This window comes from Pinus tabuliformis, chromosome 4_1 (genome assembly GCF_031772625.1).
Source record: "Pinus tabuliformis cultivar Carrire ecotype Pingquan chromosome 4_1, CPIR1, whole genome shotgun sequence".
NCBI classification, from domain to species: Eukaryota; Viridiplantae; Streptophyta; class Pinopsida; order Pinales; family Pinaceae; genus Pinus; species Pinus tabuliformis.
Window position 1 is genome coordinate 384670258 of NC_142303.1, and position 72089 is coordinate 384742346.

At 34.1% G+C, this 72089-nt stretch overlaps 1 pseudogene; it reads right to left on the reverse strand.

Moving 5' to 3' along the window:
• Window positions 1-10920: 10920 nt before the first annotated feature.
• On the reverse strand, window positions 10921-54517 carry LOC149175895 (putative aquaporin PIP2-8; annotated as a pseudogene).
• Window positions 54518-72089: the final 17572 nt, after the last annotated feature.

Genomic DNA, 72089 nt, shown 5'->3' on the forward strand with positions numbered 1-72089 from the left:
GTATCACAACCTTCTAATACATTGGTTTTATCAGGTTTCTTTTCCATTACAACCATCAGTAAAAATTACTTGCATGAATTTATAATTCTTTTAATCTGCTCTGAGTTTATGAGAGTATAATTATTTTTGAGTTTATGATCTCTTACAATATATTCGATTCCATCTTTAGTGACTTGATACTTATTTTCAGCTCTATAGAAAATGGATTTTCTATGATACAAGTAAGGACTTCCTAAAACAATTCCACATATATCCAAGGGAACGATATCTAACTCAACCTCATCTACAAATGTTGACCCAAAAGAAAACCTAAGTTTACATTGTCTAGTCACTTGTAGCTTTGCTTTATCACATACCCAACCTAATTGTTATGGCTTCTTGTGAGGTGTGGTTAGTAGTCCCAATTTCTTTACAATTGCTTTAGAGATCAAGATTACTTGTGAGCCACTATCAAATAAAGTATCAATATTTTGATGCTCAGGAATAACTCTAATATGAAAAATCTCATGTATTTTCCTCTCATTTTCTTCGCTATCAATAGTTTGTGCAGAATTACTAGTTGATGATTTAGAATTTTTACCTTTTATACCTGTGGTTGTGATTGTTGCTTCATCTCCTGAGTTTGACCCCAAATCTTTTTGTATAGCAGCAACAGTCTTCTTCTTCTTGCCGTTGAACCTCTTGGGTTTCAGCTCTGGATGAAAGGACTAGCAATGTTCATAATCATGTCCATCCTTCTTGCAGTGAGTGCATGAAGGTTTGGCCTTTTGTACAACATTTGCCTTCCTCTCTTTCCATTTCTGCTTCCTCTTTTCCTTGTTCTTGCTTGCAGTGGGTTTTGGTGATCCCCCAATCTCTGGGTTCAAATTCTTGCCTCTAGCCTCTAGATGGGTAGCCTGGATAGATACCTCATCTATGCTAGTAGGGTTAAACATGGGAATGGTGTGCCTCAAATAGCTGTGTAGACCACCTATATACTTCAGCAAAGTTTCAGGTGATTCTAAAGTAATGCCTAGAGTCAAATCTCTTTTTCTAAATTCTTGGGTGTAGCTTTGTACACTTTTCCCTTTTAATTTGCGAAGAGTTTTCCAACTCATCATAGCTTGCTACATATAACCTAGTGGATAGAATTGTTTTTTAATTGCAGAAACAAATTCACTCTAGAAAAAAAGAATTTTACCATGCTTCTTCAAGTGAGCTTGTGTCCTGCCTTCCCACCATACCAAGGCAGTTCCTCCAAGGCGTAGGCTGGCCAGACGAATTTTACTCCTGTCTGAGTCAATATTCTACACCCTACAATACACATCAATCTGTCTAATCAAGTTATCTAACTTCTCTGCAGTTAATACTCCATCATATATTAGAAAATCAAATTTGACATCTAATTTAATCAAATATGTTTTCTTATTTTTATTTTCAGGGCTATCAGGAGGTGTGGATAGAGGAGCCTCTTTTCCTTTCCCTTTTCCTTCAAAATTTCCATCTAGAAGAGATTATTCTATTCCTTTGTATTGTTTGGAGGTTGAAGAATCTTCACCTCTAACTTTCTTAAATTCTCGGTACATCTCCTCTACCATGGCTCTCATGGTCATGAAACTGTCCATGAACTGAGAGTCTGATTCCAAGGGATTTTCTTCTGCCATTTTCCTCCTAGGATAGACTCTTCCTATTCCTGCTTAGCTTCAACCAATTCTCCTTCTCCTAATTTGAGCTTTGACCTAGTTATCATTCATCAATCTAACACAAGCTTGTCTAACCTTAGTAAACCTAAAGCTTTGATACCACTTGATCTGATAATGAGATCTAAGACAAATAATAAGGTATTACAGACTTATGTGCATGGGTTTTCCTATGCGACTTTATGCAATGGATCAATAAGATTGCGAAATACACAGACAATGAAGCAGTAAAAAAAACATAATAGAAAACACATAACACAACAAATTTAATGAGTTCACACAATACTCCTGGGCTACATCTCCTGGTCCAGCCTTTAGTGTGGCCTCTCTATTATGTCTTCAAGCAGATTTTTTACAACAATTAACTCAATTTCAGCCTCACACACAACAGATGGAACAACAAGATCTTTGCTTGAACCTCTCAAGACTCTCTGAGTACATAGACTCTCTCAATGCTCTCTATCTCTATCTAGCTCTATCTCAACACTGCCTACAATACTGTCTGTCCTGCTTGCTCTCTGTCTGTGGCTCTAAAGCCAATCTAAGCTGCATTTCTCCTTCTCAGCCTTTTATCTCCTAGTGCCTCTATTCACTTAGAATCCCTCTTCTGGCATTACACAATCATTTCATAACACCTAAAGAGGAGGTGGCCACATATTCTGCAGTGTAAGAGTGCCTTAAGTCCTTGAAATCCTTCAAAATCCCAAACGCGATTGTTTTATGTTTTACATAGGAAAATGCATTCACGAACGTGAAATTCCACCAAAACACAGTTCAATTCGAACTTCAAAAAGTCCTTAAATACAGTCTATTCCCCTATCGGGTCCGCTTGTAAGTCACCATCGCATGTTTCAGTGGCTTGCCCCTTTCTAATTTAAAAAATGCGTTAAAACTGTGAAAATACATTAGAAGTGGCTTTTCTCCTGACTTGAAACAATAAATAATAGCCTTAAGGAACCCTTTCGGGTGTGGCTTATCACATCGGCCTTCATGCTTCACATTTCATTTAATAAACGAAGATCTCAAAAATACATTAAAAATGACTTTGCTGCGGATCTCAAATTTTATATAATAATATTAATAAAACTGTCAGGTCTGGTTCATCAGATTGCACATATACATGTGTATCAGTCTCATTCCATAATGTTGCTCCGATACGATATCGCAATGTGATTGATCGCAATTGCATATCACGATAACCCCGAGCCATTATAAGCACTCTTGTAATCCCCGATAGCGATCCTATGATGCAACGTGGGCCATCAATCTGTGCTTGATCGACGGTCCTAGTTGAGTCCACCGGTTGTCATCGCAAGTGTCATTTGTTCTACGTTGATATCCGTTGATTCTTTATTCCGATTACGATTACCGATCTGATCTAGACCATTGATCAGCTAGATCTTATGGCTACTGTGCATTCCCCTGCTCCGCCTCTGATACTCTGTTTTTCATTGTATTCACATTTTTTTTCTCTGGTTTTTGCCTCCCGATAATGTTTTTTCTCCATGCTAAGGGCTCTCAACATGTGATGATTTTGATATTTGGCATGATTTTAAGAGTTTTCAATACTTAGAGAGTGTTCTTGAATCCATTTGGATCACCTTCAAGCCCACCTAACTAAATTTGTGACCAAAAGAACTAGGAACAAGCTTTCTAACATCCTAACCCTACCAAACCTCCACAAATTACCTTACCCTATGTGCCCAAGCCCTAATTACCACCCATAGTGTTTTCAAATTTATTTCTTAAATCATGAAGTTCCTATCACCTCTCATAGCCTCCTTTGAGAACCCTTAATATCCAAACTCTTTCAAATTTATTCCTCTCCTCTCTCCCGAAAACTTCAACAAACCCTAATATGACAAAATGGCTAGATTTCCTTCTTGCCATCCTATCCTTCCAAGACCTATTCCCTCTCCTTCCCCAAAATAATTATTCCCCATTAATGGTTAACCTACCCATTCTTTAAGTCTCATAACTGACACCCCCGCCAAATAATAAGAATCAATACATGATAAATAATCAAACAATTTTAGTTATTTAATGAAAGTCAAATAATCATGAGAGGAACAAAATTAATTTAATAATAAATTATTCTTTAGGCTATACTTAAAATCATAATCAAGCTTAATAAAAATTAATTGTAATCATAAGCTTAGTCATTAATCAACCATGTAACATGATAGACCATAGAATACTATCGTATCCATGTGAGTTATGGGTATGTTGCTAGCATAAACATACCTTATATATATACTAATAACACCAACAAAAAATTCCCAAGCAATAAATCTTTTAGTAGGTAGGATAATAAATAATCATAACATAAAATAGTTGGGGAGTAGGTGTTACAAATGGGTGAATTAATTTTATCATATATATCTTATATATTATTAATATTTGGCTATTACTTAGTAAATGAACTATTTTTCATTTCTTTTTTCAAAAAAAAATTTCCCTCACTCGCGAATGTATTAAAAGTGCTAAGGGAGGATGGTGATACATTTTCAATCCCCATAGATTTACCCCCTCTCTTGGTCTTCAAATGGAGCACGATAGTAAAAGGAAACTAAAATACCAACTAGTAACCCTAGAGGAATTAATAAGATTTTGTATTGAGAGCTCTATGACCTCTTTTGTAAGTGAATTTACCAATTGAACTAATCCTTATTGCTACTAGCTCTTAACTAAACCTTTGACACTTTATTATTAAAAACATATATAGTTAATGGTTGATATATTCCAATTTGTCAAATAACTTAACAATCACAATATCAACTAGTTAATAAGGGAAATTTTATCAATGGCATGAGGACAAATACTTTTGAAGTAACTTAGTTCTATGGTGTGCATGGAAATTGTTTTATACCTCAATGCATTTTGTTTCTCAATTTAGTCGAATAGGTTACTTTCTTCATAAACATATCAAGCATTAACATTTATTAATGACTTCCAAATATATAAATCTCCATAGTGGAATGATACTTGTTCATATTGGAATTGCAGCGCACTAGTTCTACCTATTAGGAACAATGAAGACACTTCAATAAATTTAATATATCAATTCAAACTACACAAGTGACACCATGTAAAGAGAAAAAATTAAATTGAGGTTCGTTATTATCATATTTTCAATGAAATTATACATTTATCTTTTCATTAAGTCGGGTTAGCTTAGAGAAAGAAATCTACTTTCACTACGGAAAATGGGAAAACAAGAAAAATTTTTTTACAAGGAAATTATGAATACATTATCACATTATTTTAGTGGTTGCCATTTATTAATATTATCATGGTAGGTCATACTTTCAAAACTAAATTCTATGAGTCTTCATAAGATATTAGTAGATATACTTGAGGAGAGACCTCTTTGGCTGAAGGGTTCAGGAAGGATTTTGACTTCAATATCGAACCATCAACCATATCCTCAATATTTGTGCCATCATGGATGAGGGCAGACATTGTTCTTCAAAAGGCTTCTTCTAATTTGCAGTTTTTTCAAAGTTGTTTGATGTTATCTTGAGGGAGGCACTGTTCCATGAATGATATTGGAATTTCATATATTTTCTTTATTTTTATTATATGTCTATTATTTTGTTCTTCGTTGCCTCCAAATAATGACCGTATTGTCTAGGTTTATCAATAAGACCATTGGGTTGAAGCACATCCATCCTCTCTCGCCCACATTGTTCCAAATATATATCAATGGGCATGATTCCTTTTTGTTAGAGAATATTCCACCCTTGATTCTTTCAACATGTCTTGTTCTCCATTATCCTCTTATTGATTATGTGGTCCTCTTGGCATCTACCTTGGAGGGTCCTCAAAGGATCGACGCTGGGAAAATTAGGGTTTATGATCTTTAATGGCTTGAAGGATGTAGTGGGTCAAGATATGTATGTGGCTCTTGTTGCATATATAGAGTGTGATCAACATGGTGAAAGCATTAAGGAATGTTTCTCTACATTTTCTGTGTAATCTTGTGGTCTTCATTCAACCTTTAACATCATTCATGTACCTTAAGGTTTGCATCAAATGTTTCTCTGCACTAATAATAATTATGGATTTGATAATTGTGGCTTTCACCATGACATCTATAATTCATTTCTACACGTACCCTATTTGTCTAGTTGAGAATTGATGATACTAACATGCCTTGCCATAAGTCCAAAAAAACCTCACAGCCACAACCAAGGGGTGTTTAAGACATTTATTGAAATAAAACAAAATGACTTTTTAAAGTCCATAATACTAAAAGTAATCTATAAAACCCAGGAAGAAAAGGAAAAGGAAATCTATCAAACCAAATTATAAAACAAAATTATAATTTTAGCTTAAAATTACATTGTTTCAAAAAATTATTTTATATTAAATTTTTATTTTGATTCCTAAGTTATTATCGAGGAAACAGCTACCTCTTAGGTCTTTTGGAAAAATATCACAAGCAGTTGATACCTGTTATGCTTGTCAAGGAATTATGCAAATAGCTAGCTACCTGTTATGTCTGGACACCTGGCAAGATCATATGCCTTGTGAAAACGGATTAATTTCCCTTGGGAATGGTATCATCTTGGTCGATTTGGCTCGTAGCCTATCCTCTAGGGAAAACTATGAAGCAGAATAAGGTAAACCTGCAATTCCATGGATATGTCTGTGTTGAGCATGCATAAAGGGGCTAAGGACACTTTGGCTATCTTGGTGGAGGAGCATGCTGAGACTGTGGCCAACCTGGACTCCCTGTTTAGGACTATGGGATTTGTGAGTCCGTGGATGTGGCAATGTCTGGCTGAGAAAAAGGGGATAACGAAAACACTAGCTATCTTGGTGCAGGGTTGTGCGAAGACTGTGGTGAACCAGGAATCTATGTTTGAGGTTATGGGATGACTGAGTTTGAGCCTGTGAAATTATGGATGAGCTGGATGCATTGGTTTTGAGTCAGGACAAAGGGGTTAAGGACAACACTTGCTATCTTGGTTGAGAGCCATGCCAAGACTATGGAAAATAAGGACTCCTTGTTTAGGGCTATATGATTAGTGGCTTATTTAGGGCATTTAGGCTCAGGACAGAGTTGCAAGATAGCGAATCAAATTACAGTTGCCGTGAATCTAGGAGGTGTGAGCGAGGACCTTGTATTTGGTGACAAAGTTAGGGTGGATTTTTCTGAGTACTTGTCTCTTTCTAAGGGAACAACAGGGTCGAAGGTGATGGAACATCTCTTTGGAGAGAGGCACTTCGAATAAGATTTTTCACTTTGGTTTTTTTGTATATTATATGCATAATGATATGGGTATATGGGTATGGCATTACAGGGCACTAAGAAAATGGAGATTTCTCTACCGTAGACTACACTGTGTCACCAACTTTACCTATCTATGAAGGCTAATGGAGATGGGCCGTTGGGTTTTCATGCGTTTATTATTTCCACTAAGAGGCCTGGAGATGATTCTTTTTTGGTCACACCACTATTAACTTGACATTGTGACTATCATGCCATGCACTGTAAAATGGAGGGTTTCCATAGCCTTTTCTCCATCCAACGTCTCTGTGATTTTCAAGAACCATAACAAGGGTAATATTTTCACAATATGGTGAGAACTGAAATTATGACTATTTGTTCCATGCAGAGGTATGTAACCTTAACTAAAATTAGGGTTTTATGTCTTAATTATACTTATTGCTCGAATCTTATTTATTTATTTTCTTCACTAAAACCTTGGGAGATGACACTGACAAAAATTTCCCTTTGTGGCTCGTCTCTCTATTTTTGGTTTATTTTAGCGAATTTTGAAATAGCTTGCTTATATCATGATTAACATACATTGTATATAAATTAGAATGATATAGCACTCATTTAGTTTTGTATTTTCTATGAATATTCACCTCTATTTTTCATGACATGGGTAGAGTCGCAAATTACTGACCTCAGGATGCATGCTTTCTCTTAGAATTCTTTGTGGTGTTATATTTGTGTAAAATTAAAGAAGCCTCGTTCCTTTTTGAAATGTCATTTTGGTTGGGCACACCATAGTGAGAATTGGGGCAAGAGGATCTCACAAATTACGAAGGTTTCATTGGAATTTTGGGAATAAATGAGGTTGCCATTGAAATCGAGAATATTTTCCTATGTTATTCTTTCATATTTCATTGGAAGTTTGGGAATAAATGAGGTTGACATTGAAACTGAGCATATTTTCCTATGTTTTCTTTCATCTAGTGAGTGTAGAAATGTATCCCTAACAGACATTGTCAACTGTTATGATTTTGTAATGAACAACATAATAAGGTGGCAGTACAGAGTGTGGTCTACTCCTACTAGTTTTTGTCTCATTAATTCTTTCTAAGAGTTCTTTAAGAAATCTACCCTAAAAGCTGCATTGCATAGAGAAAACTATGTAGAAACAAGTTTCTTGACTTCATTGGTTGTCCTAGATAATAATACTTTTAACTGTTGATAATGTCAACAAAGGTGGCTCTCACTTCAACCAATCAATGAAATGAAATGTAAGGCCTAGTTTCTTATATTCAAGACAGAACATGAAACTTCCAAATGGCAATTGGAATACAACAAACAGATGAATTAATTCCATTAGAATGAGCTATTACTGATCAGAAGTAATTTTCAAAATCAGGAGGCATATGTAATACAATGGGTTGGGGGATGTCTTTATATGCTCAATTGGTAGGATTGGAGATTTTTCTTGTTACATAGTGCTTGCATTTGTGTGAGTGTAAATAATGGGAGGTAATAATGATTTCAGTTAACTATGTGAAAGTTACCATCAGTTAATTGTAATAAAATAAATTTTAATATATTTTAAAGTGTATTTTTAATAATTTAATATGTTTTTTGTGCAGTGAATTTTATTAGTCTTCAAAAATAGGAGATTACATGAAAGATTATCATGTCTCATTGATCTGTCGTAGGGGAGACATAACTATAATCAAAATTTACCTCTAAAGACAATTGGAAACTAACAAAACTAATAGAACTAAATTCAAACAAACTTAGTTAGAATATTGGTATGTATCGTCATATGTATAATCAGTTGCAGAAATAAATCCATAAACTTAAACATGATCCATGACATGGACCAGGCCACAGAGATAGGCTGCTACTCGATTTGTCGAGGATCTATTGGTTGTTGGAGGGATGTTGAAATGCAGTTCAATTCTCACCAACCCACCATCCATCATTTCCAGCCAACAATCATAATGTTTCAGGTATCCATACATATGATCTAAGGATTGTAATAGGTCCTTCATAGACTCATGGTTGTCCAATAGTGTGCATCTCAAAAGGAGCTTCAACTGTCGGTATAAATCTATTGCCTACATATATTAATTAGCTCTAACTAGTATGTGTCCCCTCTCAAGGATCCATACTCTCTACTCTGCCAACATTTTTGAATATGAGAGGGTTCTTTGAGAAGAGGCTTCCCCTTTAGACCCGGTTAATTCTTCCTGCAAATACATAGAAATCTAAAATATATATACATATATCTATATATATATATATATATATATATATATATATATATAGATATATATATATATATATATATATATATATATATATATATATATATATTATTTAATTTTTCCCAACTTTCACTCATTTTTTTATTTACTTCAATCTCTTATTTATTAATCTTATGGAACTCACTCAGAAATTTGCATTTTTATTTTTTGAAAAGATATCCTTAGTAATTGTATCACTATATATCTCTTTCGTCCATGACTTCATTTCGATATTTGACTACTACATTTACAGATAATCATATGGTTGTGTACCAATTTTTCTCTAAATTTTCTGACAACACAAATTGAAGATGCTGACACTTGTATTTTTCTTCGCATGCTTTCTACACAGAAGCTTCATCTAAAAAGTGAGTTTTATTTCTTCCATGGTTCATCTCAATATTTTGGTTTCTTGTATATATTTCATAGATATGGATTACTGATTTAAAATTTCATAAATAGATTTTTCCACATTCTCATTGGGAATGGATGTGATAGCATTATTTTATTATGAAGATCCCTTTTCAGAGGAAATCTTCCAATGTGCATACTTGCTAAATTTTGTTAGAAATGCAACTGCAATAATTGGTTGCATGCATTATTGAATATCTCGAGTAATAAGATAAAATGGATCAATAACAATTTTTCTATGTGGACATTATTCAATTCTTAGTGTTCAGTGTCCATAGGTGTTCATACCCATTCTCTTATGCATTGGTTTCAACTCATTCGTGTGTGACTTGCAAGTTACGAAACCCATGTTTTCCCATTTAATATTATTGACTGAGGGTCATTGTTTCTAGTTTACATCAGTGATGAATAAAAGTATAAAAGTGGTTGTTGTACTTACCTTGCATGAATAGTTTCGAATTACTTCCATCACGAGGTTGTATATCATTCGTATGTACCAAGCATTGAAATCTTGTTTCATTTGGAAAGATCTCTTCCATATACATATTAGAAGTTCTTTGCTAGAGTTTGAAATCCTTGTGACCTTATGATGGGTAAATGTATATTTCTTCCTTTATGATAATATATTTTTAATTCATTTGATAAAAACATATATGATTACCTTATTATTATTAATACTATGTAAATTATTCTCATTTTGTGTAGTAGAAATAAAGGTGTAATCAAGCAATTATTTTTAGCCAAAACCACTTGCTACATAGCTTACTTTGTTTATATCAAGTATTTTGAATTCATTTAACTTGATTAATGGAGTATTATGTATGGCTGAGACAACGCAGGAGCTAAAGTCAAAAAATACACTCCAGGCTGTAGAATCATCATTTGACATTATTGAATTTATCTATCCATTCTCAACAAGAAGAATAGTATATTACGAGTTGAATAAGATCCAGAAAAAGTCAAAAGAATATGTACTCGAGTATAATAAGGGATACATTACTCGACATTGTACTCAATCGTCTTAGCAAATTACTATAGTGAGGCATGAAAGATGATGTCTCCAAACAAACTACAAGAATTTTTACTGCTGATGTAATAATACTTTCAATCGAAAGAAGAAAACCTACTACAACCCTATTTGTGCCAACTTCCCCAAATCTAGGCCCCGACAGAAGTAACTACCCTCCATAAATAAATTCGCTTCATTGGTTTCTCATCCAATGTTAGTGATACTTCTTGGAAACTATTCATTTATTGTAAACCTACATACCTGATACACAGACAAGTCTAACTTGCAACCAGTGTTGCCTAATTATGCATTAATGTTGCTTCAGAATTACCCCAAGGCCTTAATGGTTGCTTCTATCAAAATATACTGGTGGTAGCTAGCAACTAGTGCAACTCCCAAAAAAGGACCCACCCAAAAAATCCACCGCACAAACAAGGCATAGTCATCAGGCTTCTGTATTCCCTAAGCAAGTACTAGTCTAGATGAATAATATTAACTTGAATCGAGCAATTGGTATTCGTAATATTAACAAAAAAAGCTTCAAAAATTTTTAGATATAGAAAGTACTAAGATCTGGATTATGAAATTCATTAGTCTATACTGAATAACTTTTAAACTGTAAAACAAGTCATGTGCAATCTTTCTAACGTATAGAATAAGCACATTGCATCTACCATTATAACTTGCTCACAAGAAACAAGTTGCAGTCACATGAAAACTCAAAAGATCCCAATATGGTGCGTTAGCTCCTTCTATTCTCCTATACTACACTTGTTATGTCCAAGCACTCTCTTTATATATGTCAAACCTTAGCTCCAGAATGCGCTTATAATAGACTATCAATATACCCTAACAAGGACAAAAAAATGGAAATAAACACTTACATGGTCATCCCAGGATTGTTTGTGGCCATAAATCACTACTTCTCTGAAGTTCCTTGCAGGTTTGATGTCGGTCCCAGTGATGGGAATGGTGGCCAAATGTACCATGAAAACAACAAAATCAATAGGAAATGGAGCCAAGACCTACACACCAAAAGCAGGTCTAATGAAAATTCTTTCCCTTTGTATGTCCCTATGAAAATACAAAACTACCACATATTTGTATATTTAAACATACAGGAACATGGGAGTCTCGAGCACTGCGCTTAGGGTCAGTTACAGAGAAAACAATGTAAACTAGTACAAAGGTGCTGATGATTTCAGCAGCCAAACCCACACCCTTGGTGTATTTGGGGTGCAAAAAGTTAGCTCCACCTCCATATCTATCATAGAAACTCTTCTGAAATGATTTAACCAATCCAGTCCCACAAATGGCCCCCAAACATTGGGCTATCATATACAGAATAGCCCTTGGCAAGGAAACCTTCCTAGCTAAAAATAGGCCAAAAGTAACAGCATGATTGGTATGGCCTCCTACAACACCAAAAACAAGCAAAAACAAAAATTGAGAATCTCAACCACAACAGTGTCCCTGTCACTATGTTGCTCCAAGTCTTTTAGAGCTAACAATATGTATACATGATAATTCATCATCCTTGAAGCTTTACTGACCTGAAATATCTATAGTGCAGTAAACCAAAATGAAAATAATGCCCTCTAAGGACTAGGAAATACCCAATGCCCCAACAGTGCCACAATCATATGACGTTCTAGCATATCCAATCATAGTGGAAATGGTGATATAGAGAAAAAGAAATGTGGCAGTGAATTCTTCCAATGCTCCCACAGTTAGATGATGTTCGAGCGTATCTAATCACAGTGGCAATGGTTATATAGAGAAAAGGAAATGTTGCAGTGAATTATGCTATCAGAGCTCTGTCGAATGACCAGAGTTTGAATTCATTAGTGTCAATGAGATCAAGAAACTATATTCTTTGTCTATTCATTAATGTTTAACACTATATTAGAGTTTAATATATACTCTTTATCTATTCAACAACTATTTTACATATGCTTCATGTTATTTATTACTTTGGTCCATAATCAAAATTCCAAGAAGAAAAAAATAGATATCCAAACATAAGAACATCCACACACCACATTACACAATATAATAAGGTTTTCACTAGAGAGCGCGCATAGGTAGAAAACTTGAGGTCATATTGTGAGTTTTTCAATCCAATGATTGACAATAATTAAGAAAGATTTCATTGATCTTTAAATTGTTTTAGATATCCTATTACAATAGTTTATCATGCTAGTTCTTACATTGCTTTGAAATATTTTACATGTAGTTTATTATCTTAGATCTTAGATCAAATATTACTAGTGTATCACTTCAAATTATGGATATATTTGAAATCAAAATGGAAGAAACAAGAAAATAAACAAACCATCCACACAAATGATTATAATATATGACTCGGGAAACCTAATACGAGAGAAATCCTAGCTAGAAGGTGAGGCATATCCTCTAGCCTATGTTTTTCAATTATGAAATATAAGTACAAAGAAAGGGCCACTCACTCTAGAGTGTGGATGGACATTGTTACTAAAAAAATGTTAGCTGAGTAAGCTACCAAATAATGTTGTCTCATCTTGGTGGAATTCATAGAGTTTCCCATGTAGGTATGGTATTTTTACTTGTCGATGGGTGGGTTGTGATACTTGTTCCCATTGGACACACATAGAATGTGTAATCCATGCCAAACAAATAAGCATAGGTACGAGTCTTTTAACCATTTTTTGGGGAGGAGATAAGAGTTTCTAAATCCTTTAGGTTTTCTACTTAGTTTTATTTCTTGTTTTTGTTCAGTTGGTTTTGGAGAAGAGAGTTAGTCTTAGTGTCTTGTAATTATTGACCTGGTGTATATGGAACATATCCAATTCAGACTAAAAATTATGCACCATGAGTTTCTTAAATTCCATGGTATTTAGTATCAATAATATTTGTTGAATTTACAATTTTAGAAGCAATTGGAAAAAATTGAAAATTGGAATGATGCTAAAAGATTATATATATTTGTTTTATAAAGTTTGACAAAATTTTCATAACTTTAGGTTTATCATATTCTAGCTAGATGAGGATTTAAAAAAATTATATTACTGCCAATGAGTTAATAAATTATATTACTGTCAATATGCCTCTTTTTTGTGATATATTTAGTCATTTAAAATAAGTGTTGATTCTTTTTAAAATGCATATTAGGATGTTATATGTTGACTTATTGATTGTTCGGGATAGGGGAGGATGGTATCTTGTCATATGAAATTCTTTTCAGGTGTAGGGCATGTAAGAGGATATTAGAACTATTAGGGTGGGTGAAGGATGTGTTTCATCATGATGCCCTTGATTGTGATAAGCAAGCCATCACGAAGGAATTTGATTGTGTTCTTTGTTGTGATATATTTAGTCGTTTAAAATAAGTGCTGAGTCTTTTTAATATGCAAGTCAAGATGTTATACATTGACTTATTAACTGTTCAGGATATGGGAGCGTGGTATAGGATCATATGAAATGCTTTTCAGGTGTAGGGCCTGTAAGGGACATCGAAACTATTATCGTGGGTGAAGGATTTGTTTCAGCACTGTGCCCCTCATTAGGATAGGGAAGCCCTCATGAAGGAATTTGATTATCTTTGGAGGATATTTCATGGAAGTGAGGACTCCAGGGGTAGAAACCTATATTGGAAGTATGAATAATTATTGGAAAGTCTAAGGATTGGAGTTGCTATTGAGGCTACAATTTGTAAAGCCTCATGCAACAATTCTTTCAAGGTTTGGTTTCTCCAAAACATGGGAATTTGTTTTGTTATATCAATTCTTTTGATGCATAATATGTATTTGGTAAGGCTACCATGCCATCTAATGGTGCAAAGTGCTTATTACACACAAGGAAATGATATTTTCTTTGAATATAGGGTTGACTATATTTGAAGGCTAATTGTGGGTAAATAGGGTTACAACAAACATAAGAGAGTCCACTAGAGAATATTAGTGTAAATTTCCAGCGTTTAAAATGATGCAGGAGAGAAATGGGTGTAGGATTGGAGGAAGCATCCTATGTCAATATTTCCTTAACATGCATTAAATAGAATTGATGAACTTGTAGGTTAACATTGTTTAGAGCTATGAAAAAACTGGGTAGAGGGGTAGCTAAGTGAGTACAATTTCCAATATGGAAAACATAAATGGTAAAATGTTTAGGTGTAGTTTCAATAAGAAAAATTGCCATGCATATAGAGGGCACAATTTTCGTGGGGGTTCCCACATTAAGGCCACAAAACTAATGGCTTTCACACATTTATGTAGGCTAGAGAGAAACCTACAATAATACCAGCTCAAACACACACAAAATTGATAGGAAATATTTGAATAACTCGTGTGGATTTATTATATTCACAAGATGTACATATTAATACATAGTTTTATGACCCTTGGTTTTCATCTTCCAAGAGGTCACTTAGACTTCAATGACTATTAGAATTCCTCCCAACCAGCCCTAACAGATTAGGTGTCTAACAAACTTTTATACCAATGGATTCAACTTGCATCTTGTTGGAATTATGATTCTGGTATGGCTCTATGTTACAGATGTTGTACTTGATGGCAACACTCTCAAGTGGCAATGCTCTGTTCAGGCTCTCAAAATGTTGGAAATTAAGAGGTACGTAGGTGAAAGGTTCAAAAGGTGCGGACCTGCAGGTACGTCGGCCAAGAACTGCGTTCATACCCGCAGGTTACCCGTTCATGAGGTGCGGACCCCCAGTTCACTCATTTCAAGGCAGAGAAGCGCGCTAACGTGGGGTTTCTTATGTTTGGCCCGTGGTATAGGATCTAATTTAGCCCCGGTTTGGATCCCTTGTATTGGTTATTGATGGTTTTGTCCCATGGTGTGAATAAGGGCTTGACTATAAATAGGGAACGAGATCACTTGGCTAATGTATCTTTTGAAAATTGAATATCTTAAGATCTGAAATATTGGGTTATCGGTTTAAAAGCTTGATCTATGTAAAAGTGAAGTTGAAAGTGAATCTATGAAGCGTGATCTCTCGGGCGCATGATCAGATCTGGGCATCTGACTATCTGTGGCACACTGGTGGACTGCCAATTTGGCCCTAATCAGAGGTTCGCAGGTGATTAACGGTGCAAGTGCGGGGGTACGCAGAGCAGAAGAAGGCGCAGTGCGTGGGTACGCAGCACAACAAAAGTCCAGGTGCGGTGGTTCGCATTGAAGAGAAGGCAGAAGCACGGAGGTACGCTGTGCGACAGAAGCCGCAGGTGCGGGGACACAGTGAAAGTACGCAGCGCGATAGAAGCAGTGGGTGCGAGGGCACAGTAGACGTACGCGGCGCGATTGAAGGCACAGGTGCGTGGGTACGCGGTGCAGAGGAATTCTCTCTGTGTGGAAACGCAGAGGCACAGAAGGTGAAGTGCGAAGCCCCGCAGCCCGGATAAAGAAATACTGTGGATCTGTATTAAGGCATTTATTTGACTGACTTTTCTCTGTTGATAAGGTGTTCTGGGTTTAGTTTACGGTTACTATTGATCTGGTTACTGCAGTTGACTGGGTGACTTACTTGTACTTGATGATCATTTGATGTTCATGGATCCAGTTTGAAAATTTATGAAAAGTGATCCTTGAAAGAAAAGAAGTAGGGGGTTGTAGCTCCCTTCCAGGAGAGACTGGAAAACGAGAGAGAGTTGTAGCTCTCTGCATGTTGCAGCCTGCATACTGGTAAAGGACTGCACCATTACAAAATTATTGTAAAAGGAGTTTCTAATTTGAAAAAGATAGAGACATATTGTAGCAGGTGGTTTTCACCCACATTGGGTTTCCACCTTATATCTGGTGTTCTTTGGTGTGACTATCTGTTTTTCTTGTTCATGCTCATTGTTTTATGGTACTGACATACAAAAATAATTCAAAGTATAAATAAGGAATATTTATTAAAAGAACTTGATAATACTGATTCACCCCCCCTCTCAGTATTATTTCCAACATTTCTACCTGAAACATACACGAGGAATCCAACAACCTTTTTCAAAACCCGCTTCACTTTCTTAGAAACTCGACAATAATACCAGAAATGGTTGGAAAGTACAAAATTCTTTGACCATTTTACCAAAAACTCTGTTAGAAATTGTTGGAAATTATTGTGTATAGACACTTTTAAAATATGGTTCTTCTTTCTCACAGTAACTATTAGACAAATCTTCTAGGAAAGCGATGACTCTTTGAACTACAATATTTCTTCGGCATGAAGAAAGCATTAAAATTTACAAGCTTTAGATATAGAAATTATGAAATCAAGCATTCTGTCTACACCATATATTTTGGAATAAAAATCAATCACAATCTAAGATAGTTGGAATGCTTTTATAGAATATGGTTTGCAGTATGTTATTTCACCCTTTTTTTCCGCATAGGATGAAACCACTTTTTTTGCAATATGATTTTTTTATTGAGGTATTAAAGATATATATTTTTTAAAATATTGGTGATTGATTCAATTCATTTATATTCGTTACCTCTTCTATATTTCTTTCTTTTAAACAAGATTGGTGTAGGTACCTATACTCGTTGAATACTATGCATATAAAAGACATTCTCAAATTTTATAATTTTTTGGGAAGTAGGTTTTCAAAACTGGCCTTTTTCAAAATTGTTGTATAAGAAACCATCTAAATTCTTGCATAGGAGGCTACTTTTTCATTCTGGTTTAAATTCAGTGTTTTGACGTATCTTTCCATGGTTTATCAATTAGATGGAATAGTTCCTCCACCAATAATTATTGTGGAAGAAGGATAACTTCTCCTATTTAACAACATAAAAGAAGGCTAGGTTGGATTTATGAAATATCTTGTAATTTGGTAACTCATAATATATGTGCATGGATGATCTTAAGCTATGGGGCTTAATGTCAGGATTGAAAAATAAAGGATGCTAACACTTTTGCCAGGTTTTGAGGAGTGAAACATTTTACCGAATTTTTTTGATAATAATAGACTATCATGGGGAAACAAAATGAAAAGTTGGTTGGTAATATGTAAACTTCAAAATCATGAGACTTGCAATGTCAAGGAAAGCATAGGTCAAATTAAATGCATAGGTAGTATAAGCAAAGGTATATAGCATCTGTCACTATTTATTTCGATAATTATCTTTTCCAAGTTCATCTCTTTGTAAATTATATATTTCTGTGAGAGAATGGATAATCTTTCTAAATGAATACGATAGAAGGAAGGATCACTTGGTGTTGGTTTTTTAGAGAGGAAATGGGATGAATACCTTGGAATTGGGGTTTTATATGTGTTCTGGTAGGGCTTAATGCTTAGTACTGTTCACATTCAGTGCCCGTTATTTGTCTTTAATTCTTTGCTTTGATAGCCTAGTCCTTTTGCAATGGCCCTGGGCAGCTGATGTGTCACAAGGCATGATAGAACCTAAAAATGGGTGCCCTTGGGCATGAATTGAATCTATTGGCTCAGCCATTTATTTGGTTATTCATGAAGGTAGCAATTGTAATGATTCTTTCTCTAAAACTGCCAAGAAAGGTTGTCTTCAAGGGATTCCTTGACGTAATAAAATCCTTTCTGATGTAACTCCTATGCACATATTTGTTGGTTTTCATATTGGTGTATGTGATAAGTTCAAGAAATGCACACTATGTGTACTTTTCTCGTTGAGTTCTATGTAATTCTATTTTTAAGGCTTGGGTGTAGAAACTTTGGAAACCATGTTTGGTTGTAAGTATTTGTATGCTAACAAAATATCTTTTTTTCTTCATATAAAAAATAATTTGAGTATGCTAATATTATTTCTTGAGGCCCTTGAATTTGTTGTAATACCTTTGTGGTTTTGTCTCCATGCGATGGAAAAATTATTAGTTCAGTAAGCTACCAAATAGTGTTGTCTCATCTTGGTGGAATTCATAGAGTTGCCCATGTAGGTATGGTATTTTTACTTGTCGATGGGTGGGCTATGATACTTGTTCCCACTGGACGCACACGGACTGTGTAATCCGTGTCAGACAAATAAGCATAGGTACCAGTATTTTAACCATTTTTTGGGGAGGAGATAAGAGTTTGTAAATCCTGTAGGTTTTCTACTTAGTTTTATTTCTTGTTTTTGTTAAGTTGGTTTTGGAGAAGAGAGTTAAGCTTAGTGTCTTGTAATTATTGACCTGGTGGATATGAAACATATCCAATTGGGACTGAAAATTATGCATCACGAGTTTCTTAAATTCCATGGTATTTAGTATCAATCTTATTTGTTGAATTTACAATTTTAGAAGCAGTTGAAAAACATTGAAAATTGAAATGATGCTGAAAGATTATATATATTTGTTTTATAAAGTTTGACAAAATTTTCAGAATTTTAGGTTTATCATATTCTAGCTAGATGAGGATTTAAACAAATTCTAGTACTGCCAACGTGTTAATAAATTCTAATACTGTCAATATGCCTCTTTGTTGTGATATATTTAGTCATTTAAAATAAGTGTTGATTCTTTTTAATATGCATATCAGGATGTTATATGTTGACTTATTGACTGTTCAGGATATGGGAGTGTGGTATAGGGTCATATGAAATGATTTTCAGGTGTAGGGCCTGTAAGAGGACATCATAACTATTAGGGTGGGTGAAGGATGTGTTTCAGCACTATGCCCCTGATTGGGATAGGGAAGCCCTCATGAAGGAATTTGATTGTGTTCTTTGTTGTGATATATTTAGTCATTTAAAATAAGTGCTGATTATTTTTAATATGCATATTAGGATGTTATATGTTGACTTATTGGTTGTTGAGGATATGGGAGCAGGGATAGGGTCATTTAAAATTCTTTTCAATTGTAGGGCCTATACAAGAACATCAAAACAATTGGGGTGCGTGAGGGATGTTTTTCAACATTTTTCCCCTCATTGTGATAGGGAAGCCCTCATGAAGGAATTTGATTGTGTTCAGAGGATATTTCATGCAAATGACAATTCGAGGTGTAGAAAACTATTTTGGAAATCTAAAGAATTATTGGAATGTCTAAATATTGGAGTTGTTGATGAGGCTGCAATTTGCAAAGTGTGATGCAACATTTCTTTCAAGGTTTGGTTTCTCCAACACATGGCAAATTTTTTTGTTATATCAATTCTTTTGATGCACAATATTCAGTTGGTAAGGATACCATGCCATCTAATGGTGGTATGTTCTTATTACACATAAAGAAATGATATTTTCTTTGAATATAGGACTAACTATACTTGAACGTTAATTGTGGGTAAATAGGGTTACAACAAACATAAGAGAGTCCACTAGATAAGAGTAGTGTGCATTTCTAAGGTTTCAAATTATGCAAGAGAGAAATTGGTGTAGGATTGGAGGAAGCATCATATGCCAAGGTTTCCTTAACATGAACTAAATAGAATTGACAAGATTGTAGGTGCACATTGGCTAGAGTTGTGAAAAAATTAGGTAGAGGGGTAGCTAAGTGAGTTAGGTTTCCAATATGGAAAACATAAATGGTAAAATTCTTAGGTGTAGTTTCAACTGGAAAAATTGACATGCATAGAGAGGGAACAATTTTGTTGAGGATGCCCACATTAAGGCCACAAAACTAATGGCTTTCACACATTTAAGTAGGCTATAGAGGAACCTACAATGGTACCAGGTCAAACACACTCAAAATTGATAGGAAATATTTGAATAACTCATTTGGACTTATTATATTCACAAGATGTACATATTAATACATAGTTTTATGACCCTTTGTTTTCATCTTCCAAGATGTCACTTGGACTTCAATGACTATTGGAATTCCTCACGACCAGCCCTAACAGATCAGGTGTCTAACAAACATTTATACTAATGGATAAACTTACATCTAGATGAAACACAAAGGGGGAATCCAACAACATTTTTCAGAACCCACTTAATGTTTTTAGAAAATTGGCAATAACACCAGAAATGGTTGCAAACTGAAAAATTCTTTGACCATTTTACCAACAACTCTGTTAGAAATTGTTGGAAATTATTATGTACAGACTGTTCTAAAATATGGCTCTTCTTTCTCCCACTAACTATTAGCCAAATATTCTAGGACAATGATGATTCTTTGACCTACAATATTTCTTTAACATGAATAAAACAATAAAATTTACAAGCTTTATATATATAAACTATGAAATCAAGAACTATGTCTACACCATATATTTTTGAATAAAAATCAATTACAACATAAGATAGTTGGAATACTTTTAAAGAATATGGTTTGCGATCTGTTACTTCGCTTCTTCTTTTTTATGCATAGGATGAAGCCAGCTTTTTTGGCAATTTGATATTTTTACTGAGGTATTAAAGATATATATTTTTTAAACTCTTGGTTGTTGATTCAATGCATTTATCTTCATTACCTCTTCTATATTTCTTTCAATTCAATAGGATCATGCATATCAAAGACATTCTCAAAATTTAGAATTTTTTGGGAAGTAGGTTTTCGAAGCTAGCCATTTTCAAAATTCTTGGATAGGAAACCATCCAAATTCTTTTATAGAAGGATAGTTTTGTATTTTGGGTTAATTTCATTGTATTCACGTATCTTTCCATGGTTTATCAATTAGATGGAATAGTTCCTCTACCAATAGTTATTGTGGAAGAAGGATAACTTCGCGTATTTAACAACTATGAGAAGGCTATGTTGGATATAAGAAATATCCCAGAATTTGGTACCTCATAATATATGTGCATGGATGATCTTAAGCTATGGGGATTAATTTCGATATTGAAAAATAAAGGATGCTAAGAGTTCTACCAGGTTTTCAAGATTGCAATATTTTACCAAAAATATTTCATAACAGCGTACTATCATGGTGAAAAATATTACAAAGTTGGTTGGTAATATCTAAACTTCAAAATCATTAGACCCTGCAGCATCAAGGAAAGCATAGGTCAAATTCAATGCATAGGTAGTATAAGAAAAGGTGTATAGCATCTATCATTGTTTATTTATATAATTATCTTTTCCAAGTTGATCTCTTTGTAAATTATAAATTTTGCAGAAGAGTAAATAATCTCTCTAAATGAATGCGATAGAAGGAAGGATCACTTGGTGTTGGTTTTTTAGAAAGGACATGGGATTAATACCTCTAAATTGGGGATTTATATGTGTTATGCTAGGGCTTAATGCTTGGTACTCCTAACATTCAATACCCATTATTTGTCTTTAATTATTTTCTTTGATAGACTAGACCCTTTGCAATGGCCCTGGGCAACTGACGTTGTCACAAGGCCTGATAGAGCCTAAAAATGGGTGTCCTTGGGCATGAATTGCGTTTATTGGCTCAACCATTTCTTTGGTTATTCATGGAGGTAGAAAAGTTCTCTAAAAATGCCAAGAAAGGTTGTCTTAAGGGATTTCTTGAGGTAATAGAATCCTTTTTGATAAAACTCCTATGCATATATTTGTTGGTTTTCATTTTGGTGTATGTGATAAGTTTAAGAAATGCACACTCTCTGAGATTTTTTGGTTGAGTTGTATCTAATTCGATTTTTAAGGCTTGGGTATAGGAAATTTGGAAACCATGTTTGGTTGTGAGTCTTTGTGGGATAACAAATATCTTTTTTGTTTTCATTAAAAGAGAAACTGACTATGTTAATATTATTTCTTGAGGCCCTTAAATTTGTTGTAATACCTTAATGGTTTTCTCTCCACACGATGGAAAAATTGTTAGTTGAGTAAGCTACGAAATAATGTTGTCTCATCTTGGTGGAATTCAAAGAGTTTCCCATGCAGGTATGGTATTTTTTGGACTAGTTTGAAGTGGGTAAATTTTCTTTTTAACTAGTTTTATGGGATGCTTATACATAATTAATTTTCACTGTAATTATCCATATTTCCAAGGAGCCACTAGTTGATCAATGAAGCAAACATATAAAAGTCCACGTGCATTACATCCAACAATTGATTCATGGGCACTATTGATTTGCAATGTTATTGCACTAAATTGCATGTTGCTGACATCTTCACTAAGAACTTGCCAAAGATTTTCTTTGGGGTTAAGAAAATTGTCCTTGTGATGGTAGTGTTGGGTGTGGAGCCTGATTATCTTCTATAGTACCGGCATATTGGACCCCAATTCAAAATGGGGCGGCAACGCCGCCCGTAAAATAATCGTTGCCGTGGGGAGTCGAGGGGGGGGTCGAGGGGGCAGCGCCCCCGAAGCTAAAAACAGCTGTAAAATTGCCTTGTAAAAGTATAGTAATTTCTAGTCAATCTGGGCCGTTCATTAGGCGGATGATCTGACGGTAGAACTTATGTTTGGTTTAGGGTTTTTTGCCCTAGAAGGCAACCCCTCTCTTTAGATGAGGGCATTGTATTTGAGGCTGTGAGATAGATGTGTATTCAGTGAGCGAGAAACATAGAGGTGGGGCTGTGAGACAGATGTGTATTCGGTGAGCGAGAAACATAGAGGTGAGACTGTGAGAGAAAAAAGAGGATATTACAGCGGTTTTGCTGTAGGTTGTATCTCTTCATTTTGTTGGATAATAGAAAGGAAGGACTCGCTGTTCGGGGTGGACGTAGCCCAAACTGGGTGAACCACGTATATCTGTGTCTCTCTTGTTTTGTGTGTTTTCTGTGTTTATATTTCTGCAATATTTTATGTGTTCCATTGCTCCGTAATATATAATTTTCTAACAACTAGTATCAGAGCCGAAGGTCTATTTGGCTGATAAACTCGCAGGAAAGAAGGGTTCCTGGTTCGAGTGGGAGCAATGGCGGAAGATGGTAAGTTTAGGATCGAGAAATTTAATGGCAAAAACTTCTTGCTGTGGAAGATGCAGATGGAAGATTATATGTATCAGAAAGATCTATACCTACCATTGGGTGGAAAAACAAAGATGCTGACGGGTATGAAAGACGAAGAATGGAACCTTCTCGATAGAAAGGCACTCGGAACAATACGGCTGTGCCTTGCTGCGTCAATCGCTTTCAACATTTCGAAGGAAACCACGACAGCAGGTTTGATGGAGGCATTGTCGAAACTATATGAAAAACCCTCGGCCTCGAACAAGGTATTTCTTATGAAACGGTTATTTAATATGAAGATGTTGGAAGGTGGATCTGTTGCAGACCATTTAAATGATTTTAATACAGTTACAAGTCAGTTAAGTTCTATAGGGGTAAACTTTGATGATGAAATTAGAGCTCTGTTATTCTTGTGCTCGTTACCAGAAAGATGGAATGGTTTGGTAATGGCCATCAGTAACTCTGTTTCTGGATCTAGTACTTTAAAGTTTGATGATGTTTTCGGTGCTATCCTTAGCGAGGAAATGTGACGGAAAAGCTCCGGTGAGACATCGGGAAATGCTTTGAGTGCAGAGTCTAGAGGAAGAAAAATGGAAAGAGGAAAGAGCTCAGGATATCACAGTAAATCAAGGAAAGGCAGATCCAAGTCCAGATTGGGGATAGTGTGCTGGAAATGTGGAAAGAAAGGACACCTAAAGAAAGACTGTAGATCTCGGAAGGGAAAAGAAGGAGATGCACAGCAAGAAAACAATCATGAAGCAAATGTGACAGGTGAGGTGTTACAAGATGCTTTGATTCTTTCTTTCGAAAATATTATTGATTCCTGGGTGGTAGATTCAGGGGCTTCATTCCATGTCACACCTGATAAGAAATACTTTCATGACTATGTTCAAGGAGATTTTGGACAAGTTCGTCTAGGTGATGATAAACCCTGTAAAATCGTTGGAATGGGTAAGGTTCTTGTAAAACAGTAGAATGGAAACCAATGGCTACTAAAGGAGGTAAGGCATGTTCCAGATCTAAAGAAAAATCTGATTTCAACAGGGCAGTTAGGCAGTGAAGGTTGTATGACAACTTTCACAGATAAAGCTTGGAAGGTCACTAAAGGAGCCCTGGTAATAGCAAAAGGTGAAAAGGTTGGTACATTATATTTATGCAATGGTATTTCTAACTCTGTTAATGCTTTAACTTCCAAAGGAGCAGATGCAGCATTATGGCATCATAGGCTCGGACACATGAGTGAAAAGGGGATGAAGATTCTTCACTCAAGGAATTTGTTGCTAGGTTTGAAGAATGTTGATTTGGACTTCTGTGAAAATTGCATTTATGGAAAACATAAGAGAGTCAGATTTCTCAGAGTTGGGAAAGAAAAGAAGAATGAAAAATTAGAGCTTGTGCATACAGATGTATGGGGACGTGCTCAGGTATCATCTCTTGGTGGCTCTCGTTATTATGTTACTTTTATTGATGATGCAACTAGAAAAAATTGGATTTATTGTATTAAGAAGAAATCTGATGTATTTGATACTTTCAAGAAATGGAAAGCTTTGGTCGAGATTGAGACAGGAAAGAAATTGAAGTGTCTTAGATCAGACAATGGAGGTGAATATTGCAGCAAAGAGTTTGATAGGTACTGTTCAGAGCATGGAATTCGCAGAGAGAAGACAGTTCCAAGAACACCACAAGAAAATGGTGTGTCAGAAAGGATGAATAAAACAATCATGGAGCGTGCAAGGTGCATGAGATTGCACGCAGGATTGCCTTTACAGTTTTGGACAGATGATGTAGATACTGTTGTTTATTTAATAAACAGAGGGCCTTCAAGTTCCTTGGATGGTGGTGTTCCAGAGGAAGCATGGACAGGTAAAAAGGTAAACTACTCTATTTTAAAGCCTTTTGGTTGTGAGGCCTTTGTCCATATTGATAAAGAAAATAGAACAAAGCTTGAGGCAAAGTCAAAGAAATGTACCTTTATTGGATATGGTGTTAATGATTATGGTTATCGCTTATATGATTATGAAAATCACAAAATAATTAGGAGCAGAGATGTAATATTAAATGAAAAGGTCTTGTATAAGAATCAGTTGCAGGAAAAGAAAAAAGAAAAAGAAAACAAGGAATACGCAGTTCTTGATGAAATTACTGAAAAAGTAAAGGTGCCTGAAAATAATAATAATCAACAACCACAACAACAACAGGCACCCCAAACACCTGAAAGTGGTGTTATAAGATCTACCAGGACAAGCAGACCTCCTGAACAATACTCTCCTTCATTATATTATTTATTGTTGACTGATTCCGGTGAACCTGAATTTTATAAAGAAGCAATGCAGGTTGAAAGCAAGAAGTGGGAGGTAGCCATGGAAGAAGAGATGGACTCCTTAATGCATAACCAGACTTGGGATTTAGTCAGGTTGCCTGCAGGAAAAACTACATTGAAGAATAAATGGGTTTACAGGCTGAAGGAAGAAGATGGAGGAAAGCAAAGGTACAAAGCTAGACTTGTGGTGAAGGGGTTTGCACAGAAGAAAGGTATTGATTTTGATGAAATATTTTCTCCTGTTGTTAAAATGACTTCAATCAGAACTATTTTAAGTCTTGTAGCAGCTGAAGATTTGCATCTTGAGCAGTTAGATGTAAAGACAACCTTTCTCCATGGGGATTTGGAGGAAGAGATATATATGTAGCAGCCATAAGGATATGAGGTGAAAGGGAAGGAGAAACTTGTGTGCAGGTTGAAGAAGAGCTTGTATGGTTTAAAACAGGTTCCAAGGCAGTGGTATCTAAAATTTGACAAGTTTATGTCTGAAAAAGGTTATACTAGATGTCACTCTGATCATTGTGTTTATCTGAAAAAGCAAAATGATGGCAGCTATATTATATTGTTATTGTATGTAGATGACATGCTTGTTGCAGGATCTAACATGCAGGAAATAAATGTGCTCAAAAGAAAATTGGCAAATTCATTTGCAATGAAGGATTTGGGTGCTACAAAACAAATCCTTGGTATGAGAATAACTAGAGACAGGAAAAATAGAAAATTAACATTGTCTCAGAATGAGTACATACAAAAGGTGTTGAAAAGATTTAACATGCAAAATACAAAACCAGTTAGTACACCTTTTTCTAGCCATTTCAAACTTAGCAAAGAAATGTGCCCAAAGACCCAAGAAGACATGGATTATATGTCTAAAGTTCCATATGCATCAGCAGTTGGAAGTTTAATGTATGCAATGGTCTGCACAAGTCCTGATATTGCACATGCAGTGGGAGTTGTAAGCAGGTACATGAACAATCCAGGAAAGGAACATTGGATGGAAGTGAAATGGATTCTCAGATATTTGAGAGGTACCACAAATCAGGCATTATGCTTTGGTGGTTCAAACATATCCCTACAAGGATATGTTGATGCAGACATGGCAGGTGACAGAGATAATAGGAGGAGCACTACAAGATATGTATTTACTTTCGGAGGAACAACTGTCAGTTGGGTTTCAAAAATCCAAAGTGTTGTTGCACTCTCAACAACAGAAGCAGAGTATGTTGCTGCTACAGAGGCTAGTAAAGAAATTATTTGGCTACAAAGGTTTATGGGTGAATTGGGTAAGGAGCATGATAAGGGCACGTTATACAGTGATAGTCAAAGTGCCATTCATCTTGCAAAGAACTCAACATTTCATTCCAGGACAAAACACATACAGCTCAAGTACCATTTCATACTATCAGTAATGGAAGATGGAGAGTTGAAGCTGGAAAAGATACACACTAGCCAGAACCCTGCAGATATGCTAACAAAAGTTGTAACCAGGGAGAAACTGAGAATATGCTCAGTTTCAGTTGGTCTTCAAGGATGACGATGAAGATGAGAAACAGCCAGGTCCAAAGAGGAGTCATTTTCCAGCAAATGGAGCAGCGGTGGAGTTGCTACAATCAGTCTCCAAGTGGGAGATTGTTGGGTGTGGAGCCTGTATATCTTCTATAGCACCGGCATATTGGACCCCAGTTCAAAATGGGCGGCAACGCCGCCCGTAAAATAATCGCTGCCGTGGGGGGTCGAAGGGGGGGCGGCAACGACTTTTGGGAGCCCCCCCCCCCCTGGCGGGGGGTTTCGGGGGCAGCGCCCCCGAAGCTAAAAATAGCTGTAAAATTGCCTTGTAAAAGTATAGTAATTTCTAGTCAATCTGGGCCGTTCATTAGGCGGATGATCTGACGGTAGAACTTATGTTTAGTTTAGGTTTTTTTGCCCTAGAAGGCAACCCCTCTCTTTATATGAGGGCATTTTATTTGAGGCTGTGAGATAGATGTGTATTCGGTGAGCGAGAAACATAGAGGTAAGGCTGTGAGACAGATGTGTATTCGGTGAGCGAGAAACATAGAGGTGAGACTGTGAGAGAAAACAGAGGATATTACAACGGTTTTTCTGTAGGTTGTATCTCTTCATTTTGCTGGATAATAGAAAGGAAGGACTGGCTGTTCAGGGTGGACGTAGCCCAAACTGGGTGAACCACGTATATCTGTGTCTCTCTTGTTTTGTGCGTTTTCTGTGTTTATATTTCTGCAATATTTTATGTGTTCCATTGCTCCGTAATATATAATTTTCTAACAGGTAGGGAGTTAGTCTGAGTTCTCCTCTCCTCCTTTTTGTTTAAATCTTCTTTTAGGTTGAACCTCCCTTTAATACCTCCCCACGTATCACTTGAGACAGGGTGTGAGGCATGGTAAATTTTAGGGGCAAATTCTAGCACAATGGCCAAATTTAGGGGGTTTTTCATCTTAGAGGGGCGAAAGATTTATAAAACACCCATTTCATATATTTAGCCCAACTTTTATTAAAAAAGTAATTATTTTTTCATTTTAGCCCCAAAGAAAGGGGCGGATAAACTATGAAAAGACTGATTTGACCCGATTTACCTGGTTTGGGAGGTTATATGTTGGGTCCCTATAATACTAGTGACTACCCCATTACTATTGTAGTTATACCCCTTATTTATATTGTTGTGCCCCTATTACCCCCATATTGTTATTTCTGTGCCCCATAGAATCCCTCTATTGTTATTTTTGTGGCTTTATATTATTATTGTTAGGTCGGTTGGATTATATTGTGACTCCTTAGACTCCTATATATAGAAAGGAGGTTTTGTCATTTGTATCATCCAAGAATTGTTCATTTATGTAATGTAAAGGAGGTTGCCCCCTCGAAGAGGCTGAATTCTAAGGCGTTGATCTTTCTTTTCTATCTTTTCTTGAGCTGGTTTCATAACATTTGGTATCAGAGCTTTGGATTCTACGGTTTCGCTGCTCCAAACAGGTCATCGTGTCATTTTCGCTATAACTTTTTTTATGTGGCGTTTCAGAAGTCACAAAAAAAACCCATTTGAGAAGAAATCGTATTGAACCTTGGGTCCGAATTTCAAATATTTTTGGGTGATATTTGAGGAGATATGCTCTGAGGAAGTTGGTCTTTTTGCAGACTCCTGAATTACATTCAAAACAGGTGACATAGGGAAAATCGTCATAACTTTCTCTCTAGGGATCAGATTGAAATTTCGTCAGAAGGTACAGAAAGAGGACGGATTTTAGTTTCTTGTATATCTGTTTCAGAATCAAAGATCGAAAATTGTACACGTGGTACTTCATAAAAGTTCACTCTTCTGGAAAGGTCTATAATCATGTCATCTTGGGAGATTGTGCATAACTCTTTCTTGGAGAATCCAATTTGGATCAGACTGGTGGAATTGGAAAGAGGACACAGAGGCCTACTATAGGTCACAATTTCAGAACTAGAAGATTCGAAAGTACAAAGATACATCAGAGGCAATATCAAGCTCCTATAAAGTGAAAAAGGGTGTGTAGATTTTTTTTAATTTTTGCTTAAGCTTGGTTTGAAAATTTATTTCGAAGGAATTCAAAAGGCATAGTAGAGAATTATTATTGGTAACTGATGCCTCGAGGAAAGGAAATGCAAACGCCTAATAAGGAACCCGAAAGCTCTAGCATGACTCATGAAGAAGAGGAAGAAATGGAACATGATATATCAAAATTACAAGACCAAGTGCAACAACTGTCCCTTGCACAAAAAGGAACAGAATCTAAGATGGATGGTTTAAAGAAAGATGTAGAAGCTAAGATGGATGGTTTAAAGAAAGGTGTAGAATATAAGATGGATTGTTTAAAGAAAGGTGTAGAAGCTAAGATGGATGGCATAGAAGCTAAGGTGAATGGCATGGACGCTAAAATTGATGGCATGGATGATAAGATGGAAGAATTGAAGATAAATATGAATAAGTTGCTACAAGAAATGGTCACTAAGGGTGAAAGAGTACTAAATGAAACTCATGATTAGAACAAAAGAAATGTTAATCATGATTCCATAGACTCTAATGTTGGATCGAAGACTCACCATGTTCCAAAAATCGATATGAGGAAGTTTGATGGCAAGGATCCCGCCACATGGATATTACAGATGGAGCAATTCTTCAATCTCAATAATGTGAAAAACACAAAAAAGGTACGTACGGAAACTTTATATTTGGAACCAAATCAGTTTGTATGGTATCAATGGCTTTGTTCGCGTACACAATTTATCACTTGGGCAATTTTTACGGAAGAATTGATAGCACATTATGAGGATACAAAAAGCAACACTTTTTTTAGCCAATTGATATGTCTCAAACAAAAGGGTTCAATAATGGAGCACATTGAGGAGTTCCAAAAATTGAACATAAGGGTAAAAGATATTCCAGAGGAGCATAGGATTGATGTGTTCATAGGGTCTTTAAAGGATAATATCCAACATGATGTGCGCCTTTGGGAACCTGATTCATTAGAGAAGGCATTCAGGTTAGCAAGAAAAATGGAAAGCAAAATTATGGGAACTAGGAAGCATACCATTCACAACTATAAATACGGAAGTGTTGTTGCCCATAGTCTTCCACAACCTAGAAGGTTGACACAACAACAATTGGAAGAGAAAAGAGAAAAAGGGCTTTGTTACAATTGTGATAGCAAATACACAAAAGGTCATAAGTGTGCTGAGAAGAAATTATTCTACATAGATTGTGAAGAGGAAGAATAAAAGGAGCAAGAAAGGTCAAAAGAAGAGGATATATTCCAGGAACAAAGCCTAGATGAAGAACAAATAAATCCGACCATATCTTGTAATGCATTGGCGGGAATTACCACTTCTCAAACCATCAAGATAGAAGGACAAATCAAGAAGAAAAAGGTAATAGTGTTGATTGATTCAGGAAGCACCCACAATTTTATTCATTGTAGGGTAGCAAAAGAATTGAATTGCTTCCTATATCCAGCACGAGAGTGTGAAGTGATGATTTCAAATGGAGGAACAATAAATTGTTTTGGAAAGTGCCATAATATCAAGCTATCCATGGGAGAATATGTATTGACTAGCCCAATGCTTTCCATTCCAATGGGAGGTGCTGATGTTGTACTAGGAGTCCAATGGCTACAATCCTTGGGTACAATAGCTTTTAATTTTCAAGAACTTTTCATGAAATTTTCTGTGGAAGGAAAGGAAGTTGAATTAAGGGGTATTACAGGGAACCTAGGAAAGATAATCGGCTCTAATATCATGACAAAGCTTCTAAAAAAGGAGCAAAGATGTGTAATTGCACAATTATGTTCGCTAGATATTTCCACATTGGAATCATCTATTTCTCCAGATCTCCAAAAAGTCCTGGACAATCATTCCAAGGTATTTGAGACTCCCAAAGGTCTCCCACCTATGCATGATCATGATCATGCTATTCATCTGATTCCAAGAAGTGTTCCTCCAAAAATCAGGTCGTACAGATATCCCTATGTCCAAAAACATGAAATTGAACGTATGGTTCCAGAAATGCTAGAGGCTGGTATAATTCAACCGAGTCAAAGTTCTTTATCAGCTCCAGTAGTATTGATGCACAAGAAGGATGGATCATGGCGCATGTGTCCAGATTATAGGGAGCTCAACAAGCTCACTATTAAAAATAAGTTCCCCATTCCTGTCATTGATGAATTACTGGATGAATTGCATGGATCAGTTTACTTCACCAAGTTGGATCTTCGTTCGGGATATCATCAAATCAGAATGAAGATTGAAGACTTTCTGAAAACAACATTTAGAACTCATGAGGGTCATTATGAATTTTTGGTCATGCCTTTTGGCCTTACCAATGCACCTTCAACATTTCAAGGTTTGATGAATTCAATTTTCAAACCATTCCTTAGAAAATTTGTGTTAGTATTTTTTGATGATATACTAATCTACAGCAAGTATTGGAAGGATCATGTTGAACATGTTGACAGGGTGCTACAACTATTGGAGGAGAAACAATTATATGCAAAAATATCCAAATGTTTCTTTGAAGTCCAGGAGGTGGAATATTTGGGTCATATTGTATCTCATGAAGGAGTTAAGGTAGACCCTAACAAAATTAAAGCCATTAAGGAATGGAAAATCCCCACATCCGTAAAGCATCTGCGAGGATTTCTTGGGTTGACAGGGTATTATCGCAAGTTCGTTAAGAATTATGGGAGAATAGCAGCACCTCTAACAACATTATTGAAGAAAGATTCATTTTCATGGACTCCGGAAGCAACAAAGCCCTTTAAACATCTTAAAGAGGCAATGTGCCAAGCACCGGTCTTAGCTACACCGGACTTCACAAAAACCTTTATTGTGGAATGTGATGCTTCAGGAAATGGAATTGGTGTTGTTCTAATGCAAGATGAAAGACCCATTGCTTTTGAAAGTCGTCCAATCAAGGGAACGTTTTTAAGCAAAGCTATTTATGAGAAGGAAATGTTGGCAATACTCCATGCACTTAAGAAATGGCGACCCTACCTAATGGGAAGACACTTCAAGGTAAAAACAGATCATGATAGCCTTAAATACTTTTTAGAACAAAGATTATCCTCTGAAGAGCAACAAAAGTGGGTCACAAAGATGTTGGGTTATGACTTTGAAATCATCTACAAAAAAGGGAAGAAAAATGTGGTGGCAGATGCACTCTCAAGAAAGGATGAGGATATGGAAGCATTGTTGTGTGCCATTGCTATTATCCAACCAGATTGGATAAACGAAGCAAAGGAGGAATGGAAGAATGACGAAGAAGTGTGGGCACTTATTCGAAAGCTAAAACAAGATTCCAGTACTTTTGATACATTTAGCTGGAAAAATGATTCGTTATGGTACAAAGATCGCTTATACCTCTGTAAGAATTCCCAGCTAAAACAAAAGATTCTTATGGAATTGCACACTTCTCCCATAGGAGGGCACTCAAGATTTTTAAAAACTTACCACAGGGTTAAGAAGGAATTTTTTTGGGATGGCCTTAAATCAGATATTCAAAAGTTCGTGGCGGAATGTTTGGTTTGCCAACAAAATAAAGTTGAAACAATTAAGACACCGGGTCTATTACAACGTTTATCCATTCCAATCCAACGTTGGGAGGAGGTTTCAATGGATTTTATCACAGGTTTACCCAAGTCTGAGGGAAAGAGTGTCATCATGGTGGTAGTTGACAGACTTACCAAGTATGCACACTTTTGTGCATTATCACATCCATTTAAAGCCAGTACAGTTTCTACTGCATTTATGGAAACAGTTCAAAAGCTACATGGAAACCCAAAGATTATTGTAAGTGACGGAGATCCCATTTTCACTGGAAATTTTTGGACAAAATTATTTTCTTGTCTTGCTACACAATTAGCTCATAGCTCATCTTATCATCCTCAATCTGATGGGCAAACTGAGATAGTAAACAAATGTTTGGAAGGATATCTTCGTTGCTTTGTATCTGATAAACAGACATAATGGGTCAAATGGTTGCCTCTGGCTGAATGGTGGTATAACACTTCCTTCCATAGAGCAACAAAAATGACCCCATTTATGGCACCTTATGGGTACCAACCACCATCCATCACATCATATTTAAGAGAAAATTCTAAGGTTCAGGCAATGGAACATCACATCGAACATCAACAATAAGTCCTCGAACTCTAAAAGGATAACCTCGTGTTGGCACAAAACAGAATGAAGCAACAGGAAGATCAACATCGCAGTGAAAGAAGTTTTGATGTAGGTGATTGGGTATTCCTACGGCTACAACCATATAAGAAAATGTCCCTAAAGCAAGCTAAGAAGGATAATAAATTATCACCAAAGTATTATGGTCCGTACAAGGTGTTGCAAAAGATTGGTACTATGGCATACAAATTGGAGCTTCCTGCAACTTCTCGATTGCACCCAGTTTTCCATGTTTCATGTTTAAAGAAGGTTATAGGTGACAAGCTCCCAGTTCAAACAATATTGCCAGAACTTGACGAGGAAGGAAAAATTATATTGGAACCGGAAGCAGTCACAGAAATAAGAACTCGACAACTATGAAATCGATCAATTTCAGAGTATCTTATCAAGTGGGAGAACTTATCTGCTGAAGATTCCACATGGGAGGATGAAAATTTTATGCAGAAGTATCCATAACTACTCAAGCGTTGAGGACAACACTTTTTTGAAGGAGAGGGGCATGTTGGGTCCCTATAATACTAGTGATTACCCCATTACTATTGTAGTTATACCCCTTATTTATATTGTTGTGCCCCTATTACCCCCATATTGTTATTTCTGTGCCCCATAGAATCTCTCTATTGTTATTTTTGTGGCTTTATATTATTATTGTTAGGTCGGCTGGATTATATTGTGACTCCTTAGACTCCTATATATAGAAAGGAGGTTTTTTCATTTGTATCATCCAAGAATTGTTGATTTATGTAATGTAAAGGAGGTTGCCCCCTCGAAGAGGCTGAATTCTAAGGCGTTGATCTTTCTTTTCTATCTTTTCTTGAGCTGGTTTCATAACATTATATTCCATTACAATCACCCAATTTTCTGCTTTGCAATGTTAAATTCGTTTGCAATCTCCCATTTTCTCATTTGGGAGGTCGTATTTGGTCCCAATAAATAAAAATATAAATAAAGTGGAGGTATGGTAAATAAATAAAAATTTAAATAAACTAGGGGTGTGGTAAATAAAGAAAACCTCTTTTTATATTTAGTCCATAACCCTCTTTCTATTTAAGAATACTAAAAAAAGGTTTTATTTAAGTGAATCCTATGGGCCAAATACCATATTTATAAAATAGGTATGGTAAATTAATAAAAATATAAATGAACGAGAGGTATAGTAAATAAATAAAACATTTTTTTATATTTACTCCATAAGTCACCTTATATTTACAAATACCCAAGTGTGTAAATAAATAGAAATATAAATAAAGTGGAGGTATGACAAATAAATAAAAATATAAATAAACTAGAGGTAGTCCATAACCCTCTTTCTATTTAAGAAGACCCAAAAAAGAGGTTTTATTTAAGTGAATCCTATTGGCCAAATACCATATTTATAAAAGAGGTATGGTAAATTAATAAAAATATAAATAAACGAGAGGTATGGCAAATAAATAAAACATTTTTTTATATATTTACTCCATAAGTCACCTTATATTTATGGACACTCAAAAAATGAGTTATATTTAGTTGAAGCCTATGGGCCAAATACTATGGGCCAAATACCATGGGCCAAATTATTATTAATACCACGCAAAAAAAGCATTATTAACCCTAATATTTCTATTAATAAAAATAAATATGGCACATGGTATTGACCCATGGTATTCATGTGCAATGTAGCCTATTTAAAGGGGGGAATTAAATGAGCATAGATCCATCTTTACTATCCTGATATGCAAACTAGCATAGAGCGAAATAATATTTGATCCTCTCGGAGCTTGGTAGATCAAGAGTAAAAATGGATCTTGTAATTTTATGTCACTTAAACATTTTAACTTGATTAAAAAAAAAATAGAAATCAATTATTAATTTTATTAATTTTTATAAATTACTAATTGTAGTTTTTAAGATCCAGGCTTATGATAACCCATGGTATTGATCCATGGTAGTACCATGGTATTCATGTGAGCATAGAATATTTAAAGGGGAAATTCTAACAGCTTAGACCCATATTAATTTCGGGTCTACGAAGTGTTGAGAGGGATAAATAGATTTCATCCCTCCAAGAGTGGTAGATGTGGAGTTAAGATGGATATAGGTTGGTTTTCATGATAATGAAGATATTAAATAGACTTAAAAAATTATTTTGTCAAAAAAATCTTAAGGTGAATGGTTAAAGCTACATTTATTCACTTCACAAAATTTTGTAAAAAATACCAATATCTCCATTAATATTAGTTTCTCTAATTTAACAAAAAAAATTCAAAACAGTGAAATCTTGTCACTCTTTCCACATCACCCTCGCAGAGGAGAGATAGTCCCTATGTATATTTCCCACCATTTTTCAAATTTTCTCAATATGATATCTTCATGAAAAAGTTAAGGTACTGATGTTGGATTAGTTGTTTGAAAAATATGTTGGTTTGTATAGCCTTTCATCTTCTCTGTTATTCTTAGTTTCTCATAATGATCTGTAAAGGTTGGGACATTGTACTGTATTGTCCTAAAAGGTAGAGATTGTGGACCAAAAAGGAAATTAATCCATAGGTTACAACGTTGTTAAAAAATGCAAGATGTATGAAGGTAGTGAATTATGCTAATATGAAATTTAGATTAGGAGAGACATAATTAAATTTTATTACTTAATTGAAGATCTCCAATCAAAATAATAATAAATCTACATTTAAATATTTATGTATTGATTGGAAGGTATTTGACAACGGTCACTTCTTTCCATTAGATCCCCTTCATACCTTTGGGATACCCACTACTTTCTTATATTATATAGTGGGGGCTTCCTACTTGTTGGCGTGTTGGGATAAACAAACTTGATGTGTTTTTTTTTATCTCATAGTTGGAGTCTATGGAATAAGAAAGAAATTTTATTGCTTGACAAAAGTGGTAGAGAAAAGATTAATCTCTCCTACCTTGATAGAACTGGTGGTGAAGTTCAACACCTAAAAGAACTTTGTTGTGAAATATTATCAAACTAATAGAAGGAAATGAAAGAGTCTATAGTAAGAACCTTGACAAACACGACCACTGAAACTTGCAACATTGTTTGTAGGAAGAGAAAATTATGTTTCCTTTTTCCAAACATGTATGTTAGTATATTACAGTTTAATGATTATGTTTTCCTATTATCATATATGGTTTCATACTTTAAAAAACATTCACCAAGACTTCACAATGTTTTATTATTCAGTGAAAGATTTGCCAAGATCTTACAAGATTTTATAATTCAGTGAAATATTCGCCATGAATTTACAAGATAATATAATCTCGTGAGAGATTTACCAAAAGAATTATATATACATATTATATTATTGATAAAATCTCCTCCCGTTTTTTCTATGTATCATGGGGATTTGCCCATCTATTATACATAAAAATTCAGGGTGGTTCTTAAAATTTTCCCTGGTGCGAGGAGGTCATATCAATGTACATAGTTGTAAGCACACTTAGTAAGTAATTTATTGTACAATTGGCATATCAACAAACTCTCATTTATTGTCCAATTGGCATATCAACCAATACCCTTCTTAAATGTTGGGCTCCTCACAAGTTTGATATAAATGAAGGGCTTCATGCTATATTTCTTGGTCACACATCTAACTCTCTTTTTGCTTGATATGGCCTCAAGTCAAATGATACTTGTTTTCCTTTTGTTGGCTTTTGAGTCTATTAATTTTCTACTCATCTATTCTTTTATGTATGGAATTTACTGGAAAAATCTAATAAATGCTGTGATTTTCTTAGAAAAATCTAATAAATGCAGTGATTTTCTTGTTCCTTTTGTTGGCCTTGAATCTCTATTAATTCTTTGTTGTTCTCTATCTATGTATGGAGTTGAAGTGAATAATGATCCCATTTCTGATTTCACAAGAGCTAGTTGGAGTGATTTTCTTGTTCCTTTTTGTTGGACTTGGTCTTGACTCTCTGTTAATTATTTGTTGTTCTCTTTATGTGTATGGATTTCAAGTGCGTAATGATCCTACTTCTGATTTCATAAGAGATCCCTCAGTCTATGTTATCCTTGGTGCATTGATCAGCTAGTGGCTCCTTGGAAATATGGATGTGTAAATTCAATAAATGGATTGATTTCTATAGGCAACTATTATGTTTAAATATATAATTATTTTTTGATATATATCCTGCTCATATAATATGGTTAAATATATAGTACCAGGATATGGGAAAAACTGTACAATGTCTAGCAATATCATATTTTCTTCCCTACTTACATTCCCTAGACTTGAAATTTACGAGGCATTGTCTTCCTAGCTACTTCAGAAAAAGAGTTTATGTTTCACTCTCTACCTTTCCCTTCATTTCTTTGTAGTGATGAAAATTTTGTTGGAAATAATACTGAGAGGGCGGTGAATCAGTATTATCAGATCAATAATTTAATTTTCAAAACAGATTTGTATACGCTACGTCAGCTAAGTGAACTAGAGTGTATACGTGATTGTACTTAAGGCAACCAGTGTATATGCAGAGAACTTTTGATTTACCCAATTTATCATGCATTGAACTTTAACCAGTATATCAGGAATTCATTAGACAATGCAATAAAAGCAGAATAAAGAATCACACATAAGCAACACACATGAACACCAAGATATAAGGTGGAAACCCAATGTGGGTAAAAACCACCTGCTGCTGTCGTCTCTATATTCTTTTAATAATAAGAAAATTTGTTTATAATTTATGTACTAGTGTAGACTTATATCAGCACGCAAGATTCTACCTACAAAATGTTACAACCTTCTCTCGCTTCCTAGCTTCTCCTGGAAGGGAGCTACAACCTCCTAGCTCTTGTACTAACCGATATGTTTGCTAGTACGTATGAACTGACCTACAGAAGGCTATGACCTTCTCTCTTCCTCCAGGGACCACATTTCATAAATTTTCAGACTGGATCCATCAACAACATCATTCAATCATCAAATATATCTACATCAACCAATCACCTTTTGAACCAACCACAACCGAATCAATCATTCACTTAGACAAGCCATCAATATGTTCATTCAAAATACTATCACCAGAATACAATAACCAGAACCTAGAACTCTGCAACAGTAAAGAGAAACAACTGAAACATATTTTATAAGGTATATGCTACTTCCATGTGTCAAACCTGAGTGTACACACGCTTTTCTCAAAGCCAACTAGTGTATACATCTGCAAATATAAATTCAGATTTTTGCAGCTATTCCAGACTTTGGTTATACCCAGATCATATCATTTACAGAATAATATATGCATCGGTATTCAGATCTACAATATACATGAGAAAAAACAAATAATGGTAGTTCTTTTTACACCTTAAGATCTCGATCCATCATTAGATCTGATCCCTCATTATCTGCTAAGCTTCATCCTTGGTTCAGATCCAACAATGCACCATAACCCAATAACCTGCATACTAGATCTCACACGACATCAGATATTCAATACTTGCACACCTTGGCCTGATGATCTTCTCATCCTTTAATAGTTTTAGGCCTTTCTCAATACCATGGTCCAAAACCACTTAGGACCAATACCTTGGACCAAATACCTAGGGTCAATACCTCGAACTAGATACCCTAGACCCATACCATGGATCAAAATACCATGGACCAAATACTTCGGACCAAAAACTTAGTTTTCCAAGGTATATGTGCCTTTCCTTCTATGAAAGTTCATGTGTACATATACGTGACTTGTATACAGTGAACTTGCATGTATACACAACTTGGTCAATGGTGAGCCTACATATACCTCTCTTTCTTCATTCTGTGAAGATTGATCTGTAATTCTTTGCTATTTACCTGCTATACTTTGATCTTTCATCCAAGTGAGTTGCCATCAAGGACAATACTTGTATCATAATGCCAACAATCTCCCCCTTTGGACTTGATGTCAACAACCACACGAAGTCACTCTCCCCCTTTGGCATCAATGGCAAAAGGTCATGCTCCCCCTGAGTACATGCTGAATGCTGAAGTGTGATGATTGAGCTCCCATGATTGAGTCCATGCTCCTTTGAGCACAAGCAAAGCCTGCAACAAGATGTTCTAAAAGAATAACATGACTCTATACATACATCACCAATGACCTTCCTATCACCAATGACTCATACATACATCCATCTCCCAACCAAGTGGGGATATACCAAATTTGACTCATCCACCCAACCAAATGGGAATTTACCAATTGCTTATACATGACAAAAACAAGAAACATTACATCATCCATCCCATGCATAGAACAGTTACAGATTAGGTCTTTTCGTGACCTTTGCATTAAATGATATACATGACATATATAATAGAGACAAAATATCTTAAAGAAGACCATGATAGTCATCAGCAACATCTGTCAACAACATCCAGAGCAGCAACCCGTATATGTCCATCATCAGTTCCCAAAATATCACCAACCTGTGTCAAAGTATGTCAGCATATATCAATTCATCCTCTTGATCTCATCAAGATCAACTTGCTTCGTTCCCTTATCATAGCCTTCCATGAATCAACTAAGCATATGTCATATTTCCAATCGGTAGCACAAAATCATATCATATGTATGTGAAAACACCATAGACATCTTTATCAAGAGCTACATTCTCTTTCCACAAGAACCTTCATTATATCATCACTAGGGAATATTCCATATCATCAACCCATGTTCTCCCCCTGAACCTATTCCACCTGTTCACTGACAGATATGATCATTGCCTATGTTAGTAATAGATATCAAAGCACCATCATCAATCAAATATACATCAAGTTATCAACAACTTTATGAGGACCAATATATTTCCATATCTTATCAAGAGACTGTAACCATCATCAAATAGAGCAGATTATTGATAGAACTATAGTAGACCCCCTTTTTCTTCCTAAGTTTGTCCCACTGCTTTTATTCAAATCAACATATACGTGACTGTGCCCACATAAACCCACGTATGTACGTGAATACGCTTCATGAAACTTCTGTATAACCACCTTTCTCTGAAGAAAATATGATTTAACAGTAGGATGATGCAGCAACTACTCCCAACTTTCGTTTGATATATTAAAATGTCTCTTTGGGTCGTGGTTTAGTGAATATATTAGCAACCTGTTCTTTGGAGTGAACATACTCCAATTTGACCTTTTGTTCAGGCACTTATTCATGTATAAAATGATATTCGATGGGTATGTGCTTGGTCTTGGAGTGCATGACTGGATTCTTTGAAATATTGATGGCACTTGTATTATCACATAGAATGGAGATGGGTGGAGTACATGTGATCTGAGTGTCTTGTAAGTTTTGCATCATCCAAGGTAGTTGTGTGCAGCAAGATGCAGTAGCCACGTATTCTACTTCAGCTATAGATATTGAAATTGAACTTTGTTTCTTGTTGAACAAAGACACTAACCTGGAACCCATATAGAATGCACCACCACTAGTACTTTTTCTGTCATCAACACTTCCTGCCCAATATGCATCTGTATATGCATAAAGTGTAATATCTGTATCTTTAGGATACCATAAACCAAAGCTCTATGTTCCTTGAAGATATTTGAAAATCCTTTTGACTGCCTGAAGGTGTGATTCCTTTGGATTTTCTTGGAATCTTCCAACTATTCCTATTGCATGCATGATGTCAGGTAAGTACCTATTAGATCAAGTAGACTACCAATCATGGATATGTAAGTTGGTTGATGTACTGTTGCTGATTCATCATTTGAGCTGAGACTGCATCCTATTACCATTGGGGTACATACTAGTTTAGAATCTTCCATGCCGTACTTTTTCAAGATCTGTTTGAGATATTTGGTTTGTGAGAGAAAAATACCATCTTTATTTTGTTGAACTTGTAGACCAAGAAAATAGGTAAGCTCACCAAGCAAGTATATTTCAAATTCTTGCTGCATTACTAAAGCAAAATTCTAGCTCATAGATTCTTCATTGCTACCAAAAATGATATCATCAAGATAAACAACAATTATTGGCAATTTATCAGTCTCAATCTTTGTATATAGATTACTATCTACTGACCCCTTTGAAAAACCTTGGTGGTAGAGATATTTGTCAAGACGGTAATACCAAGTCCTTGGAGCCTGTTTTAGGCCATAGAGAGACTTTCTGAGTCTGCATACAAGTTTTGCATCATTTCCAAGAATTAATCATTCTGGTTGTTCAATATAGACCTCTTCTTCTAAGTCTCCATTAAGAAAGTCATATTTTACATCCATTTGGTATACTTTGAATTTCTGAAAACTAGAAAGAGCAAGAAATATTCTTATGGCTTCAAGTCTAACAACAGGTGCAAAAGTTTCATCAAAATCTATACCTTCTTGTTGAGCATATCCTTTACAAACAAGTTTGGCCTTGTTTCTAATAACTTCTCCATTTTTGTTCAGCTTCTTTTTGAATATCAATTTAGTTCCTACGATATTCTTATCATGAGGACTAGGAACTAATTCCCAATTATTATTCTTTTCAATTTGCTCAAGATTTTCATTCATGGCCTTGACCCAACATTCATCTTTGCATGCTTCATTTACATTTTGAGGTTTGGTGGAAGATAGTAAGGCTAGATAGCTTGAGGCTTTTGCAAAGTTCTTCTTCTCGGCACACCTGCCCCTTTTTCCCCTAAAGTTTGAGTTTCTGGATGATTTTTTTGAACATATCTAGATGAAGTCTTTTGTTATACTATTATCTCTTCTTCTGGTGCTTCATTGGTCTCTTCTTCAGAATCAGTGTGATTTGATGTGGGAAAACGATCCTCATCGTCTTGATTATCATAATCTTCAGTTTTTATCTATTTTGGATTTTTGCATGCTTGATCAACCACAACATCAATACTTCCAATAATTTATCTAAGTCTTTTATTATAAAATTTATATCCTTTACTTTGGGAAGAGTAGCCAAGAAGAATACCTTCATCTACTCTAGTTTCAAACTTACCAACTTTTTCATCAATCATTTTGATGTAATATTTGCTTCCAAAAACTTTCAAGTATTTTACAGTAGTACCATACCAAAGTTCATGTGGAGTTTGAGTGCTATTTACTCGAACATTTTCTTGGTTGAGAATTGTGATGGCGGCAAATGCAGCTTCACCCCAGAAGCTTGCAGGAGTTCCAGATTCATCTAGCATAGCTCAAGCCATTTGTTGAATAGTTATGTTCATTCTTTCTACCACTCCATTTTGCTGAGGAGTCCTTGCTATGGAGAACTGCCATTTCATTCCATGTTGTTCACAAAAGTCATCAAAGAACTCATCTGAGGTAAATTCTTCTCCTCGATTAGATCTGAGGCATTTGATTTTGCGATCTGATTCATTTTCAATGAAATATTTGAGGGTTTTGAATTTTTCAAATGCTTCATCTTTATGCTTTAGAAGACCTATCCAAAACATTCCAGAAATATCATCAATGAATAATATAAAGTATTCTTCTACATGAGATGACCTTTTCCTTGATGATCCACATAAATCAGTATGAACAAGTTCAAGAGGCTTACTATCCGACCCTTCCTTTTCGATGAAGTGAGATCTGGTTTGCTTACAGAATTGACATGATTTTCATATTGTATTTTCAGGAATTTTGATATCAGGAAGATCACGAAGACCTTAGAATCTTCATGCTTTTCTTATTTGAGAAAAGCTTAGATGCACAAATATTCTCTGCCATAGCCAGTTTTCATCATTTTTGCTTAGATAGCATTGTTGTTGTCCTCCCTTGAGTATGTATAAGTTCTTTGGAGTTCTTGTAACTTTGATCACGGTTTCTCCTGTATGAAGCTCATGAACAACACATCTGTTTGATTGAAATACCACTTCATTTCCTTGATCACACATTTGACTGACACTCAATAGGTTATACTTTAGACCATCAACATACATAACATTCCCAGCATTAACCTTTTCTTTCAAGAAAATAGAGCCTTTACCTTTTATGACAGCAGGAGTGTCATTTCCAAATAAAACATTCTTTTCCTTTTCTAACGCATTATATGAGTGAAGCTTTTCTTTGTCACCTGTCATGTGTTTTGAGCATCCATTATCGATGTACCATTGATTTTCTTGTCCTTCTGCATACAAGGCTATACCACATCTTTTTGTTTGTGGTTCTTTCATTCTCCATATTTTGGGATTTAATGGAGTTTTCTCCTTTTGAGATATTTACCGAAATTTACTTCTACATTCAAATTCTTCATGGCCAAAGTTTTTATATATTGAGTATTCTATTTCATTTTCAAGAAGAGAAAAGTTATTATAGGAAATTTTCTTGATCCCTATCACATTCCTTTGATTTCATGCTTCTCTAGTCATGATGGTCTTGTAAGCAACACATTCAGCAGCTTTGTGTCCAAAGTTATGACATGAAAAACATTGACCATTAAAGAAGTTCCTGCGATTATCAAATCTATTGACCTAGTGATTGTAGTTTCTATCGATATTCATCTTTGAAGCAAATTGAGTATGATTTACCTGAGGTTGGTTGTGGCTTCTATTCATCCTTGAAGTAAATTGAGCCAGATTTACCTGTTGATCTGGTTTATGCCTTTGCTAACGATTGTCATACTATTCATTGTTCATTGCTGCATCAAAATAGATTTTAGTGGAGGATGACGGCTTCTGTGATTGAGATGCCTCTTTAGTATATCCAAGACATGTCTTTATCAGAGGAGAAAGCTGCACTTTGATAATTTCATTTAAGGTTTCTAATCCTTTGGCAAATCTAAGATTAAGAGAATTTTTTTTCTCAAGATACTTTCTTAGAGCCACAATTTCACATTCTAGTTTTTCATTGTTTTATTCTCTTTCAGCAAGTTGGTATGTCAAGGTATATATAATCATATTCTTTTCTTCTAAACAGATTTTGATTAAGATATTTCTTCATAAAGGACATCCTCATCTAAAGCATCCCAAAAATTATCATCTTCATAAGCCATCTGAGGTCTATAGTCATTATTATTTTCATCTTCATCACTATTTGATAAACCACTGCTATCTTCATAAGTATAGTAGCTCTTTTTACTTACACATTTTTTTCTATTCCATTTTGTAGATTCCTTCCCTTTATCATATTGATCTTTATGAGGACATTTGGTAGCATAATGACTGACTCTACCACAGGCAAAACATTTGAAAGGTACTTTACCTCTGAATCTTCTGGAACCTCGTTGAAGCTTATTGACAAAGTTTACTTCATCTTCTTCTTCTGAAATATGTCCCGATTCATTGAGTTCTTCTTTTCCTTTTGTTGAAGCTTTAAATGCAGCTTCTCTCATATCTGATGGGCCTCCTTTTCTCATCTCAAAGGCAGTTAATATTCCGTGAAGTTGTGTCATAGTAATAGTCTGTAGATCCTGTTTTTCTTCTATGGCAGATACTTTTGATTGAAATTTAGCAGAGAAGGATCTTAAAACTTTCTCAACTAAGGTAACTTCCTTTATCTCTTCACCTAGATTCTTTATGCAATTAAGTACCTCATCTATATGTAAGAAGTAACTCGCTATACTTTCATCATTGTGCATCTTAAGAGTTTCATATTGAATTGTGAGAGTTTGTAGTTTAGCATTTTTTACCTGAGAGTCTCCTTCGTAGCTTAGAATGATTTCGTCCCATATTTATTTCACTGATTTGAGCTGCATAACTTTGACAAACTCTGATTGTGACAAACTTCCCAATAATGTATTAACAGCCTTGGAATTGGTTTCATATTTCTTTTTACATGTCGTATCTATAAGAATTGCTGATGAAAATGTATATCCTCCTTCCATGATTTCCCAGACATCTGTTCCAAGAGATTGAAGATAGGTTGTGGTTCTTATCTTCCAATAAACAAAGTTTCTCCCATTAAAGATTGGCGGTCTGATGGATCCCCCACTTTCTTGATTACTCATGATGATGGATCTTCCTTCAAGAGATCAAGCTTCTTCTGAAGGACCTGCTCTGATACCAATTATTGGAAATAATACTGAGAGGGGGGGTGAATCAATATTATCAGATCAATAATTTAATTTTCAAAATAGAGTTGTATACGCTATGTCAGCTAAGTGAACTAGCGTGTATACGCGACTGTACTTAAGGCAACCAACGTATATGCAGAGAACTTTTGATTTACCCAATTTATGATGGATTGAACTTTAACCACTATATTAGGAATTCATTAGATAGTGCAATAAAAGTATAATAAAGCATCACACATAAGCAACACAAATGAACACCAATATATAAGGTGGAAACACAATGTGGGTGAAAACCACCTGGTGCTATTGTCTTTGTCTTCTTTTAATAATAAGAAAATATGTTTACAATTTTTGTACTGGTGTAGACTTATACCAGCATGCAGACTTCTACATGCAGAAGGTTATAACCTTATCTCGTTTTCTAGCTGCTCCTGGAAGGGAGCTACAATCCCCTAGCTCTTGTACTAGATGATATGTTTTCTAGTACGTAGGTGCCAACCTTCTCTCTTCCTCCAGGAACCATGTTTCATAAATTTTCAGACTGGATCCATCAACAACATCATTCAATTATCAAATATATATACATCAACCAATCACCTTTTTAACCAATCACATCCAAATCAATCATTCACTTAGACAACCCATCAATCTGATCATTCAAATTACTGTCACTAGAATACAGAAACCAGAACCCAAACTAGAACCCGGAACTCTGCAACAGTAAAGAGAAACAACTGAAACATATTTTATAAGGTATACGCTACTTCCATGTGTCGAACCTATGTGTACACGTGCTTTACTCAAATCCAACCAAAATATACATCTGCAAATATAAATTTAGAGTTTTGCAGCTATTCCAGACTTTGGATTTGAGAGATCTGTGGTTTTTATCTTTTGAATTGACCGGAGAATCCACAGTATAAACATTTTTGAACCAACGTTTCAAATCCCAAGTGGGATCCATCATCAGGGTTGAAGAATGATGATAAAAGAAGAGCAAACAGGGAGAATAAATACTAACGAGGAAGAAAATTGTTTAAGGAGGAACAAACTGTCGGCTAGAATCCTTAATTTTATATAATATTTATTATTATTATTTTTTATTTCATATTAAATATTATTAATAATTATCATTTAAAATAAATTAATATAATAATAACTTATACATTAATTAATATAATATTAATATGATAATAATCAATTATTATATAATAAATAATTAATTATTACTAAATAATAATAATTAAAAATTATAATAATTATTATTAATTAATAATTAAATTAATAAGATTAAAACATATTATAAATGATTAATATTTACAGCTAACTTAAATAATAAATTTAATTCATACTCACTGATTAATATATTAATTTAAATCATATTAGAATATATAAATAATTAATAATTAAAATAGATAAATATAATAATTCATATATTAATTAATAAAATAACTAATATTCCAGACTTTAGTTATACCCAGATCATATCATTTACAGAATAATATATGCATCACTATTCAGATCTAGAATATACATGAGCAAAAACACATAATGATATTTCATTTTACGCCTTAAGATCCTGATCCATCATTATATCTGATCCGTCATCATCTGCTAAGATTCATCCTTGGTTCAGATCGAACAATGCACCATAACCTAATAACCTACATACTAGATCTCGCACTTCATCAGATATTCGATACGTGCACACCTTGGCCCAATGATCTTCTCCTCCTTTAATAGTTTTAGGCCTTTCTCAATACCATGGACCAAAGCCACTTAGGACCAATACCTTGGACCAAATACCTAGGGTCAATACCTGAGACTAGATACCTTGGACCAATACCAAGGATCAAAATACCATGGACGAGATACTTTGGACCAAAAACTTAGATTTCCAAGGTATACGTGTTTTTCCTTCTGTGAAAGTGTGTGTGTACATATACGCGACTTGTATATAGTGAACCTGCGTGTATACGTAGCTTGCATATACCTCTCTTTCTTTGGACCAAAAACTTAGATTTCCAAGGTATACGTGTTTTTCCTTCTGTGAAAGTGTGTGTGTACATATACGCGACTTGTATATAGTGAACCTGCGTGTATACGTAGCTTGCATATACCTCAATGGTTAGCCTGCATATACCTCTCTTTCTTCATTTTGTGAAGACTGATCTCTAATTCTTTGATGTTTACCTACTATACTTTGATCTTTCATCTGAGTGAGTTTCCATCAAGGACAATACCTATATCATAATGCCAACAAATGTATGTCCTTTGCAGGTTGTCCTTGCAGTGATATCTCCAGGTTGGGATTCTTCATTTGCATCCCCAACTGTAATGACATTAGCAATTGTAGTTGCTGGGGCGAGTGGTGGCGATGTTGCATCTTCCAAAAATACATCCTTGAGACGTGAGATGTCAGTTATGGAAAGAAGAGCATGAAGGTTGCGTAGATTTACAAGCTTTCAAAAGGCACCTACTTTATCACAAATTCATGAGCCTATACCAAAGGACAAGAAAACTACAAAGGCAGCAGCTTTAGCAGCTGCACGAGATCTTGAGCGGAGTGCCAAAATTGGTTATGGAAGGGATCTAAGTACTATTTTGGTGGCAACATCAACACAGATGGAGTAATTTTGAGGCAATGGGAACTTTGCGGTTGGCATGTCGTGAATTAGCTTACCTTACTATGGCTTCAGAAAATGATTTTTCTATGATTTTCTTGAAATATATTCAAGTATTGGCTATGATGGTTGATAAAGAAAGAAACATGAGGCAAGTAGAGGTATATATATTTCTTTATGACTGAGGCATAAATTTTTTTGGTATAATTTGAATTATAATTTATAATTTTGATTGCTTATCTCTTATTATTATATGCATATTGATAGGTGTGCCTTAGTTGCTATTGTTGATGGATTTTAGGCAAAAGTGGGAGCACGTGTAATGCAACGACTTATCTACTACTTGATTTAACATGAATCTCTCTTTGGGCTACTAGGATACCAGCTTGGTCAACCAGAACATGTTAGTTTTGAATCATTTTACTCTATTTTTCGATGTCTTTGAAAGTAGATAATAATAATTCAATGAATTATATGAAGTTTATTTAAATAAGAATTATCTTAGCCTCTACAACATTTCACATGCTATTCATTTCAAACATATGTATAATTTTTAATTGAATATATACAAGATATACACAGGTATACTGGAAGATGGATTTTGTGGAAAACTCTCTTCTTATGTGAAGACCCTTTCAGAAGAACTACAATGGAAAAACATATAAAAGAGTAGCTGCAAATTATGATGATTTTAAACATATGGGTCAACACAACATCAAAGGGAGCAGGGATTCTGGCAATGAGGCTAAAAGTTCATTGGGAAATTCTCTTCCTACAAATGCTTCTTTGTTATTGCCAGAGGAAAGTTTGCTTGAAGAAGGACATGAAGATGAAGGAACTAGAAGTGATTTTGAAATCACTGAAGATAAAAAGGATGATTTAGAGCATGGTTTTGTATCTTCATAGGATATATCTTAACCATAAGATGAATCAACACTGGACTGAGTTAAATCTAGTAAATATCGAGATTTCCAACAATGCCATAATACTGTCTGGATCTATAGTGATTGGGGCAGATGAGAGGATGCTTTTGGAAATTCCAGCAATGATGGTCCAACCATTGAGATTAATGTAGGGAAGATTTCAGGTGAGTGTGTTTCCATTGAATTTCTCTATAAGGAACCTCTTGATAAATTGCTTCCATGTGCACCTTGTTGATTCTCTGTTCTGTCTGCAATGCCTTCTGATTTGGCAGAGTATTTCTGTTATTATTTATTTCTTTGGTTGTTCAGCAAAATGTTTGTATGTAGTATTTAGGATTTCTTTTTCTGTATATGTGCTTGCTAACCTAACTACTTTTCTATTTGTGCTTAGAATTTTGGTTAAAACTTTGCACTTTTCAGCTAGTCTTCATAGATTGTAATTCTTGTAAAATGGATCTTAATTTCATTGAAGGTATGACTATCACTAACTGGCTGGATGATGGATTTTACCAGGGTTGTGGGCATTCTAAGCATGGAAAATATGCCAACAACAACGTGCTAAATATTATTTCTCATATTGTTGCATGGGAGAAAAGTCCTAAAGGAACTATTAGGATATTTCCCCAAAAGGGTGATGTTTGGGCCCTGTACAAAGTGGAATTCTTCTTGGAATGAAGACACTCCTCTAGAAGTTAAATGTAAGTATGAAATGGGAGAAATTGCAAATGACTTGTGGAAGAGGTTGGAGTGAGTGTGGTTCCTCTTGTCAAGATTGATGGTTTCAAGTCTATGTATCAAAGGAAGTAGGCAGTTAACTTGTTTTCGAGGAAGGAGATTCTTAGCTCTTTTCATCAACTTCTAGCAAACAGACTTTTGGGTGAAGAATCCCCAAATTTACCTCAAAATTTTTGTGAGCTGGACCTTGCTGCAACTCCTGAAGATGAATTCAAGGCAACTTGATCACTTTGATTTTTAATTAGGACTTCAACTTTTGTGGTTTCGGGGTGTAATTTGGATATGTGGTAAAACAAAATATACCATACTCTTTTGACTACCATGCAGTAGGATTAAATTGAGCTTTCAAAGCTACACATGACTTCTTTGGAAGTGTAATTACAGAGTAAGTTGTTAGCTTTGGTTACATTGAATGGCCAAGCAGATGTTGGTTGTGCACTAACCTTCTCTTCTAGGGTGCAAGTTAAATATGAGGACATGGTTGACTCTCATTTTTTATCGTTACTAATAGTTAATGATAGTTGTGCTTGGTTATCTAACTTGTTGCAAAACGTTTAGGGATGGATAGGAGGATGGCTATGCCAATTTCTCTGTACTTTATCTTTAGTTCATGTTGTGAAAGATTACTTGAAAAAATTCATATTTCTAGAATATATGAAGAGTTGAAAGATTTTAAACGTAAACCATTCAATAGTTCTGGAAAGATACTGAAGGCTGGTGATAATTCTAGTTACTTTTTTTCTATATGAATACATTAAATAGTTTGTAAATTATTTATAATAGTAGCTTGTTGTTTGAGTCGTGCTACATGAGTGTGACATTGAACTAACTCCATTTAGTTATTTTTATCAAGTTAAAAATAGGGGCTGCAGGATTTTAGATTTTACAAAGTTTACGCTATTATGTGTCGAGCATGTTTTTTCAAATCAATGCCTATATATGCAATTTCAAGGACTACCATAACTCTCACATAACTCATTAAGGCTACTAGCTCAATGGAAGAGTGTCTGTATTATAAGCAGGAGGTCAGTGGTTCGATTCCACTATTGCCTAATATGAAATAATCAATGTTATTGTAGCTTATTTTTAATTAAATAATTTTAATACTTGTTTATTTTCAGTGGTGATATATTTTTCTAGATTCATTAGTTTATATTGTCTTTAAAGAGACAAAAGTGATATTGTATTATCTTTGAATGTAATTTTTTATTGTCTCTAGAGAGACAATAATTAGGATCAAAGACATTGTCTCTTTAAAGACAAAATTTCTTTAATCTCAACGATTGTCTCTAGAGAGACAAAAATGCTTGTGTTATATATGGTCTTTATAGAGACAATATTTTAAGACAATTTAATTTGAGACACCCGCTTAAAGACAATATTTAAGACAATACACATGTTTTCTTTTGTCTCAAGTTAAGAGAATTTGCCTAAAAATTGTCTTAAATATTGTCTTAAAACCCCCCTTCTTGTTGTAGTGTGCAACGATATTAATGTTGTTGAGAAGTGGAACCAGCCTCTAGACCTTCCATAAGAGCCGTAGGCAGTAGAGCTAGTGCACAGGATCTGTTACAAGAGCCATAAGCAGTAGAATTAGTGCACGCGGTAATAATTTTATAGTAGCTATTTATTTTAAAAATGGAGCAAATAGTAGTTGAAAATTTCAATGGATAAAATATCTATATTTGGAATCTGAAATTCCAAATGAATTTTATGCATAAAAAGTTATGGAGCTTAGTAAAAGGATTAGAACTAGCACCTCAAGACCCTAGACAATTAACTAAATGGAAGAAAAGGGAAGAGGGAGCTAAGTCTATTATAGGTCTCTCTTTCTCACATTCAAAAGTTCATGTTATAGACATAGAAAAGTCCTATCTCATAAATATGGGAAGAGTTAAGTACAATATCTAGGGAAAAGGTCGTGAATGAAAAATAACCTTTGAAATTGTTGTTATTCATACTCAAAATGAATGATGGGGCATCATTGCATACACACATAAATGTTTGAAAGTCACTTATAAGGCAATTGGAGGAAATTCAAGTGAAAATAGAAGTAGAAGGTGCCAAGGTTATCTTGTTAAACAACTTATATTATAATTCTGATAATTCTATTTTCACCTTAACTCAATTTTCCCCTCGATCATTAAATAAAATGATTGCAACGCTCTTAGCAAAAGAGAAGAGGATGAAATCATGTAACACAAAATACAACTCACATGATGAGATGGCATTATTCTCAAGGAGCATAGTCAATAAAATCAGGAACTCAGTAGAATGTTTTTATTGCCAAAAACATGGACACACAACATTTGATTGCAAACTTCATGCCATAGATCTCTTAAATGGAAAATTAAACGAATTGGCCAACATAGATATCATTGAATATTTTCCAGAAGGCAACCTTGAGGACTTCTTAGATTGTGACAATGATAGTGACTTTAATACAAAGCCTCTCATTCTTTTCTGAAACAACTATAAGTTATAGTATTAGTTCGATGTTATCAATGTGTGTATGTGTGTGCTAAGAAAGCTCGGTTGCATAATTGACTATTGGATAAGATTTGTACTTAGACATGTTACCTATATAACTGGAAGTGTGTATTTTGGTGCATATTACTAGGATGGAAACTTTTTTATAGAGTTATTCAATATCCAGGCTATTATTCGGGCTAGTCAAGAAATGTCAATTCTACAAAGTTAATCAATCATGGTTAGAGGCAGTTATATTTCAAATGGAGATCAAGTGGTAGCTGGTGTGGTTGTGAAAAAAGAGCAGTGTCTCCAAGATATCCTGGTGTGAACATAATCGTCGATGAAGACCATATTAGACTGATGTGATTTATATGTAATTTGTGACACATGTAATAATGTAAGTGTTAAGGGGGGAACTTGGAAATAATGTTTACTTTAGAAAATAGGTAAGATTGGTTTGTTAGCTGATTGAGTTGGTGAAATAGTTTCTCAACAACTAATCACTTTGTTTGGAATCTGTTAGATATCATAAGCACCATAAATATGTGATGTATTTGTGATTTGAGATATAATAGAAAAATATAATTGTTTGTGTGTGTACACATCTCTCTATTCTTTTCAAGACTAAAGAAACATAAACATTAACTAAAATATAACTTTATTTTAAATAATTATTATAAAAGAATTAATATATAAATTAAACATATATACATTTAAAAAACTATTAATTATGTGATTCACCACACTTAAGGTAACATGGGGATTAATAACTCATAAATATGAACCAATACCATGGCTTATCAATACCACATACCCAAAAAACATAACTAGTTTCATATGGCATCATTTTCACTAATCAAATTAATTAAAAGGGAAAAAGTGTGTGACTAATTTTGAAATAAATCTCAACCTTTAATCTATGATAACTACTAAGAATACTCTAGCATTAAGAATGTTATAAAATATTCAATGGAGATTTAATCTCTACAATCCAACAAATTATTTTTGATAATTAAATTAAAATTCTAAATTTCTTATTTTAAAATAGACATACTTATCTACATAATAAATTTTATTGGTATTAAAACATGATTCACAATTTCATTAATTTTTCATATTTAAAGCTAATAATTTTAAATAAACTATTTAAAAATAAAAATATGTTTTCAAATCTCTCTTGAGGGTAATGTGCTTGAAAATGAAGTCCCACCTAATCAGAAATCTTGAATTCAAATCTTATGTAATGGCCATGAGAAATTAACTAATAATTACCCATCATGCTAGCCAAATATGTGATACACATTAAATATTTAACATACAGTCCATTACTTATGTGTATTTAATACGTGTCATGTTTAATAAATTCGAACCGAAGAAATATATTGGAAACATACCGATTTTTCATTATTTGAATGTATTGCATTCTCTGTTTGCAGAATATGTATTTTCTTTGTTTTGTCATCACGTTTCTGGGGTCGCGAGATTATCAAAATCGTAGTGAAAGAGTCGTATGTACAATAACATTAAAAAAAACGTGTGAGGGAAATTGAAAGCACCTTTTACAAATTGATATTATGAGGTACTCATTATTCAGATTGTTATAGTTAGCAAAAATATTTAAGAAACAACTTACTTCACCATTTGTTCGATCCATTTTATCATATTTGTGTTACTAGGTTAAACATTGTTCTAGTTGTAGTAGGCCATATTACTTAGGTCTGTATGGGCTTTTATATGGTATTATTGTTATATTTCAGTGGTTAGAAAATAGGTGTCTATTTCTTGTGTCTTCATTTATGAAGAGTATGTATTGTGGTATTAATACTTCAACACTGGTTTTATGTATGTACTGTATCATATTTTTGTTATTAGGTTAAACATTGTTTTGTTGGTTATATGGTTTAGGGTTTTATTTTTTATATGGTATTATTGCTATATTTCAGTGGCTGGAAAATAGGTGTTCATTTTTTAACCTTAGTATCAATGTTTTTAAGCTTAGTATCAATGTTTTTACATAATAAGTTTATTATTTTTTAATATTAATATAAATTATTTTAAATTTTAAAAAAATCATAAAATTTTGATGTTTTAATTTAATGCCATAATTATATTAAAAATTTCCAAATTTTTATTATCTCAAATTGAAAATTTGATTGGTGCATGTTTAATCTCGCTATTCTATTAATTCATTGGACATGCTTAGCAAGACATTCCCCTATTCATAAAGTACATTTATAGTCTATCTCTGTTGTTCTCCTTGAGTTCCATTCTACGGAGGCCAATTGGAACCATCCTTTGCGGCCCTGAATGCCTTACCAGAGCAATAAGCTTCCCACGCTTTAGAATTTTTGTCATTGACACAAACTTACTTAAATCTGTCGTTTCGTCGTCCATTACCTCAGCTGGCATGAGCGCATGACGCCAAAACGACATCGGTCTCTGAGCATTCTATTGGTATTGAAGAGGTGTGTAGAGCTATATATTGAGATTATGTGAAAACATATGGTGTCTTCCTATTTGTACCTTATTCATTTTGTTCATCAATCTTTTACGGAGGGAAACTCTAAAGTATTAACCAACTTGCATCATGGGATAGTTCTCTACTCTGATATGCCATTAAATTCCAATTGCGGTGCCTCTACATGATATGTCTTGTTTTGTTGAATGTCCATCTCCTCGTTTTTTCTTCTGAGAATGTGGAAATAGTCTTTAGAAGAAAAAGTCTTGAGCTTGGTTTGGTTTTTATTCTATTAAAGAGAAGAGACGATTGACTCTTAGTTGGATCAGATCCTTCGAAAAGGTACCGAAGGGTTATAAGTCAATCCCAATAATTCAATAATATTGAAAAGACATTCAGATTCTTGGTTATATAGAGACCTTTATATAAACCATATACATATGCAACGTTGTTTGATTTATTCTCAAGCCCCCATCATACTTGATATCTAGTTTTCCATTAAGATTTAGAAAAATTCCTCACCTTCTCCAACATCTTAAACATAATAAATTTCACTAAACATTAAAATATTTATTTAATCATACATTTAATTAAATTTTCAAAAACAATAAAAATAAATTAAATTATAATTTTATATATATATATATATATACTCTTGAATTTTCCATATTTTTATTTCATATATAGATATTAATTACTTAAAATAAAAATGTGAAAAATTCCATATATAGATATTAAATGCGAAAACTTCAAGAGTATTTCCCTACATTTTATGGATGATGAATTGGAAAAATTGTCTCTATTTTTAGTGGGTAAATCTTCACCCTTATTATTACTAGACCTAACCTCAAAAGAATCAAAAAAAAGAATCAGCAACATCAGGCAACAATATCAAAAAACCTCGAGTTTAACTTTAGAGCACTGCTAACCCTTGAATTAATATAAATTTAACACTCTTCATTTATTTATTTTATGGTTAAAGGTATTATTACATAATTTTGAAAATACACACATCTTTATTTATTTTATGGTTAAAGGTATTATTACATAATTTTGAAAATACACACATCTTTATTTATTTTATGGTTAAAGATATTATTACATAATTTTGAAAATACACACATCTTTATTTAGTTGATATAGTACTTTATTTTTATAATTAAATATGCATTTGCATAATACATTAATTTTAAATTTTTTAATCATATCAAAATTTATTGGTACATAGGTTAGGTTATGAGTTAGGTTATGAGTTAGGTAAAAAAACTATGATAATTTCAAAATTATATATATATATATATATTTGTTTAGTTTATTTTTTAATTTAATAGAAAAATATTTTTAGTTTTTGTTCCAGTCAGAAATAACTTTTAAATTTTACTTGTTGGAATGTTCTTCCTCTTCATTTAATTTATCTATTTAACAGGATGTCATTATTTGATTTAATGTAATTTCAAAAAAAAATGATAAAAAACAATATATAGATATTGGATTGATTTGAAACATTGACGAAAAATGATTCTTACTATGTATTCTCTCGAAACTAAGTTAGAAGATATAAACCACAGATGTTTTAAATCCAAAATATACATAAACCTAAATTCTGACATTAATTTATTATTTTATTTATATGATTTCCCTGTATATTTTTGCGAACCAAAATATTCGTTTTGGTTAGTCTCGCGACGTGATACCAACGTAACCTCATTTTTCCATCCAGTGCAACGTAACCTCATCCAGTGCACCAATTGCCTGTTATTGCAGAGATTATTTCCAACCAAAGCAGGGAATGAATCAATTTCTCGAGAGTAAGTCTCGTGATGTAACAGCAAGGCCATAGTTGACGTTAAAACATTAAGTACTTCACTATTTGACATCATCGGTACTTATATCGATCCCTTACTTCACTATTTGACATCGTCGGTACTTATATCGATCCCTTATTGAGATGTCCCTGTTAGTGGTTAAGAGGACAACTGTGCCAGGGCTGAAATACCTTAAATTTGTTCTCGTCGTTCATAATCTAGCAGGCGTCCCTGTCGGTAATGTAGTCTGAAAAACTAGGTAAACTTTTATGTTTATCTGAAAATATAGGTAAACCATTATGTTTATCTGAAAATATAGGTAACCCTTTATGTTTAGGTTTACAGCAACAGTATTGGAATTGATTCCCTGTAAAGTACAATCAACTTTATATTTATGTTTACCGTATACTTTTTATAGATTGGTATATTTGAAGCCCTTTAAATTTAACAATGTGTATCTTCATTTAAATAAATATTTATTTTCTTATAAGTTATATTCAAAATTAATATTATTAATTTAAAGTGCCACCGCTATATTTTAGTTATACGAGATAATAAAATTCTTAAGTATTAAGATTTTACAAGTTATACAATTTAAAATTTAAAAAAATTGATACATATCTAGTTTATGAGAGATTTTTCTGGTTAAATCACAAGGTTTATCATTTGTCACGAGTTTCGAACCAACTAGTGTCATGAGGACAAGTTGAAGAACCAGATCCAGCTTTGCATGTTAAATAGCTTGAGCAGAGCCTCCAATGGCTAACTGGCCCAACAGCTAAATTGGACTAGGGACCTTATATAAATAATTGAAATAAATAAGGGACCTTACCTCTACATAAATATATAAATAATTTAATTTAATTTGTTGTTAATTTAATAAATATATAAATAATTTGATTTAATTGGTTATTAATTTAATAGTTAGTTAAAGGGGATTAACTAATTAATAAATACATAGAAAATAAATATTAAGATTAAGTATAATTAACTATTTATAGAGTTTAAAAATTGGTTATTAAGTTACAAAAAATAAATAAATAAAACTTATTTAAAAAAAATAAAATAATAATACTAAAAAATAAAATAAATGAATAAACAAGTAAATAAATAATACTAAAAATAAAATAAATAAATGAACAAATAAATAAATAAATAATACTAAAAAAATAAAAATAAAAAATACTAAAAAAATAAAAAATAAAAATAAATAAATAATACTAATAAAAATAAATAATAAATAAATAAATAAAATAAAATAATTGTAAACATTAATTTATTAAAAATAAAAAGATGAGACAAGAAACGAGGGGAGGGAGAAGGAGGGGACGAAAGGAAGAAATCGACTAGGGAGAGAGCTCGGACCCAATATCTAGTGAACTTCCAACCATACTCTCTATTGAGATTGCACAGCCTCTTTTCAATCTCCAGAGCTTCCTTGAATTTTCGATGATGGAACTGTGAAACCTTTCCAATGACACTAGCCTCCTCAATACAAACATGATGATTGCTCTTTTCCGCATGCTCAACTAAAGCCGAAGACTTTGATCTCCTATGCTTAAGGTCAGATGCGTGTTCACTAATCCTTTGATTGATGGAGCGACCTGTCTCACCAATATAGGGGGTCCCACAGGAACAAGGGATAGTATATACCCCTTTCATATCTTTAAGGTCAATAGGATCATTTGCTAATCTGAGGAACATACGAATGGTGTTAAGGGGCCTAAAGGTTACAGGGACACTATGCATCTTGAGAATCCTTGCAATCTTATCAGTGGTCCCATGAAAAAACAGAACATGGACACCAAGAATCCGCTCCTTCGGCTCCCTTTTAGCAAGAGAATTCTTGGCAGCGTTTAGGAAAGCCTTCTATCACATGTATCTACTATAACCATTCTCGACAAAGACATCAAGGAGATGGGGTTTTTATTTCTCAAAACTCTTATTATCCGAGATCCTTAGGGCCCTAGTAGCAACGGTATTGAGAACTCCCATCTTCTGAGCAGGGAAATGGTGGGAACTGGCATGAAGATATTGCTAACCAAATTGATTAGAAAAGAACATTGAAAAATACTAAAATGTTTGTTAATTAAATCAAGTTATTAAAATTCGATATCTCAAGTATACAATAATTATTAGTAAATCACCAATGATAATGATGTCATTTCATATGCACAAATGAACTCAGCTTCCCAAATGTATATAAAATATATTGGAATAATTGTTAAAGAATTTAGGTCTCATCCTCAACCATTTGCAAAATAGAATGAAGCGGGTTGAAAGTTAGTTTTGTTTAGTTTTTTTTATTTTTTTAGGAAATTTAGGCAGATCTACTAGAAGGGATCACTTTACGATGGATTCTTTTTCTTGTTGTTGTTTTTTTCCCAAGAGATATCTAGGCAGATCCACCCAAAAAAATTATTAGCACCTCAAAAGATTACTTCACTTGTAGTAGGCTTATTAGTAGAGCCTAACCCCATGACATTGAGGAGAATTCACCACTTGACCTCGACCTCATTAACGTGGTGATTTAGGCAACAAAAACTCTACAAGACTGATGATCTACTAGAAGGGATCACTTCACGACGGATTTTTTTTCTTGTTGTTGTTTTTTTCCCAAGAAATATCTAGGGAGATCCACCCAAAAAATTTATTAGCACCTCAAAAGATTACTTCACTTGTAGTAGGCTTATTAGTAGAGCCTAACCCCATGACATTGAGGAGAATTCACCACTTGACCCGGACCTCATTAACGTGGTGATTTAGGCAACAAAAACTCTACAAGACTGATATATATGTGTGTGTGTGTGTGTGTGTATGTATAGGTTGATTTTGGCTTAGTTTCAATATTATATGAAAAACAATTTCTTATTTATGAGATGTTTTCGTGAGAATCGGAGTTTCGGTCAACACTAGACTTGTTTGTTCAAACTTAGTCTTCTAATTTGTTGTTAAATTTGAATCATGGCAATAATAAGTTAATTGCAATTAGAAAGGAAGTTGAAAATAAAACATAATTTCTTTAATATTATATAATTTTCCTTTATATTTTCAGTTGAAGATTACCATAAATATTTTGAGACTATTTGAATTGCTAAATGAGTAATAGAGAAAATACTTTTCTCATGATAGTTTCTTGAAGATTTTGTGCAGAAGATATTTTGTGTGTGTAATTTTTAAAGAAATGTAAGTCAATTAAATTTTATATCAAACTTATTTGTGTGAAAGTGTGTTTTTATTAAGTATATATAAGTACATGTGTTTAATTTATTGCAATTTTGATGAAATTGGTGTTAAAGGTTTCGAGAGGAAGGTTAAATACTAAAGCTTTGTATTTGCAAAACTTGAGGTAGACAAGTGATGTGTATAAAATGCTACACAAGCCCATCTAAGTGACTAGATATTTTCTAATGGTTAGTTTTACATAATTTTTTTTACATTGTTGGAAGGCCATGTAACCACTTCTAGTATTGGTATCCCATTAAGTGGTACTATACATATACATTGAATGTACCATAAGGTATATTGAAAATATTCTAGCACTAGATCATCGATTATGTTTAAAATAATGCTTAATATGTAAAATATGTTTAGCAAATTAGTAGGAAGTCAAAACTATTCTCAACTAATTACTTGGAATTAGTCACATCATTGATAGAAATTTATGTGTGTGTCAAAATGTGAAGGCAATTTCCATGGTTGTAGAAATCTAAATGTTATATATGGTTGTGTTTATTCTTCTATGTATATGAATAATAAGATGTCAAGCATTGATATCTTTGATGATTTGGGTTCTATGTATATGTTACTTGTTATATTTTTTAACTGTGCTTATCTCTTCATAATTTGTACACACTCAACCTCCTTATAGCTATAATGGAACCAAGAATGACACTTGAGAAGACTCTATTTTATATAGGGTAATTTGGTATTACTAGTAAGGCTAGGGGTGATATTAATGGTATGAATAATCTTCCTTAGATACAACCTCGTATATTAGACCAACTACTACTATTGGAACTTGTTGGTATATTAGAGAGATATAACATAGGACAAACACTCTTTCATAAGACCTTTCAATCCTACCAATAAAAACTACTTTCCTCTTCCATAATTAGAACTTAAAAAATAACAATGCAACAAATGGAATTTAGCAATAGTCTAAGATATCCTCAATGGCCAATTTTGACAAATAAAAAATACGAAATTTGGTTAACCAGGATGTGAAATTTTATTCTTTCCCATGATCCTTGGGATGCTATTGTAAATTGGTTCATATAACTAGATCAAGTAGACATATAGTCTATGAAAATGATAAAAAAGCTTAGTCAAATGTAAATAAATGAAATATTCAAAGGCACTATTCAAAAAGAATTAAAAGACTTTTTTCTATTAATCACAACATGAAATTACACCAAGAAAGTAGTGAAAACTTTAAAGATTGTCTATCAAGGTATTTCCAAATTAAACAAAAGAAAGTTATACACCCTTAAGAGGAGTTTCAAGAATATAAGGATGAAAGACTATGATTTTGTTGATCATTTAGATGATGAATGTAGTAAAATTATTAAGAAATCATCGTGAACATATAAGATAGTAGAAAGATATTGATAGTGCTTTGAAAATCTTGACAAATTAGAATATATTGAAATTGTTGATGTTTTGAATACTGTAGAAGATTATGTTGAAAATATGCACAACGAAAAGGTGACTATGTGCAACATCTAACATGTAGAGCATGAACATGTTGAAGAAAGTGGATACCACTCGATGGATGTCAACCAACATGGATGAAAAAAATCAAGTTGAATATGAAATTGAAACTATACTCGTGGTAGGGGATAAAAGCGGAAGAAAATCTAGTAAATGAGGTTGTTGAAAACATGAACATTGGAGGCATTTAATTTTGAACTTGATTATGCTTCTAAATTCACATTTTGTTAGGAATGGATTGAAAACCCCAATTTTCATGGATTTGGAAATGGGTCTAGCAAAATGCCATAACTATAGAAAAAGAAGGGAAATAAAAAATGAAGAAAACCATCATAGTTGTTGAAAGTATTATGGCTATGGAAGAGGAGATAAAGGAAGTTGAAAAAATGCTTCTGTTGTAGGCAAATTACAATAAGATGTAGAAAATTAACTAGGGGAAGAAGATGAAGAACCAAATGAAGTAGACAAAGAAGACAATGAAATATTGAAGAAGAATATGAAAGTAAAGATAAAGTTAAAGAATAAAAAGAATAAGTGTACATAATATAATATTTGGAAAAAAAATAAAGAAAAAGTTTGCTCAGCATATTTGTTAATACAATCTTTGTCAACATGTAGATGTAAAAAAAAAATTCCTTAAATTGATCTCAAATGGTGTAGACTTAGGAGTCTCTCACCAATCTGCATTTGTTTTAAGATTTTTATAAAGATTTTAAGTCCATAGAGATAGTATTGAATAGTTAGTACTATAATCGTGAGAATAATAATTAATTGCAAATGTTGAAAAAAGATAATTACTTCTTATTGTTATAAATAATTCAAAAAAAAAATAGAAAATGACTTTTGGCTTGATGTAGTTAAATATAAACATAATTATTTTAAAAACCACTCATAAAGAGCTTCTTTACATCTTTCTGGGAGAGTTTATCTTAAAAAAATGTATATTATACAGGTGAATCCATCATTTATGTCATCATATTTGTTTCTCTTAAACCTATAAAATTACAATTATAATTCTTTTATTTTCTTTTTATCACAAAAAAATATAATAGGAAAATGCAATAAAATAAATATGAGTATTAAATTTAGTTCCAAATTAGTTTTAAGTTGTTATTATTGTTGCAAGTTAGATTTTATTAGAATGTTTTATATAAATATGTAGTCCAACTTTAAACAAAATAAAATCCACTAAACGACAAGTATTAGATATTATTAGATATTATTTGAAATGTGAGAGTATGCTAAGATAGCGATGCCATGCAAATATTGAGAGGAAGATATCGGAAGATCCTGTTTCAAAAAGGAGGTTTTGGATTCTATGTAAAAAGAAATAAACTAAAACTTGAAGTGAGGGGCAATGCACCACCGAAGTAGGTTGTGGGTATCTAGGAAACTATTTATGGTAGGTTATAGTACGTTAGGTAAACCCTTTTAACTCGAGAATAATATAGAAAATAGCAAGCATGAAGTTATATTCAATCTCTTTGATGTTTAATTTTGGACGAAATAAAATCAGCCTAACAAGAAGTATTGTTTATGTGAAAGAGTGAATGTCACACGATTACTGAGAGGAAGAGATGTGGATTTTACTAGATATTGGGGTATGTAGGGATAAAAATTGACATAATATGTTAAACATATAATAAAGGGTAAAGAGTTTTTATATTGGAAAGTATATAAAATGAGGCTTAGAGTTAATGAAAAATATAAAAGGTATAAAAATGTTAATAAAAAATGGATACTTATAATATCTAGTGAATATATAGGTTTTCTAAATTGGGAAGGTGTATTGGGTTCATATATTGATAGCGGATTAAATAATATGATTTCGAGAGAAGTTTTCCAATTTATAATCAAACTAGAAATATTATTTAGTATACCATAAACACACGTAATATGTAAAAAATATATTAAGTAAAACTCCCCGAAAAAACAAAAAAATCATGTTTTAATAAAAAGATTTTGAACTTTATATATAAAAAATGAGTTTCGAGCACCGATAGCGTTGCCGCAAATGGTCCAGATAGTGTCGGCGAGGGTAGTAAGGCAGGCAGTGCAATCAGACTGAGATGGCGGCTGATTGCAGATTGGTTCCCCGTAGGCAGTGGGAGAATCTGCACTCGACGTCTTGTAGTCGAAACCACTGAAGGCTGTGTTTTGTGCGAGATCTTGTAGCAGGTTTCCCACACTATCAAAGAAAGGACATCCGTCTGGGATAATCTCCGTGTTACACACCTTCAACAACAGTTATTCTGTACTCTGCACGCCCACCACCAGTACTAACATCACAGCTAATGCAAAGCCAACTGACCTGATCGTCATGGCTGCCTGAGATGAAATAATAATCTCACCTCTAATAATAACAATAAACCGTTCGAAGGGCAAATGTTATTGCGATGCTTATCAAAATCTGCAGAGGGATGCCTCCATTTTATATGGTTGCATGGGTACGATAACGTTCGTGAGGTGATGCATGATGTTGGAGCATGCAGTCACACCTTACTGTAAGTATAGAGAAACAAACAAAAGCTACGTTTTGGTCGACCGTCATGAGTGGGGCGGGATATGCTATATAACTTTCGAACACGACAATTCATTCCAAATTATATAACTTTGGGTATTACATAGCTCTTGTATCGTGATCGTGATCACATGTAACAATCATGACAGCAAGAATGCAAGTTGTAATTCAATAAAGGTGTATGGCCCAGTGCCTAATATATATATATATATATTTGAATATAATATATCACTTGATATTATCGGCTAATCATTAAAAAATTGGGTATTTATTATTTTATTACAATATAGGGTTTGATGACTTATATTATGAAAAAGTAAGAAAATGTTCCTTAAAAATCACAATTATCTAGTGTGGTTTATCATAGAACAAGATGAAAAAGGTGTATGATGCAATGAGTATATATATATATATATATATAAAATGAATATAATATATCATATGATATTATCCGCTAATCATTAAAAAATTATTGGGTATTTGCTATTTTATTATAATATAGGGTTTGATGATCTATATTAAGAAAAGTAAGAAAAATTTTGGTAAAAATCACAATTATCTAGTGTGGTTCACCATAGAACAAGATGAAGAAGATTGTGGTATCAAGTTAAATAGCTAAAGAAAAAAAAAATCAGTCCTTATAATATAAGGGTTAGATTTGACTAAATAAATAATATTTTCATAGAAAGAAAAAGGTTAGATTTGATTAAATAAATAATATTTTAATCTAAAGAGATAATTTAGATTAATGTATTTCGTATTAATCACATTATTAGGATTTGGTCGAACCAACTAATGTGGTCTATCCTCAAGACTGAATCCTAATAATGTGATTAATCCAAAAGGCATTTATCTATATTATGGATCACAAAAATCTTAGATCTAACAAAAAGATAACTGTTAAAATATAATTGTTAATATTGAACTAAAGAAAATAATTAATCAAAATGAAAATTTTAATGAAATCCATATCTAAAAATAAAAATAAAAATAATATTGTGATGAAACCTAAATAATCAAAAGAATAAAAAAACCTAATAAAATCAATATAATAAAATAATAAAATAAAAATAATATTTGTGTCAAACTTAAATAATCAAAACAATTAATTCTAAGAACTTTAAAATAAATAAAAATAATAAATGATCAAACTTTAAATATATATATATATATATATATATATATATATATATATATATATGTGGGTCAAACCTAAATCATCAAAACACTAAAATAAAAATAATATTTAGATCAAGCTTAAATAATCAACACAATTAATTTGAAAAACTTAAAAGTAAATAAAAATAATAAATTATCAAACTTTATATATATATATAGGAAGAAATGAGAGGGATCGAACAATTGCTGATTTTCTAGCCGTCGTCTCTATTCAAATTGCTTGGCCTCCTTTCAATATCTATAGCTTCCCTAAACATATAATGATGGAAATGATAAATCTTATCAATGACTCGAGCATCCTCGATCTAGATGTGGTGTTTTATCTTTTTCGCTTGTTCTACTAATCCTAAGGAGTGGGTCCTCCCATGTTTGATGTCTATCACATGTTTTTGAATCCTCTGATTTCTTGAGCAACCAATTTCACCAACATAGGGTGTTCCACATGAATAAGGGATTCCATTAACACCATTCATATTCTTAGGGTCCGCTAGGTCTTTTACAGCTCTTAGGGAACTTTGAATAGTGTTAAGGGGCCTGAAAGTTGAGGGAAACTTGTGCTCTCTTAGCATCCTTGAAATCTTGTTGTTGTTGGGTAAGTTAGATAGATTAAATATTACAGTGTATCAAAAAATATATGATAATTAGACAAGTCATAGTGCAAAATTGACTTTACCAACTTAAAATGTAACTAAATTAGAATTTAATACATACCTATATTCTAATATAAATATGCTTGACATTTGAAAATTTAAATCTTCTAATATATATAAACATGTGATCAAGAAAGTCACTACATATTTGAACCATATTTATAGATTGAGCACGAAATAAACTGACAATATAACTAATTATTCAAAGTGGAAATCCACTTGAATAGTCACAAGTGGATTGTTATCATCCTCTAAATCAATACTCTAAATTACCCACAATTTTGTTTTCACTTAAATGATGTCCAACTTCTTTTATTGGCATTCGGTTTCATCCAAACCAGGACAATTTCATGTTGCTCCTATATTTCCAAGACAAATTGAACCACAATATTTTTGACGTGGAAATGAAAATCCATAGCTTGCATATACATAATATTTATGTTTTATTTAGTCTACATATCTTGTATCAATTTCCCCACATGTGCAACAACTTTTTCATTGGAAATGAAGCTACATTGAATTCGAGTTTCCTCTTTGGGATTATCATTCTCTTAATGCATTTTTTGGGGTGTTTTTCTATTGTCGAGATCATGAATTGTTTTACACTCTAGACATGGATGGTCGCAACCCTCGTCATTGGGAAATGATGGTGATAAGGGTGAGTCATATATACCAAGGGAGTTTTAATAACTATGAATAAAAATGAGGGGTTGAAATGAACATCGAGCTTATTGTGGAGATGGAATACCATGAATCTATGAGAAAAAACATTGTATATCACTATTAGAAGGCTTTGGAAGGCTACCATCCAAAGAGGACCACTATTAGAATTTGAAGCCTCACCACAAGATGATATCCCTAGTATTGTAACCACATGATGCCCTTAGATAAGTCCTAACCATAATTATAGGACATGTTGACAACATTGGAAATCTGTCATTCAAGGGGTTTGGAGTAGGAGCCCCATCTGGAGTATCGGCCATAATGCCATGTATCCTTATCAATTTTCCTTCATTACAAATTCATCACAAGAGTGTAATACACATGTATTTTATGTCTTGTGAAATGCTCATTTGTGGGAAGTATCAAGGTCCTTCTACCAAAATGGAAGAGAAAAGTGTGCCCTTTAGAGACGAGTAATAGTACTAATCGAGAAAAGGCACATGTGTATATACATATGAATGAATTGTTGATCAACCAACAAAATATATCACAAGGAAGAAATGATTGTTAAATCAAATACAACACACCTTCAACAAGATAAACACCAAAGCCACTGAAATAATTCAATTTTCTTAGTACACATGGAAATAACATACATCACAAACATTGAATGAATAGTGTTACAATATTCAAAACATCTGTATGAAAGCGTGTTGGCTTAATGAGCTTCTAAATTAAGTAAAATTTCCAAGATACATCAAGACAATGAATACCACTAGCCTCAATAGTAGAGAATTAAAGCAATCACTTGCTCCTCCAAAACAAGAATCTTCCTCTCCAATACTTGGTAGGAGGAGCCACGGTGAAAAGTGTTTCACATGAACTATGAAGGTGTATATATAACAAATGGGGTGAATATTCACCTCCCTTGTGACTCTTGGACCACCTTCTTGATTGTTTGACTTCTCTATGACTTTTGACTCCCTAACGTGTTTTTATATTCTATACATGGATCTTGGACTTCCACTTTACATTACCTTTCATATACCTTGAAATTACCTAATCCACAAATTATGTGGCCAATGGTGACATGAAATTTTGACAAGATATGACAAGAAATTGGTAACATGGACTACATGATGACATGGCAATGTCAAGCCATTCTTGTTGTTTCTATCTTTGAGTCTTCTTTAGAGATAGTGCATGTTCTTGTTCTTCCTCCTTCATCTCGCTTAAGAGTAAGGAGTCTTCAATGTGGTATTTATTTTAACCCCGTACATAAATTACCTGCATACGAATTCTAAAACACAAAAAATAAACAATGCGACAGCATAACACATAAAACACATATACAGAGAGATTTTCCCCTGGATCCCAAAAGCAGGACTACCAGCTTTATTTTTCATTATTTTCCTTTCAATGTTACAATACATATTTATACATGCCGAATCATCCAGTACCATGGACCGAAAACCATCACATCCAAAACCATGGACCGAAAATGATCGCATCCAAAACCATCTGCGAAAATCATGCACAAAACCACAGGTAGGTCCACCCTACCTAATATAGCAAAAAAAATTTCCCGGTTGGTACCCCCAACCCCGTAAAGGGGAGCTACCCACCCCCCTCAAACCCCCCGGATAGGGGGGGTTTCCACCCCACTTGTAACCCCCCCGCTGCGTAATCCGCGCAATGAAGGGGGGGCTCTAACCCCCTGGTTCACTACATGCAGTAGTCATGGAAAGAATAACACAACCCAACATTCTCCCACTTGTTTTTTTCTCTCCACAGGGTGCCATAAGAGAGCTTAGTCATTTATCCAACCCTGCAATGCCCATTGTTTCTCTACACCAAGAGAACTTCTCAGAGCTCACAGATTTTCTCAATGCATCTATAGTATTCTTCAAAGTGTCCACCTTTACCAAAACACCTTTTGTCTTCTATCATATCCCTCACAAAGCGATATTGAACATCAATGTGCTTTGTCTTTGAATGGTAAGCAAGGTTCTTTGCCAAGAAAATTGCACTTTGGCTGTCAAAATCTATCATTATAGCTCCCTATACTAACCCCATACTTGAACACAATCTCTGCAACAAAACTGCTTCCTTGCTTGCATGAGTGGCTGCCATGTATTATGCGTTTGTAGTTGATAGTGCCACTATAGATTGTTTCTTACTCATCCAATTGACTGCACCTCCAAATAATTTAAACACATACCCACTTGTAGATCTTCTCTGATCCAGATCTCCAGCCCAGTCTGCATAACAAAGCCATGGATATCCAAAACTCTACCGAGACCTAGTCTTCCTTGGTACCACAAACCATAATCACTAGTGCCACGCAAATACCTGAAAACCCGCTTCATTGTTGTCCAATGATCCTTCCCTTGTTGTGACATAAACCTGCTCAATACTCCCACTACATGTGCAATTTCTAGTCTATTACAGACCATCGCACACATCAGGCTACCGACTGCACTTGCATATGGAACACGGGACATATGCTCTTCCTCTTATTTTGTCTTTGGACACTATTCAGCATATAACTTTACACCTATAGGAATAGAAACCTTCACCAACTTACTATCCTGCATATTAAACCTCTACAATATTGTCTCAGAATACTTCCTCTAGTTTAAATAGTGCTTCATCTTTGCCCGATCTCTTTTAATTTCCACGCCCAAAATATAATTTGCAGCACCAAGATCTTTCATGTCAAATTTGGAGGACAATTGGGTCTTCAAATCCTGGATAATTTCTTTGTCATTTCCAACCAGCAACATATCATCCACATACAAGACTAGATAAATAACATGGTCACCAATTAATTTAAAATACACACATTAATCTGCTTTGCTTCTGGTGAAGCCAAGTCCCGGTATAAATGTATCAAATTTCTGATACCACATCCTTGGTGACTGTTTTAACCCATACAGAGACTTATTTAACTTGCATACCAATTTTTTCTTACCCTTCACCGCAAAGCCTTAAGGTTGCTTCATGTAAATCTCCTCTTCTAGATCCCCGTGAAGAAATGTTGTCTTCACATCCATCTGTTCTACCTCAAAATCAAAAGTAGTATCAACAGATAAAAGTAATCTAATAGAAGCTACTTTGGCAACAGGAGAAAAAATATCACAGAAATCAATTCCCGGCACCTAGGAATAACCTTTTGCTACCAACCGAGCTTTGTATTTATCCACCTTCATCTTCAACACCCATTTCCTTCCATTTGGTTTCCTTCCAACCGGTAACTCCACCAGATCCCAAGCCTCATTTTTATGCAAAGATGCCATTTCATCAACAATGGGCTATTTCCATAGTTTTCCATCCTTTGAATCTACTGCTTCCTTCACAATTATGGGATCATCATCAGTAATAGATAAATTAAAATTTGAACAAAAAGAAGATGGACTATAACTTTCTAGCTACATTCTTTCTCGAACTGATCTTCTCATACTCAGATTTTGTGGCTCTTCATCCTTTGATTCCTCCTCTGATGTAGAGTCTGATTCTTCCTCCTTTAGCTCAAACTCTATCTTCTCAAGTTCATCTGGTTAGACTTCATGTTTAATAACATCTTTCACCTCTCTGAACACCACATCTCAGTTGTACACAACCTTCCTTGTTACAAGGTTCCAAAGCCTATAACCTTTTAAACAATCCTTATACTCAATAAAGATGCAATTTTCAGATTTACTATCCTACTTGGTTCATTTCTCCTTTGGAACATGTACATATGTGTCACACCCAAATACCCTCAGATGTGAAAGAGAGGGTTTCTTACCAGTCCATACCTCTTGTGGATTCTTATCCTCCAACATTGATGAAGGAGATCTAATGACCAGGTAACATGTTGTCTCCACTACCTCTACCTAGAATTCTTGTCCTAACCTAGCACAACTGAGGATGCTTCTTGCCATTTCCATCAATTTCTTGTTCATTCTTTCTGCAACCCTATTTTACTGAAGTGTATATGGAGTAGTATTCTCCCATTCGATACCACACTTCTTACAGAATTCTTCAAATTCCTTACTACAAAACTCTCTATCGTTATCTTTCCACAACACCTTTATCTTCTTCTCCGTTTGGTTTTCCACCAGAGCCTTAAATTCTTTAAACATGTCAAAGACATCAGATTTCTTCTTAAGAAAATATATCGATGTATTCATTGAGAATTCATCTATAAATGATCCATAGTACACAGACTTACTCAGTGATGGAACCTTCATAAGTACAAACACATCACTGTGCACAAGCTCTAATATATGTTTTGCCCTCTTACCAGCAGAGGGGAAAGTCACCCGATTTTGCTTCCCATATACACAATTTTCACAGAAATCAAAATCCAGAGAGATATTACTCATACCTTCTACCATAGCTTTACCATGGAGTATTCCAAGGCCCTTCTCTCCAATATGTCCAAGCCTTTGATTCCATAGCATGGTCTTCCTTCCAAAGACCACTAGATTTTCTACTCCACTTTCAGGAACCATAGAACTGTTGCACCCACCAACAACAATGCTACTTTGCAGCTTGTATAGAGTTCCAATCCGAGCTCCCCACATCACTACCAGTGCTCCCCAAACTATCTTGTAGGTATCCTTCTCAAACACTATTTTTACACCTGCATCATTCAGCTTGCTTACATAAATCAATTTTTTTGCCAATACAGGAATATGTAGAACACCCAGAAGTGTTCTAACCATTCCACCTTGCAACTTCAACTTTACTTTTCCATGACCAATGATTCTAGCCTTCTTATCATCCCCTAAGAAGACATCACCACCATCATATTTCTCATACTCACAGAACCACTCTCCATGTGGAGTGAAGTGAAAGGATGCACTAGAGTCAAGGGTTAAGGGTGGGAACTGTGATTGCACAATTCACAATCACAAGAGGCAAGTTTAGGTCTTGAGGGTCGAGATTGCACAATGTGAAATTTAGGAAGGCTAAGTCAAGCCAAGTTTCCTGGGAGTGAAATTATCCCAGATAAGGCTAAGTGAGGGATCAATGAAGCTCAAGTGAATAGAGAAAAAACCAGGCCATTATCACAAACTCAAATGTTCGATGAAAAAAGGTTGATCACTTAGAGAACAAGAATAATATGATGTCCTCAATGCGACGGTGATACAACATACCTCTCCAAGTGTGACACAAAATCCTGTACACTATGCAACGAAAGTGACTACCCTTGTGCAATAATGCATAAATATTTGGGAATTAGTGTAAAAAATGTCTACGTGACTAGAATAACTCATCGAAAACAAATTTACCCTTTGAAATGAACCAAAAGTACACTTTACGAGATAAGCAACACTTCCCATGCCAAAAGATGACATTTTTTATATGAATAGAAAAGTGCAAGCGAAACTTGCGATATACAATTGACCATGAAATAAATACATGCCAAAGAAAACATAACATGAAAATGACACTAATTAAGGTGAAATAAAGTCAAAGTGACTGTCGACACATGAAAGCGACACTCACGAAAGTGAGGACACACAAAAGAAATAGTTTGAAAAACTCATCGAACTAGAAGAACATTCATGACCAAACTAGAAGAACATTCATGACCAAAAGTGAGATATTGTTAATGGAAGTGTGTGTTGATTGTCTAAGTAGGTTGAAAATTTCATAGGTAGTGTCTTGATGGAATGCGCGATGTCTGTTCAACCTTACGAAAAAGAATGCACTCATGAACATGCTATGGACTAAACACATGTATGCAAGTTACTTCGACAATTATCGATTGACCATAAAGTGACTATGGCACAAATGATTGCAAGATCCACAGTAGGCTCCAAAATTAAAAAGTAGGCAAAATTTTGGGAGGGTGTTTGACGTGGCGAACACACTTGGCAACACATTGGTAGAACTCTAGTTTCTCTGCATTGGCCAGATCTTTTGTGCAATGTCAAGTTCACCATGAAGTATTGATTCATCGTCTAGATTAATATGGCTTCCCCACTTACCCCGTGTATAAACATAGTCCCTTTCATCCTTC